Below are 72,089 nucleotides of genomic sequence, written 5' to 3'. Positions count from 1 at the left end.
CCCTTTTTCAACCTTCCCATTGGACTGCGGATAGTGTGGGCTGGAAGTGACATATTTGAAATGGTATGACTTGGCAAACATAGACCACTCGTGGCTGTTGAAGCACGGGCCATTGTCACTCATGACAGTGAGTGGGATACCATGCCTGGAGAATGTCTCCTTACAGGCCTTGATGACGGTCCGAGATGTGAGGTCTGAGAGCTTCACGACCTCAGGGTAATTGGAGAAATAGTCATTAATCAACAGGTAGTTGGGTGGGGTTACTGGGTTATGGGGATAGGGTGGCGGTGTTGACCTTGGGTAGGGTGCTCTTTCCAAGAGCCGGTGCAGACTCGATGGGCCGAATGGCCTCCTTCTGCACTGTAAATTCTATGAAATAGGTAGTCACGACTATTCGCACGAAAGAGGTCGATGCCAACCTTGGACCACGGGGAGGTCTCGATTTCATGCTGATGGAGCGTCTCTTTGCTTTGCGCTGGCTGGAAGTTGAGGCGTTCAAGATGTCCTGGCTAATACCAGGCCAGTAGACAGCCTGCCTGGCTCTGCATCTGCACTTCTTGACACCTAGGTGTCCCTCATGGATTTGGCGGAGCACCAAGTTCTGGAGACTGAGTGGAATGCCAATCTGGTCCAGCTTGAGGAGGATACTATCAATCAGCGTCAGGTCGTCCTTTATATTGTAAAATTGAGGGCACTGCCCTTTCTGCCAGCCATTGGCGAGGTGGTGCATGACATTCTGCAAGAGGGGGTCTTTGGCTGTCTCTTTGCGAATACGAACCACCTCCTCATCAGACGGCGGGAGGGTGCTCGCACACAGCTGCACCTGTGATTCAATCTGCTGGATGATTTCCAGCGGTTCACTAGGCAATGTGATGGAGCGGGACAATGCATCAGCGATGATGAGCTCCTTGCCAGGCGTGTACACTAAGTCAAAGTCGTTACTTCTGAGTTTGAGGAGGATGCGCTGCAACCAAGGCGTCATGTCGTTCAGGTCCTTGTGGATAATGTGGACCAGAGGCCTATGATCAGTCTCGACAGTTAATGTCGGCAGGCCGTAGACATAGTCGTGAAACTTGAGAATGCCAGTGAGAAGACCCAGGCATTCCTTCTCTATTTGTGCATACCTTGTTTCGGTAGGCGTCATGGCCCTCGATGCGTAGGCTACCGGTACCCAGGATGAAGTGTCATCGCGTTGAAGCAGCACTGCACCGATGCCATCCTGGCTCGCATCTGTCGAGATCTTCGTCTCCCTGTCTGAGTCGAAAAATGCCAAGACGGGTGCAGTGGTGAGGCTGGCTTTCAGCTCCAACCACCCTGCCTGATGTGCTGCCTTCCACTCAAAGGCAGTGCACTTTTTTGCCAGGTTTCATAGGGCCGTGGTTTGTGAGGCCAGGTTTGGGATGAATTTGCCCAGAAAATTGACCATGCCCAGGAAGCGCAACACCGCCTTCTTGTCTTCAGGGACCTTTATGGCTTTGATGGCCTTGACCTTGTCTGTGTCCGGGCGCACGCCCTGCTGAGAGATCTGGTCACCTAGGAACTTGAGTGTCGACATGCCAAAGCAACATTTGGACCTGTTCAGCTTCAGGCCATTGGCATGGACACGGCGGAATACCTGCTGGATACGGGAAACATGCTCCTCAGGGGCCATGGACCATACGCTGATGTTGTCCACGTACACACGAACCCCTTGAATGCCCTCCGTCATCTGTTCCATGACGCAATGGAAGAACTCCGATGCTGAGACAATGCCAAACGGCATGCGATTATAGCAGTATCTACCAAACGGTGTGTTGAAGGTGCAGAGTCTTCTGCTGGACTCATCCAGCTGGATTTGCCAAAATCCATGTGATGCATCTAACTTGGTGAAAAAACGTGCGGGTGCCATCTCCTTGGTGAGTTCCTCCCTCTTCGGGATGGGGTAGTGTTCACACAGTATATTCTTATTGAGATCCTTGGGAGAATGCAGATGCGCAGGTCTCCCGAAGGCTTTCCAACACATACCATCGAGCTGACCCAGTCAGTCAGTTTGGTTACCTTGGAAATGATGCCCTGTTACTGAAGATCCTTGAGCTGTGCCTTCAGGCGCTCCCTCATCTTGTATCGATATAACAGCATGCCTATCCCGTCGAACACATCCGGATACTGAGCGAGAATGTCGTCAATGCCGGCCTGAAGATCCACATTGGAGGATGTTGTTGTGTAAACCCACTGCACGAGGTTCAGCTGCTTGCAGGCATGCGTGCCAAGTAGGGATGCCCTGTCTGGCTTGACAATTTCAAAACGTAATCATGCATGGGTGCTCCGGTTGGATATGAGTAGATGGCAAGATCCCAGTGCCGTGATGGCATTTCCGTTGTAGTCCAGGAGCCTGCAGGCTGCCGCAAGGATCTTGGGGGGCTTCTTGATGCGTTTGAAATCTGCCTGTGAGAGGAGGTTGGCAGAAGCACCTGTGTCCAGCTTAAACTGGATGGAGCAGTGGTTGACCTGCATCACCGCACGCCATTCGTCCGCAGAATCCACAGCGAGGCTGGATTGAATTTGTGGTGAGTTGGATGTGGCATATTCACATTTGGTAATGATGCCCACACAGTCGGCAGAGTCCAGGCGTTTTTCCTCTGGATCCGTTGTGCTGCCAGGATCAGAATCCTGTCATCTTTGTTGCACACTCTGAACGCGCCGTCGTCGGAATTGGGAGCGCTGGCCCCTGACTGGTGGTGCAGATTTGCACAAGGCTGCATAGTGTCCAGGCTTCCCACAGTTTAAACAGGGCAGTGTTTCTTTAAGTGGGCGTTGCCGCAGTTCGAGCACGTCATGACATCGGCGTCCTGACGCTCCGCGCGCCGTCGCACATGCGCGCGTGGGTGTCGGCCTCTTCATTATCCCGTTCGCATCGCGCATGCGTGGGGCCCCGGGAAAAGCGCGCAAAATGGCCGCTTTCATCAATGCTGAGGCGCTGCATCCGGGAGATGACCTGCACACTCTCTGCCTCGTGGGTGGCAAGTTTCTCATCTTCAACCGATTTGTACTGGGCATAGCACTGCACATGTTTCAATCGCGACTGGCAGGGTCATATGCTTGATTTTCAGTAGCTGCTCTTTCTGAGGATCAGAGTGAACTCCAAAAAAGATTTGGTCTCTGATCATGGAGTCAGCAGTATCACCAAAGTTGCAGCACAGCGCTAGCAGGTGGAGTTTAGCTCAGAAGGAGTTGAAAGATTCATCTTTACCTTGTAGACGCTGTTTGAATATGTAGCGCTCGAAGATTTCATTAGTGTCCACTTCACAGTGACTGTCAAACTTGTCCAGGATGGTCTGAAACTTTGCCTTGTCCTGGCCTTCGGTGAAGTGAAAAGAGTTGAAGAGTTCAATGGCTTGATCACACGCTGTTGAGAGGAGAAGCGTGATCTTCCTTGCATCAGGCGCACCCACGAGGTCTGAAGCTTCAATGTACAGCAGAAACTTTTGCTTGAATTTCCGCCAGTTGGCACTGAGATTGCCGGAGGTCCCGAGCTGGTGAGGAGCCTGAATCTTCTCCATGGTGCCGAGATACATTCGCTGGTCGTCACGGAACGGACTGAGGTAAACCACCTAGATTAAGCAGTCTCCTGGTAGCATGTTGTGTTATGTACTCTGGGATAACGCAGGCTGCAACTGGATGCAGCTTTAACAAAAAGATACTCCAGATCTTGAAGTTAGTTCAATCTGATTTATTGAACCAGTAGCACAGTTCTCTATGAGTTCGACTCTCTGCTAACCTAAGTGTGGTTACTCTGTCTGACTGAACCAGACTAGCTCTTAGCCACGTTCTGGAGGTGTGATACTGTACATACACCCTGACTCACTCTGTAGATGTTCATCAGTGGAAAGAGGCGGAGTGTGAGTGCCTCGTGGCTTTTATAGTCAGATACCACCTCTGAGTGTCCTGCCTGCTCATTGGTCATGTCCTGTTCTCTGTGTTCATTCGCTGCCTGTCTGTACTTGTCTGTATATTATCTGCATGTCTGCATATCATGACCCTAACTATCTTGCTGTCATCAGCAAATTTAGCTACCATATTAATCACAAAATGGTAGCATGCAGGTTCAGCAAGTTAATAGGATGGCAAATGGAATGCTGGCCTGATGTGGAAGGGGGAAGAAATATAAAGGTAGGAAGGTCTTGTTGTAACTGCAGGATGATTCCACACCTGGAGTACTGAGTACAGTTTTGGTCTAATTTAAGGAGAGTTACATCTGCACTGGAGGTTGGTGAGAGAAGGTTCATTGGGTTGATTCCTGGGATGAAGTCGTTGGCTATGAGGAAAGTGCGATCAGGTTGTGCCTGTGCTCATCGGAGTTCAGAAGAATGCGAGGTGATCATATGGAAATGTACAATTCTGAGGATGTTTGACAGGATAAGTGCTGGGAGGATGGTTCTCATTATGGGTGAATCTGGAACAATGGAGCACAGTTTCAGAATAATTTAAGATGGATAAGAGGAGGAATTTATTCTTTTAGAGGGTCATTAGTACTTGGAATTTTCTATCTCAAAGAGCAGTGGATGCTGAATCATTGAACATATTCAAGGCCAAGTTAAACATATTTTTGATCTACGAAGGAATCGAGAGTTATGGGGAGCAGCTAGGAAAGTGGAATTAAGGTCACGATCAGGTGGGCAATAAATACTGGCCCAGCCAGCGACGTCCACATTCCATGAATGAATTCTTAACAAACCATGATGTTACTGATTTGCGAAATAGGCTTGCTGAGGCCTAAGGCCTACTCCTGCTCTTATTTATTGCGCCTTTGTATTTTTATGTATTGTATCAACTTTAAATCATTGGCCTTCATCAAATCTGTTCAAATAGCTGTACCAAATAGCTGTTTTATCACAGCAGGATTGTCATTGCCTTGAAATATCGGGTAATGCTAACCACAGAAAAATTTCTATTGTCCAAGCGATATGGGGGGGGGGCCTAATATGAATAGCCCTAAAAATGGATGCTGAGATCACATTGCGCAACATACACTGCAGTTCAGGCCGCAGGACTACTGTCCACCCTGTTCATTGCTTGCATTCATCAGCAGGGGACCGATTTTATGAATGCCTAAAGCTAATTAAAGCCCGACTGCACTATATAACGACAACTTGCACCTATTAAAGAGCAGGCATACTGTGGGAGGCTGGAGCACGTGTTGGTGACCATGCAGTTCATGACTCTCACCTGGGAAACCGTGAACATTGGCACAACATGGAGTACAAAGAACTCCAATGTTTCAGATGCTGCATTGGCGGCCTGAATAAAGAAGATGGAAAAGAAGAGGAATGTGCTATATTTGCAGGAGGCAAATAGACTCAACAGGCCCATTGGATGACATAATGAACTCTGCACCTGGTAAGATACTGGGCAAGAGTGGTTTGCAGACCTAGCACAAATAAGCTTGCCGGAGTGCGAGATTGCACACAGCTTCTGTTGGACTCAGATGCAGACTTCAATGAGACAGCCTATAAAAAGCAGATTGATATGCACAACAAAATACTTGGCGAATTGGGAATCTTGCCAGAAAGTGTGCATTCAATGACAAGTAGCATGCAGACCAACACCAATTTGGCACATGGATTTGCACAACAGAGTTTGGAGCCCATTCTTTCCTGCCTGGAAATGGTGGGCAAATCTATTTTCACAGTTTTGGACCCAACCATGATGCAGCATAGGATTGGCCAATGTTGCATGTTCCTTTACAACACAAGCACTAGCCACCCAATACCCAAGTACCACAGTGGAAACATAGACTGCTGTCGTACAAAATCAATTTGCTACCATGTGAGCTCAGGCAATGGCATCAAGGCTGTAGAATGCAGTAAGTAAAAGGGCTTGTAGGGTTTTACAAAAGTTCTGCTCTCCAGGGTTGCTGAGGCGCTGTTCTGGGACAGTGGCAGTAGCTTGAAGAAGCAGGAATCTGCTTTTCTCTCTCAGGAAGATAACATTTGTCCGCCTACCACTGTCCTTGCTGTTGCCTGTTAGCGATCCCACATTGCTGCCGCTACACCAAAATGATGCAGGTGTAACCAAGCCTTCCAGGCCCAGAGTCACTCAAGATTATCTTCTGAGGCCTTCTGGAGCCTCTTCCAATAAAGGTCAGCAGCCGTCACTCATCCATGCTGCAGCCACAAGGACAAACAAAGGGACACAGAAAACAAGCGATAAACTAAGGTGATTGGTTGATTTTTTTGCATGCAATATGGCACGGTGTCAGCCATTGATAATGGCGGGACCAGAAGATCTCACTGCTGACCAATGTTGGGCATCCTGCACCACCGTGAAACATGTAGAAAATTGCGCGTAAAATCCTGCCGTCATTTCTAAATTTAGTTTGGAATGTTTATTTAGTGTTGGCTTTTATTTTTTGCATATGGGCCAAACAGACAGAAAGAGACAGGGGGGAAATTGAGGTTACATTCATTGCTATCGCACTGAAATGAATTTTCACAGACAGCGCCTGGGCACAAATTGAATTCTATAAGTTGCTTCCTCCCCCCACTTCATATTCATGCTCCTTGGCTGTTCACCATATAGCTGGTGGCCACGAAGGACCTCATGGGGTTGTACAACCGGCAGCTGACCACCACAAACCTTGGCCATCTGCTCTGTCAGATAAACAAGTAAGCTTACATTACTGTGGAAAGCTGCAGGGAATACTGCAGGGAAATTCCAGAGCAGTCAAAAGAGCCACTTGAAACTAAAAAAAAACACTGTTAGCACCTGCCACCCCCTCACTGGAGCCATTTAAACTTGAAACAACTGGAGAAAAAACAAAACACTTGCAGAAAATAAGCAACATCCGGAAGAAATCTATTAGTAGCTGTGATGTACCATCAATGACGACAGACGAGAGTTAGAAGAGTAAACTGTGGCTTTGATCAACTAAAAGATACCTGCTGGCAGCCGGCCCCAGAATGAGGGCAGGGCTGGAGGTTAGCTACCTTTATACTGAGCCCGAGGGGCGGAGCCAGCAGCGACAAACCCAGACATGTAACAAACAGTAAGAACAGTAAGTACATAAGTAAGAACAGTATGTACAATATAATACAGTGGTTCACCACATTCACCCCCTGTTAAAAAAGAGTCCGACGGGGGTGAAGCGGACAGGTTGAATTAGAGATCGAGTCTGTCGGGGGCTTTGACCTTCCGCTGTGATCGCCTCAGTCCCGGCTGTGGTGGGGAAACTGGTGTCCAGGAGCGTGTCATCTTCTGGATAAGTAGCAACGGAGGGAGACGGTGTAGAGTCATGAGTAGCAACGGAGGGAGACAGTGTAGAGTCGGGGGTAGTGGCGATCGTCGTTGGGGAACCTGCAGGTGCCAAGTGCCGAAGGGAGACTGTGTCCTCCTGCCCGTCATGGTGTGTCACGTAGGCTTATTGGGGGCTAGCATGGTGGAGAAGGACCCGTTCAACCAGGGGATCCGACTTGGGACTCCTCGCACGCTACCAGAGGAGGACGAGCCCTGTAACCATCAGCCAGGACAGGAGCGAGGCCCCTGAGGTGGACTTCCCGGGGAAGACAAACATTCTCTCGTGAGCTGTCGCATTGGCGGTGGTACACAGGAGCGACCGGATGGAGTGGAGCACATTGGGAAGGACCTCCTACCAGCGGGAGACAGGAAGATTTCTAGACCATAGGGCAAGAAGGACGGACTTCCAGGCCATCGCGTTCTCCCTCTCCACCTTTCCGTTTCCCCGGGGGTTGCAGCTGGTAGTCCTGCTTGAGGCGTTGCCCTTGCTAAGCAAGAACTGACGCAGCTCATCACTCATGAAGGAGGAACCCCGATCACTATGGATGTAAGTGGGGAAACCGAACAAGGTGAAGTGGCAGTGCAGGGCCTTGATGACTGTGGCAGAGGTCATGTTAGGGCATGGGATGGCGAAAGGGAAACGTGAGTACTCATCAATGATGTTGAGAAAGTAAACATTACGGTCAGTGGAGGGGAGGGGCCCTTTGAAATCAACGCTGAGGCGCTCGAAGGGGCGGGAGGCCTTTACCAGGTGTGCTCTATCCGGCCGATAGAAGTGCGGTTTGCACTCCGCACAGACCTGGCAGTCCCTGGTCATGGTCCTGACCTCCTCGATGGAGTAAGGCAGATTGCAGGCCTTGATAAAATGAAAAGAACGGGTGACCCCCGGGTGACAGGGGTCATTGTGGAGGGCGCAAAGCCGGTCTACTTGTGCGCTGGCACATGTACTGCGGGATAGGGCATCTGGGGGCTCATTGATCTTCCCAGGTCGATACAAGATATCATAATTATAGGTGGAGAGTTCGATCCTCCACCTTCGGATCTTGTCATTCTTGATCTTGCCCCGCTTTGTGTTATTGAACATGAAGGCAACCGACCGTTGGTCAGTGAGGAGAGTGAACCGCCTGCCGGCCAGGTAATGCCTCCAATGTCGCACAGCTTCCACAATGGCCTGGGCTTCCTTTTCGACGGAGGAGTGTCGAATTTCGGAGCCCTGGAGGATACGGGAGAAGAAAGCCACGGGCCTGTCTGCCTGGTTGAGGGTAGCAGCCAAGGCAAAGTCAGACGCATCGCTCTCCACCTGGAACGGGATGGACTCGTCTACTGCGTGCATCGTGGCTTTGGCAATATCTGTTTTGATGCGATTGAAGGCCAGGTGGGCCTCAGCCGTCAGGGGAAAAATGGTGGATTTAATCAGTGGACGGGCCTTGTCCGCATAATTGGGGAGCCACTGGGCATAATAGGAAAAGAACCCCAGGCATCTCTTCAGGGCCTTGGGACAGTGGGGGAGTGGATGTTCCAGAAGGGGGCACATGCGGTCGGGGTCGGGCCCTAGCACTCCGTTATCCACAACGTAGCCAAGGATGGCTAGGCGGGTTGTGCGGAAAACGCATTTCTCCTTATTGTATGTTAAGTTAAGGAGCTTGGCGGTGTGGAGGAAATGTTGGAGGTTAGCGTCATGGTCCTGCTGGTCATGGCGGCAGATGGTGACATTATCCAGATACGGGAACGTGGCCTGCAGCCCGTACTGGTCAACCATTCAGTCCATCTCCCGTTGGAAGACCGAGACTCCATTGGTGTCGCCGAAGGTGACCCTGAGGAAGTGGTAGAGGCGGCCATCTGCCTCGAAGGCAGTGTATTGGCGGTCCTCCGGGCGGATAGGGAGCTGGTGGTACGCGGACTTCAAGTCAATAGTGGAGAAGACTCGGTACTGCGCAATCTGATTGACCACGTCAGATATGCGGGGCAGAGGGTACGCATCAAGCTGCGTGTACCGATTGATGGTCTGACTGTAGTCGATGACCATCCGGTGCTTCTCCCCAGTTTTGACAACCGCCACTTGGGCTCTCCAGGGGTTAGGACTGGCCTCTATGATCCCTTCCCGCAGGAGTCGCTGGACCTCCGACCTGATAAAGGCCTTGTCCTGAGCACTGTCCCAAGGCTACAGACGGTGAGAGGGGGCAGGGGTCCATTGAACTCCAAGGTAAGACTTTTGAGGTGGCATTGGAAATCTCGACCTTGTAGTAGGGCAGCGCAGAGTAGGGGGAAGACGTCGAGCTTGAAATTTTTGTACGCCCCGTACTGTAAGGGTTGCAACACAGGACCCACGGACTTCTATGGACTGTGATTCGGAAGCCAGGGAGATTTTCTGGGTCGCGGGTAAAATTGGGAGGGAGCAGCGCCGGACTGTATCTGGGTGAATGAAACTCTCCGTGCTTCCGGAGTCGAAGAGGCAGGTCATCTCGTGGCCGTTGATCTGGACGGCCATCATGGATTTAGTGAGGTGATGAGGTAGAAATTTGTCGAGGGTGATGGAGGCGAGCTTCAGAAGGTGGGTGGGCTGATCGAGGGTAGCGGAGGCCAGCGTACGATATGGTGAGCAGGGGTTCCGGGAGGTGGCGGGGTGATTCCAGGATGGTGGCCCCCACGGGTCGCACGTGGCGGGTGGCATCGAAGATGGCGGCCCCCAAGGGTCGCACGTGGCAGGTGGCATCGAATATGGTGGCCCCCACGGGTCGCACGTGGAAGATGGGGGTGGTCCCCGCGGGCTACACGCGGTTTAGAAACCGGTCGGGCCTGGCAAACTTTAGAGAAGTGGCCCTTCTTTCCGCACCCATTGCAGATCGCGCTCCTCGCTGGGCAGCGTTGTCTGGGGTGCTTACCCTGGCCACAGAAGTAACATTTTGGGCCTCCGGAGTTGGCAGATCGCTGCGCGGCACAAGCTTGCGGCGCCCCCGGGTCAGGTGATGGCGGCGCCCACGACGTCCACGAGGGTGCCGCGTGGTCGGATGTGTAGGCCTCCATGTTATGGAAGGCCACTTCCAATGAGTCTGAGAGCTGTACTGTGTCTTGGAGGTCGAGTGTACCCGCTTCTAGTAGGCGCTGACGGATGTAATTAGATTTTATGCCTGCGACATAGGCGTCCCGGATCAGCAATTTGGTGTGCTTGACAGCCGATACCGCCTTACAACTGCAGTTCCGGCCGAGTACCCGCAAGGCGCGCAGAAATTCAGCTTGCGATTCTCCGGGGCGCTGTCGCCTTGTGGCAAGGAGATGCCTAGCGTACACCTCGTTGACTTCCTTAACCTACTGCCCCTTCAACAGCGTTATCGCACGAGGTAGCGTCTCTGATAAGAAGGAAAACTTGCGGGCTCACCCAGGAGTTGAGGACCCGCAGCTTGTGGGTCTCAGTGACGGCGGCGGCGGATAAATCAATGTAAGATTCGAAGCAGCTTAGCCAGTGTTCAAACGTGGCAGTGGCGTTGGCTGCTTGGGGGTCCAGCTCCAGTCGATCAGGCTTGAGCGATGGATCCATCTTAAAATGTTAGCTGATTAAATTGATGTACCATCAATGACGACAGACGAGAGTTGGAAGAATAAACTGTGGCTTTAATCAGCTGAAAGATACCTGCTGGCAGTCAGTCCCAGAATGAGGGCAGGGCTGGAGGTTAGCTACCTTTATACTTGAGCCCGAGGGGCGGAGCCAGCAGCGACAAACCCAGACATGTAAGAAACAGTAAGAACAGTAAGTACAATAAGTAAGAACATTATGTACAATATAATACAGTGGTTCACCACATGATGTAAAACATCAGCCGAGGCCAGGCTAACACAGAACTCATATTTAGTCCTTGAACTAAAGGAGGCTATTGCCACGGCGTACAATGCCAGCATTCCAGCCTCGAGACCATCGGGAACACCAGTCCAGGTCTGGGTTAATACGGGCTCAATAAGGAAACTCTTACTCCACGAAACCCGCGGGGAGATCAATCGATGATGGCCTGTGGACTCCGTGGGCGCCATAACAGTAGCTAATCATCAAGTGGTTGAGGATCTATTTAAATGGCACTGGTAGGGAGATCCTTCCTGTTGCTGAATGCATGTTAAGAGAGGGCATTAGCTGAGTCTTTGAACCCCAAGATAGCACCACTGAAATTAAATCAGTACTGCATGCTGATTGATATCATAATGTACCTGCCTTGCAAATCTCTGGCAGCTATGTACTGGGCAGAATGAACGCGCACTAACATGGCACCAGGCACAATTTGCCCAAAAGTCTGCATGCATGCCATGGATGCTATCTTGGACCTCCGTGGCCACACATACTGCCCCAAAATGGGCACTAATATGCCCAATGTCTTATGAATACTTTCAAAAGTTGTGCTGAATTCTAAATGATTAGACCAAAATGTGCGTTTATCATGAAGCGGGCTGTGAAAATACCGATTGAAATGATTATGGAGCAGGGGCTCATTACATTGTGTTAACACAACTTTAAATGTTAGATTTTTAGGCATGTGTGTGTTACTGGGAAAGTAGCAGTGTTCTTATTGTTAACATGTACAATGTGTTGCTTAATTGTAAGTCAGAATGTGATCAGAAACTGAGAAAATACCTGCTCAGCAAAGCAATGAGTGGATGTATTATCTTGTCTCTATTGCTATGAGAGGTAGATGATGATTGCCTTTCCTCCTGTCAGCTTTCATAACCTATTATTGCTGTCTACACACAAGTTTTGAATTAAACTTCCGCCCTACCAAATTACCTGCATTCATTTTATTAAAATATATGACTGGAGATTATCATATGAACATTGACAAAATGTGAGGCAGTAAGTTATAATGGAAGATCAGTACAGCTAAGATCATTGTGACTTTGGGTGCAATCCAACCAAAAAGAAATCAGAGTCCGTTCTGGGCGACATTAGCAGGGTCATTCCAGCGGGCCTGTGAACGGCACTCTGAGTTTTTTTGACCCCGTGGCATGGAATGCCTGCCAAGGCCGCACTTAGCTGCATATCCTGCACTGAGGAGGTCGAACAAGCGGTGCAGGAAGAATTTGTGATGTCATTTTTAAATGGCGCCCCGATCTCTTGGCCCCCCCACCCCCACCCCACAACACGGCCGCCAAACACTGGCAGACACGGCCCCACCTCCCGAACTCTCCGGTTAGGGGGTCCTCTAGCCCCTCCGCACCCCACCACGTAAAGCAGGGCATCCCCGGGCCTTATTCCCAGAGCGGGCAAAATGCCAGCTTGGCACTTTGGCCTTGCCAGCCTGGCACCCTGGCAGTGCCCCTTCCAGCCTGGCAGTGCTACATTGGAACTCTGGCAGAGCTAGGGTGGCATCCTGGTGTGGCCACCTGGGTTGGCCACTTCCCGACTTAAAATGGAGAACTGCAAAGGCTGACGGGAAATTCAGCCAACACAGGCAAAGACTAGCAAATACAGAAATCATGTGTATTGAAACCTGTAAGAAACCAGACAGTACTCAAACCAGCAGCCATCTGCATAATAATGAGCAATTCCAAGGCACAATTGTAACAGTTAAGGTGAATAAAGCCAAGCCAGACTCCTCGGCGCCAGCAGGAGCCAAGACAAAGGAAGGCCAACGGACATTTAGGGACCGCCCAGCGATCAGGGAACAACTCCAGTATTGGAGAAATCGATCCAAGTGATCAGAACGCTGTCCAATCACTTGGAACCAGGTACAGGGTCCACCCTAAAGGGCGGGAAGCCCTGGGGATGATAAAGTAAAGCCCCCAAGTTCAAATCGTCCTTCTTGACAGGGTCACTCAGCAACGCGAAGCAACCCCGGAGAGTGAACTGTCCAGCGGCCGCCAACCAAGTAAGTCTCAAGTCAACGCTCGCTACAAGATAGGCGCTCTTAGCTACCAGTCTACCAGCTTTTGAATCCTGCAGGACTCAGGACCTGAACGAAAGGCCATTTGTTCCCCTGACCTGGTGGGCCAATTCCGAAGCTAAGCATAGGCCTTTTAGTGATAGGAATAGTCTAGAAAGTAGAGTTTATGCATGAGTAGTGATTTACTGTGTATAATAAATGTGTTTTGATTTGAATCTTACTAATTGGTGTGTTGAGTTATTGATCATTACTTGAACTTGAACCTCGTGGCGGTGTCATAAAGATACCTGGCGAATCTAGAGCAAAGGTTATAAAACAGAGCCAATTACAATTTAAGAGCCAACCAAAAGTTAGCAACACTGTTAACACCAGAAGTGCCAGGGTGCCTGCCTGGCCAAAGACTGACCACCCGGGAGGCCTCTGATCTCCTGGGGGACCGCCCCCCGCGGGACCCCCCGCCCCCCCCGGCCCCCCGCGGGACCCCCCCCCCCCCCCCCCCGGCCCCCCGCAAATGCCGGTACACATTGTGGGGACCAGTGCTAATTGGAGCTCGGTTGGTGTCTCCATGGCAAGGCCAATAGATTCTGGGTGACCGTTCGGTCCAGCATCAGAACGGTTAAGTGGATTTTTGAACTCACTTAACCATGTGAGACTGCGTCCCACCCACAATGGGTGGGACCCAGATCGAGAGATCTGGTTAGATGTCGTGAGGCGTAACGTCCAAAAGGAATCCGGGGGTGGCCTCACCCAGGGTCTACTGGCCACATTCCGCCCTGATTCTGGTGGGATGCGGCTGGTAGATCGCGCCCTTTGAAAAAGGCAGGTGAACGAAATCACTGAAAATTGGACAATTTCTAAATTAAAAAGAACAAACTTGCAGCTGTAATGATTTACAGCAGTGGTTTAGAATTGTGGTGCTGCTAACCTTTTACAAATAATATCTCTCCCTTCTTCTTCTGAAAATATTGGCTCTTTATTGAAGTGTGGTTCTGTGGACATTCGTCGCACTCTAAGTCGCCATTATTCAATTTGCAACCTTGGCATTAAGAATTGAGCCAATGTGGCATCACACCTGAGCCTAATCATGACTTCACCTGACACCCAGACATGTGCACATGCTGTGTAGTTTCACCTATGCCCCTCTCAGGATCTTTCGACCATCTACGAAGCTTAAGTGAGAGTATGACGGACTGCACACTTCTGGCCTGGTTGGGTACGTTCACAACAACAAACAAGACGCTCGACACCTTGCAGAGTAAAGTAATTCACTTGACTTGCGCCCCAGCTACTGAATTCAGCATGCACATCATCCTCCGTCAGCGCACCCTGGCTAAGGCATGGACTATTTACAGGGTGCACTGCGACAACTCACCGAGTCCATTTCAACCACCCTCCCCTGTGACTAGGTTCCTTTTCTAAGTCAGTCACTCATTTTGGCCTGGGTATGTGTACAGCCCAATCCTTCATTCTCACAGAGGCAAGTTCCTGTAAATCCCCAGCGGACAATATCTTGAGAATTGCAAAGATTCAAGGAGAAGGACCACCGACACAGAAATGTAATCATGCCGCATTCACCAGTGTCCTCAGAACAACTTACTTTTGTCTGAAAGCAACCCTTGTCAGACATAGAGTGCAGAGCCTTTTATGCCAAGTGGCCTGCTATGAGTTAACTCTGTTTAGCCCCAAGAGATCACGGTGGGTCGGAATTCTCCAAGCCCGCGACGGGTCGGAGAATCGCTGGACGCACGGGAAATTTCCGCCACGCGTTCCGACGCCGGGCCGCTGATTCTCTGGCAACCGGAGAATTGCCGTCAATCGCGCCCGCGCGGCGCCGGTCGGGGGCCACTGAAATTGGCCCCCGCGGTGATTCTCCGCGGGCGACGGGCCGAACACCCGCCGAATTCCGCCAGCTTGGTTCAAACCTGGTACCACCTGGCGGGAGCTCGGACCCGCGGCCGCTGTGGACGTCCTGGTGGGGGCGGGGCGGTGGGATCTGACACCGGGGGGGGGGGCCTCCACGGGGTCCAGGCATGCGATCGGGGGCTTCCAATCAGCAGGCGGCCGCGGTCTGGAGGGCGACATGTCGCTCCACGCCGGCGCGGAGACGGCAACCACACGCATGCGCCGGTGCGGAGACAGCCGAGGTGCGCATGCGTGGACCCGCGCCGGCCATACAGGGCCGCATTTCGGCACCAGAGCAGCGCGCCGCACTCCGGCGCCGTGCTAGCCCCCTAAAAAACGGTGAATTGCTGGTCCAGGAGGCCCGTTGACGCCGGCGTACACCACTCCGGTGTTTATGCCGGCGTCAACAGTTGTCCGGGATTTTGGATTCCCAGTTACTCATGGGAAAACTGAATATAATTATTAGAATTCTTGGGGGCTTAACATCATTTTTACAATATTTAATGGGTGTCAAATTAAGCCAATCATTTAATTATGTACCAATGAAGATTTGTGCAACATCTGAAAACTTTGATGTTTGGTTTATGATGCAGTGCCACTTGAAAAACAATGTCATGTTGTTAATGCCTCGTATGGATGGATCATAGCATCTGGGTTGCCTTTTGGGAGTCTCTTTTGGCATCCAAAAATTACATAAATTAAATTAGCCATTGCACTTTGCGATGTTCCTCCCAGAGTCTATTAATCCTGACAGATACTAGAATAAATTAAATCAAAGGAGGAATTTAGGCTGTTATCAGAAGAAATGCAGATTTAGCACTCCTGCTGTGACAGAAATTAGACTCTCAGCTTCAGGAAAGGGATTGATGGCAAATTCTTGAAACCATTTGCAGTTCCGGGTAATTTGCAGCAGGGGACACTGCAGGAACAAAGAATGGTTGAGCATGATTTCCCCAAACCAGAACCACAGGACTGCAGAGTTGCCAGTGAAATAAGTTATATATTGCAGAGCAAAATCAATTGTTCATTAAATTGCATTGATCAAACTGATAAACTAAACCCCTCATCCCACAGTGAATTCCTTCTCATGGCTCTTCCAAACACAGACCCTGCACATGTTCACCATAACAAGTCCACACAGGGAAGTCAGTGACCCATTCATAATTACAAATCTACCGTAACTATCAATTATTTTAGCCATTTCACAAAACAATTAATTAAATAATATATGCACGAATTAAATTTGGACTGAAATTTTGTGAGGGAAAAGAATACATGTCTCAGCTTATTCACTTTGAACCTGATGAAACTACATAGTTCGGCACTGATTTTATATTGTACTTTTGCTGGTTGACAGAATTTGACTAACTAATAAGGTTTTCTAGTCAGATATGAACATTCTGTCCACTATCACAGCTTATGTTGGTTGTGTGCCTCAGCTTTACTAAGCACAGTAGGCCACACCCAGTGGATAAGGGATTGTACATGGATCACACAGTGCTTATTTAGAGAATCCCCGCGACCAACGCGAAGCGCGCCATGCCGCCCCGACGCTGGCACGCGATCCTCTGCAGAGCGGTCGGGGGCCGCTCTATGGGGCCCCCCCCCGGCGATTCTCGGCCCGGGATGGGCCGAGCGGCCGTCGTGAAAAAGACGAGTCCCGCAGGCGCCGTTCACACCTGCTCTCAGCCGGCGGGAGCTCGGCGTTGAAGGGTCCGGGGGCGGCCTGTGGGGCGGGGGGGGGGGTCTGACCCGGGGGGGGGCCTCTGATGGGGGGGGCCTCCGATGTGGTCTTGCCCACAATCGGGGCCCACCAATCGGCGGTCCGGCCTCTCTGGCTGGGGGCCTCCTTTCTTCCGCGCCGGCCCCTGTAGCCCTGCCCCATGTTGCGTCGGGGCCGGCGTGTCGAAGGAAACCACTGCGCATGCGCGCGTTGGCGCCGGTGCCACAGTACATGGACGGACTCCGCGGCGCCCAGTCCACGAGAGGATCAGCAGCTGGAGCGGCGTGAACCGCTCCAGTGCCGTGCTAGTCCCCTGTAGGGGCCAGAATTGCTGATGCTGAGGCCATGTTGATGCCGCCGAGAAACGCAATGGCATTTCCGACGGCGTCAACAGTTCGCCTCAGGATCACAGAATCCCGCCTGTTGTTCTTCATTGTGACTGCTCTTTTAAGCATACATTAATAAGCTGGACATGGGTAAATAGAGCATGATGTAAAGTGCTGAAATGTAGGCCGGAATGTCCAACCGTTCGCTGGCAGTGGGATTATCTGATCCTGCCATCCGCCTGCGGATTTCTAAGTGGCACAGGTGGATTCAGTGGGAATTCCCATCGACAACGGTGGGAGCAGATAATCCCGCTGCCAGCAAACGACGCTCCGTCGAGGAACACACGGCTGGGAGGCCGGATAATCCGGCCATAATAAACAATTGGGTAGAAAGTAATGGATTTCAAAAGAACAGAGGCATGATGGTGAAATGGGCAGCCATTTTATTAAATACAGCGCAGAGAAATGTGAAGTGATAGATTTTGATAGGAAGAAAGAAGAGAGGTAATATAAACTAAACAGCACAGTTTCAAAGAGGGGTGAAAGAACAGAAACATCTTGACGTATGAACACAAATCCTTGAAGGTGAGAGGACAAGTTGAGATGGTTGCTTTAACAAAAAGTTATAAGATCCTCTACTTTTTGAATTGAAGGAAACAAGAAAATTATGTCAAAATGCTGGTTAGACTTCAGCTGGAGTAGTATGTTTAATTCTGGGCAGCACACTTTAGAGAGGGTGCAGAAGAAATTTATTCTGCATTCCAGTAAGAATGAAGGGCGCCAGTTAAACCATAGAATTGAACCATTGAATAACTACACTGCAGAAGGAGGCCGTTTTGCCCATCGAGTCTGCACCGACACTCTGAAAGAGCACCCTACCCAGGCCCACTCCACAGCCCGAACACCATAATCCCACATCTTTGGGCACAAAGGGACAATTTTAGCATGGCCAATCCATCCAATGTGTGCAACTTTGGACTGTGGGAAGAAACCAGAGCACCCGGAGGATACCCACACAGACACAGGGCATTTCCAGGCCGGTCCCTGTCACATGGAAATTCCAGCCAGACACATAGACAGTGCCCCTGCCAGCTGGAAGTGTCACCTGGGCACCTTGGCAGTGCCAGGTTGGCACCCAGGTAACACTGCCAGGGTGCCAGACTGGCAGTGCCAGGCTGGCAGTACCGAGGTGCCTGGATGGCACCAGCAGAGCCAGAGGGCCCCCTGCCCAGAGAGCAAGCACCTGGGGGCCTCCAATCCCCATGAAGCCCCTACAAATGCCACTCCACCTGGTCCCCATTTGTGGAGACCAGCACTGAACGGAGCAGGTCCGAGGTCTCGAAGGCAAGGGGGTTAGATGCCACGCCTTGGTTCGATCTCAAAAAACTAGCTGGCTCACTCTAATATGTAGCTTTGCCAGAATGGGTGGGAATCACATCGCGAACTCTTGCAAGATTGCGTTAGATCACAAGAAGCGTGACGAACCAGGTAGATCCCAGTAGTCAGGTCACCCAGCTGCTATTGGCCGCACTGCGATGCTTTTCGGGCCCAAAGCGGCCTGTAGATCTGAACCATCGGTTTAATATGGCAGAGAGTTCCGTCGGTGCATCCATAACCAAATCTCCACTGCAGAAGATAGCCGAGTTTCGTGAGTGTGGAACTGTTTTGTCCAATATTCCAACCATTCTTCACATTCCAATGTGTAATTTCCTTGCAATTGTGTCTCTCCTATATGTGCTGTGTTTCCTGGGATGGCGGGACTGTCAAATAAGGAGTCTCTTAGTTGGTTAGGGTTGCTACTGTGGGGCAGCCCCACGCCGTCAGGAAACCCCAGGCTGCCGGCAAAGCGGAGCATCCTGCCGGCGGAGAATTCAGCCCATAGCGCTGCCAAAAAGCTGGAAAATGCCCAAAGGGGCCAAGTGGCTTCTTTCTGTGATTCCATGTTTCCATGAATTCCTAAGTGATCTCACAAAGGCTTTGCAAACATTAATGCGCATCCCTGACCATGGTCTCTGCACTTTCCAACACACAATTTATTTAACTTCTTGCAAACAAGTAGAACAACTTAATTGAACTTTTCTCATTGTTTTCCCCCTTCATGAAATTTCACTGCACTGCATTTCTTACCTGAACAAGTGGATGATTTGCAAAGTTCCCCTAACAAACCTCCAGTGCTGTTCAGTAGCCAGTGTTTGACAAGGCTGTGGGAGCGATGCAAACATTGGCCAAATAATATTCCCTTTCTCTGTGCAGGCATGCACATGGCTTCTGTTCAGCAGCTGATATTTAAAGAGCAATTTATGAGCAATTGTGAGTACAAAAGAACATCTGTAACATTTGGCAACTGGGATAATTCTAGGATCACAAAAGCAACAGGAGGATCCATTTTACCAGATCCACTGTTGATTTGTGCTTTGTTCAATCCTCCTGCAAGCCTACTGAGACAATCTAAATCTCTCCTGCTCAAAATGAAAGCAGAATTATAATATGGAAATCGGGTTAAATTACTCCTCAGGTGAATTTCAATTTTCTCATTGGGAATGCATTGAGAATTTAGCCTGACTATATAAATGAGACAATAAAGGCCAGGCTTATTTGCTGGGGTTTTCTTTACTCAACCCTTGAAATGGGTGCTGGATTGAGTGGTGCACTTCATTTGACTTTTCTGGAGCTGGAAGAAGATAAGTGTGGTGAACCACTGTACACCTGTATTAGGGGATGTAAGATAGAACCTGTACTACAGGTTCGCCGGTAGCCCCTGCTGGCTGGCTCCGCCCAGTAGGAGGAGTATAAATATGCGTGTCCTCTATTCAGCTGCCATTTCGCCAGCTGCAGCAGGCGGCCACGCATCTGACTGCAATAAAGCCACAGTTGTATCCAACCTTAGTCTTTGTGCAATTGATCGTGCATCAATTTATTGCAGTCAGATTTTCTTCAGGATGGACATCCGTATCAAACCAGATCGCCTGCAGCTGGATCCGCAATCGACCGATGCCAGAAAAGACTTTAATCACTGGCTAGTTTGCTTCGAGGCTACATTAACTCAGCGACCACCTCACCGACGGAGGCTCAGAAGATACAGGTCCTGGATTCCAGGTTTAGTTCAAGCGTGTTCCCGCTGATCCAGGATGGCCCGACTTACGGGGAGGTCATGGCACTCCTCAAGAGAACTACACGCAGAAAGCGAACACACTCTTCGCTAGGCACGTACTCTCCACTCGCTCTCAACTCCCTGGTGAGTCCATCGAAGACTACTGGCGGGCCCTAATTTCACTCGTCCGGGACTGTGACTGTCAGGCCGTTCTAATCTCCTCATGCGCGATGCTTTCGTAACGGGGATTGGGTCGGAACTCATCCGACAACGATTGTTGGAAGGGGCCACACTCGACCTAGCGGAGACAAAACAATTAGCAGGCTCCATGACGGTCGCCTCCCATAATGTTCAGACTTACCCCTCCAGCCACGCGGCCTACCCCTCCTATCCCTCCTGGACCCCGCAAACGACCGCCCCAACCGGGGCCTTACCCAGCCAATACGCCTGTGCCACACGCAAATCCGCGCACCCCGGGGGTCCCCGATGCTATTTCTGCGGTCAGCAGAAGCACCCTCACCAACGCTGCCCGGCCCGCGCCGCCATTTGCAAGGCTTGCGGCAAAAAGGGCCACTTCGCCGCAGTGTGCCAGGCCCCCTCCCCCTGCCAAACGCACAATGGGCACTGCTCTCTTCACCCCCACGGACCACGTGCGGCCAGTGAGCGCCACCATCTTCACCTCCCGGGGCCACGCGCGGCCAGTGGGCGCCGCCATCTTCTCCCCCTCAGTCCACGTGCGGCCCATGGGCGCCATCATCTTGTCCTGCTCCATCAAAGTGCGCCCCATGGGCCCCGCCATTTTGTTCCGCGCAGGATCTACAGCCTCCGCCATCTTGCCTTCCCCACGGGGCATGGACACCAACGACCTTCCACGACCTGGGCCCGCAACGCTCTTCGTCTGAAACCAGTGACGATCACCCGCAGCTCGCCTACGATGACGCTGGACCAGTCTCGTCCACACAACCTGGCCACCGCTTCGACAACGGTGTAAATCAACGGCCATGTGACCTCTTACCTGCTGGACTCCGGGAGCATCGAAAGCTTCATACACCCGGATACGGTAAGGCGCTGCTCCCTCACGGTCCACCCCGCCAATCAACGGATCTCCCTGGCCTCCAGGTCCCACTCTGTCCTGATCAGAGGATTCTGCACAGTCACTCTCACAGTCCAGGGTGTAGAGTTCAGCGGCTTTCGCCTCTACGTCCTTCCTAACCTCTGCGCTGCACTATTGCTAGGCCTGGATTTTCAGTGCAATCTCCAGAGCCTCACCCTCAAATTCGGCAGGCCCCTTCCACCCCTCACTGTGTGCGGCCTCACGACCCTAAAGGTCGACCCCCCCCCCCTCCCTCTTTGCCAATCTTACTTCAGATTGCAAGCCCGTCGCCACCAGGAGCAGATGGGACAGCACCCAGGACAAAACCTTCATAAGGCTCGAGGTCCAGCGGCTGCTTCGGGAGGGTGTCATCGAGGCCAGCAACAACCCCTGGAGAACAAAGTAGTAGTCGTTAAAATTGGGGACAAACACCGAATGGTCCTGGACTACAGCCAGACCATCAATCGGTACACGCAGCTCGATGCGTACCCACTCCCACGCACATCTGATATGGTCAATCAGATTGCGCAGTACCGGGTCTTCTCAACGATTGACCTAAAATCCGCCTACCACCAGCTCCCCATCCGTAAATCCTACCGCCCATACACTGCCTTTGAGACGGATGGTCGTCTCTACCATTTTCTTAGGGTTCCCTTTGGCGTCACTAATGGGGTCTCAGTCTTCCAAAAGGAGATGGACCAAATGGTCGACAGGTACGGTTTGCGGGCCACGTTCCCATACCTAGACAATGTCACCATCTGCGGCCATGATCAGCAGGACCACGATGCCAACCTCACTAAATTTCTCCGCACTGCCACTCTCCTCAATCTTACTTATAACAAAGAGAAGTGTGTGTTCAGCACGACCCGCTTAGCCATTCTCAGCTATGTGGTCCAGAATGGAGTTCTGGGGCCCGATCACGACCACATGTGCCCCCTCATGGAGCTTCTCCTCCCCCGCTGCCCCAAGGCCCTCAAACGCTGCCTGGGGTTCTTTTCATACTACGCTCAGTGGGTCCCAAACTATGCGGACAAGGCCCGCCCACTCATACAGTCCACCCAGTTCCCCCTCACGGCCGAGGCACAACAGGCCTTCGCTTGTATCAGAGCTGATATAACCAAGGCTGGGGTGCACGCAGTAGACGAGACACTGCCCTTTCAAGTAGAAAGCGATGCATCTGATGTCGCCCTTGCCGCCACCCTCAATCAGGCAGGCAGACCCGTTGCGTTCTTTTCCCGCACCCTTCATGCCTCAGAAATTCGGCACTCATCCATCGAAAAAGAAAAGAGCAGGTAAGAGGTCACATGGCCGTTGATTTACATCGTTGAAGCTGTGCGGCATTGGAGGCATTACCTGGCCGGCAGGAGATTCACTCTCCTCACTGACCAACGGCCGGTAGCCTTCATGTTCAACAACACGAAGCGGGGCAAGATCTAAAATGATAAAATCTTGCGGTGGAGAATCGAGCTCTCCACCTATAATTACGAGATTTTGTATCCCCCCGGAAAGCTCAATGAGTCCCCAGACGCCCTCTCCCGAGGTACATGTGCCAGCGCACAAGTAGACCAACTCCGGGCCCTACACAGCAGCCTTTGTCACCTGGGAGTCACACCATCTCATCAAGGCTCGCAACCTGCCCTACTCCATCGAGGAGGTAAGGACAATCACCAGGGACTGCCAGGTCTGTGCGGAGTGCAAGCCGCACTTCTACCAGCCGGATCGTGCGCGCCTGGTGAAGGCCTCCCGCCTCTTTGAACGCCTCAGCGTGGATTTCAAAGGGCCCCTCCCCTCCACCGACCGTAACACGTATATTCTCAGTGTGGTCGATGAGTACTCCAGATTCCCCTTCGCCATCCCATACCCGGATATGACGTCCGCCACCAATCCGTCATCAATCCCTCAACATAATCTTCGCTCTGTTCGGTTTCCCCGCCTACATCCACAGTGACAGGGGATCCTCATTCATGAGTGATGAGCTGCATCAGTTGCTACTCAGCAGGGGTATAGCCTCCAGCAGAACGACCAGCTACAACCCCCGAAGAAACGGGCAGGTAGAAAGGGAGAACGGGACGGTTTGGAGGGCCGTCCAGCTGGCCCTGCGGTCCAGGAACCTTCCAGCCTCTCGCTGACAGGAGGTCCTCCCTGATGCACTGCACTCCATCCAGTCACTACTGTGCAGCGCCACTAACAACACACCCCATGAACGCCTTTTTACCTTCCCCAGGAAGTCCACATCTGGGGTGACGCTCCGGGCTTGGCTCGCAGCTCCCAGACCGGTACTGCTCCGTAGGCACGTCCAACTCCACAAAGCGGGCCCGTTGGTGGATAGGGTACTCTTGCTCCACGCCAACCCCCAGTATGCCTACGTTGCGTACCCCGATCGCCGCCAAGATACTGTCTCCCTCAGGAGCCTGGCACCGTCAGATTCCAACCGAACACACTCCCCCGCCCCGGCGCCATCTTCCCCTTCCCCGGCACTTCCATCTTTGTCCCTACCAGGCCCATCCCTCCTTCCTCTGCCCACGCAAGAGGACGCCGAAGATTTTGGCATGCTCCCGGAGTCATCTAACAGCAGGCCAGCACCGCCGTCGCTGCCACCGTTACGCCACTCCCAGTGGAACGTCAAGGCTCCAGACAGATTGAACCTTTAACTGGACCTTCAAAATGGACAATTTTTTTTCCTCTCTCTCTTCATGTTGTTTCTACAACACTGTAAATAATGTTCACCACTGTATATAGTTCTACACTACACCCGCCGGACTTATTTTTAACAGGGGGTGAATGTGGTGAACCACTGTACACCTGTATTAGGGGATGTAATGTAGAACCTGTACTACAGGTTCACCGGTAGCCCCTGCCAGCTGGCTCCGCCCAGTAGGAGGAGTATGAATATGTGTGTCCTCTATTCAGCTGCCATTTCGCCAGCTGCAGCAGGGGGCCACGCATCTGACAGCAATAAAGCCACAGTTGTACCCAACCTTAGTCTTTGTGCAATTGATCGTGCATCAATAAGGTGGCTTTATTTATACCCGAAGTGGATTGCTTGCACGTAGGCAACTATTCGTACAGACCCAGGTGTGTACCTAAGAGCAGCTAACTTCACAAGTTCCACTTCACCAGCGAGATTGTGGATTTCATTTGGTCATCTGCTGTGAGCCTTGGCTTTTATTTTATTCATTTATGGGATGTGGGCATCACTAGCTAGACCAGCATTTATTGGCGATCCCTCGTTGCTCTCGAGAAAGTGGGAGTGAGCTGCCTTCTTTTTTTCAAAAGTATGTTTATTGAAGTTTTACATTTTAACAAATAACACAACTAAACAACAGGAATGGCACAGCCCGGCAAGAAAAAAATAAGTCTCAACATACACTGATGCAGAGGGGAACACTCAGAGAGGGGAACAAGAGACCAGCAATACAGCTGACCCAAAATGGTGCCTCTATACCAGTGTTCTTCAAACTTTTTTTCCTGGGATCCACTTTTGCTTACCTTTAATGCAAAAGAGGAGCCTGCTTGGTGTAGCCACTGGGATGGCCACTTCCAGAATACAAAATGGATGATCGCAATGACTGTGGCTCGCGACCCGCACTTTGAAAAACCCTGCTTGATGCACACCACCAGATAACAAGGGAGAGAAGGATGAGGCCATGAAAATATGGTAAAATTATCTTCCCACGTAGTGATTGCTCACAACGATCACCAGAGTGCAGGATCAACTTTTCACGCTATGTTCAAGCGCGCACCAGTACACCTCTCCATTAACCCTAACAACATGAGAGGCATCAATGACACAGCGCAACCTCCTCTCCTCGAATAACACACCCATCTGTACCTCTGCAAAAAACCAATCACGGATTCTTTACTCCCCCGTAACAAAAAGGGAAAAATACAAAGAAGATTCAGGAGAACCCTGTTCTAAAAATGTTATACATATACCACAGAATGCAACATAATCCCAACCTATACTCACTGGAATTTAGAAGAATGAGGGGGAATAATATAGAAACACAAAATTATCAAGGGAATAGTTAGGATAGAAGCAAGGAGGTTGTTTCCACTGGAGGGGTGAAAATAATAATAATCTTTATTGTCACAAATAGGTTTACATTAACACTGCAATGAAGTTACTGTGAAAAGCCCCTAGTCTCCACATTCCGGCGTTTGTTCTGGTGCACAGAGGGAGAATTCAGAATGTCCAAATAGAACTAGGGGGCATAGTCTCAAAATAAGGGGGAGCAGATTTTGGACTGAGGTGAGGAGGAACTTCTTCACCCAAAGGGTTGTGAATCCGTGGAATTCCCTGCCCAGTGAATCAGTTGATGCTACCTCATTGAATATTTTTAAGGCAAAGATAGATAGATTTTGAACAGTAAAGGAATTAAGAGTTATGGTGAGCAGGCGGGTAAGTGGAGCTGAGTCCACAAAAAAATCGGTCATGGTCTTACTGAATGGCAGAGCAGGCTCGAGGATCCAGATGGCCTACTCCTGCGCCTGGTTCTTATGTTCTTAGAAAAAAAAGAGAGGGAGAACTGCTGGGAGCAGAAGGTCACAGGTCACAGTAACTTCATTGTCGTGTTAATAATAACACTTGTGACAATAATAAAGATTATTATTATTAAAAAAGGAGCAGGGCCTCGCTAAGGGTCCGTATTCCTCTGATGCACGCCCACCACCTAATAATGAAGAAGAGAAAGAACACTACTCGTTCAGAGGGAACATACCAACCAAAAGGGAGAAAACAGTATATCAAACATAGTATAGGACTTGGCTCAACCCCACACCCTCGTCCACAATCGAGTGTGTCAACCAAGGATATTCAAGCGTATCAAAAGAAATTCCCAGCCTCTCAGGATGTCTTTAATAAATGCCTTTGAGATGAGACGGGCCAAGCATGAGGGGGCAACAGGATACCGACCACAGCACCGGACCTGACCTAGTCCAGCACACTCTGGCACACAGTAGCCTGTAACCACAACAAACACCAAGACTACCACCCAGCCAGCCCTGCTCATCACCGACCACACCCAAGGTAGTGCCACAATCTCACTAACACTAGAAAAATCACACCAGCCTCAACTGCAGAGATGTCACCATTAAAGAGAAGAAGAATCATGAATACACGAGTGTCTTGGCAAGGGGAGGAATTCCTTCACCTCGCAGAATGATAAGGGAGCCCCCCCCCCCCCCCCCCCCCCCCCCCCCCGCCCCCGGCAATCCATTGAAACAAACTAGGGTTTATAACAGTACACTGTTCACCCAGGTGAAGAGAAAGAAAATCCCCCTAAAAGAAGAATGCCAGGGCTGGCCCTGGAATGTTAGCCACAGACCAGCAGTGCATGCCATTGTAAAGAGGATACTATGAGACAGCACTGCTTCAACAGAGACAAAGACACTGCCTCCCCTGGAAGATCCAACCACAACATGGAGGCCACCCAGGAAACCATCATAAGACCACTTGAAGGAGGGTACATAATTCCCCCATCAAGCCTACTGTAGCCACCTGGGTTGGCCACTTCCCGACTTAAAATGGAGATCCGCAAAGAATGCACGGAAATTCAGTCAAGCCAGGAAAAACAAGAAGGTGCAAAGCTTCCTGTGTATTAGAACTTGCAGAAACCCAGACACCACTGAAACTAGCAACCATCTGCGTATTAATGAACGATCCCCGGGAACAATTGGAAACATTTAAGGTAAACAAGACCAAGCCAGACTCCTCGGCGCCAGCAGGAGCCAAGACAAAGGAAGGCCAACGGACACTTAGGAACCACCCAGCGATCAGGGAACAGCTCCAGTATTGGAGAAATCGATCCAAGTGATCAGAACTCAGTCCAATCACTTGGAACCAGGTACAGGGTCCGCCCCGAATGGCGCGAAGCCCCTGGGGACTATAAAATAGAGTCCCCAAGTTCAATTTGTCCTTCTTGGCAGGGTCTCTCAGCAGCTCGAAACAACCCTTGAACGTGACCTGCCTAGTAGCTACATCAACCAAGTAAGTCTCCAGTCAACGCACGCTACGAGATAGGCGCTCCTAGCTACCAGTCTATACCAGCTTTGAATCCTGCAGACTCAGAATCGAACAAAAGGCCATTTGTTCCCCTGACCTGGTGGGCTAGTCCCAAAGCTAAGTATAGGCCTTTTAGTGTTAGAGATAGTCTAGTAAGTAGAGTTTTATACATGAGTAGTGATCGACTGTGTATAATAAACGTGTTTTGATTTGCAACGTACTAACTGGTGTATTGAGTTATTGATCAGCACTTGAACTTGAACCTCGTGGTGGTATCATAAAGATACCTGGCGACTCTAGACCAAAGGTTATAGAAACAGAGCAAATTAAGTAAAGACACAACGAGCAACATTTCAGAGCCAGCCAAAAGTTAGCAACACTACTCCCAAACCAAAAAAGGATTCCAACAACGCAGAGGAACAGCATACAGTCTCTCACTTCAACAATTCGAGAAAGGATTAACCAACCCCTCCCTGGTATGTGCCCCTACTCATTTCCCCCAACTCTAATAGTTCTAAAATATGCTAATCACAAGGAAGAAGCAGAAAGAACCCAGTCCTCTCCAGGATACATGATCTGCCTGGGCCTTCGAAGGAAATAAGCATGGATTCTCAAAATTCAGTCATTAAAAAAAGCAAAATTTGAAAATGACACAATTAGCTCTAATTGGGGCTACCATCAATCCTAGTGAGAACTTGACTAGCCCTATCACCCACCTCCGCACCAACTGTCCACCCATCACCCTGCCATGGCTCCACTCATCTTTATTATAAATGAGATAAGGGCTTTCTAAAATGCACTCCCTTCTCATAACTGCAAGGATCAAGCCTGTGAACAAACCACATATCACATCACTGACCCAACATTATTTTTGCTAAAACAGGATAACAGACAACCCTGCCCTTGTGCCCACACCTTGTGCACTCTTGCTAGGTGAAAAGACAGCAACAAGAAATCAAAAGCGTAATCACAAGGGAGCAAAGTCCAGGATTATTGCTGAACTGCTGGATAATAACAGCATCTATGTTGCTTGGAAAGGCTGAGCTATGGCAGGATCATTGAAAAACCCTCATCATCTCAGTCGTTTGTAGAAAGGGCATTCGTGGACGATAAACCCTCGGTGTATTCAGTCATCTCCATTGCTTGGGTCTCTTCCCCTTTGGCTCCCATTGATGCTCATGCTCCCCTTTGCTTTGTTCCACATGCCTTGCTTCCTGCTGGGGCTGTGCGTGCTGATGCCTTTCACTCCTCTGCCTCCTGCAAATGAGGATTCTGTGCAAAATTCCCACTGAATCCAACTTCATTTTTGCCTCTGCTCTGAAAGTTATATCGAAGACCAGAATGGTTCAAAGGTGTTTGATACAAAGTTGTGAATGAGAGACCTTGGGCAGCTAAGCTTTGACACCTTAGGTTGCATTATTCCTCATGCTGCCTCATTCCTTGAACTGCAGCACGCACGTAGAGATGAGCAGCATTTTATTCCATAGATGTTACATCTGGAACCCTGTGAGGGGGTGGAGAGCTTGTGAATTGCATTATTGAAACAATGTGGCTCTGAATTCCACTCATTGGCCACTATGAGCATTCGGTCGTCATGGGGAATGAATGGAACCTGTTTGGCCCCTGATGAGTGGCCTTAATTGTTAATCCATGACTCCCCCTCACTGATGGGATGGCAGAATTGATGCAGCTGCATCCCCTTCACTGTAGGCATAGTTGTCCAAGGCTGTATTCCTGTCTTCCAAAATGTAGCTTTTCCAAATTTGACATGAGCCTATTGCGTTTTGCCTATCCCTTTAAAAGTGCAAAATTAGAAATCTGGCTTGCTGTTGCTTCCTGGGTCTCTGTCCTTTGGAATTGTCCTAGATCCTGTCCATGGTGGTATCACCAACAAATGAGTATGCCTTCCAAGAAGGAGCCCCAGAGCCCAGCTTAGCAGTCCTCCAACACTTCACATACCCCTCCCAGACAGAACCGATCTTACTTTTGATTTTAGAAGACACCGTACTGCAGGAGGACACCTCCGAGGGCAGCGAGGCTAAATGGGTAGAGATCAGGAATAAGAAGGGTGGAGTCACAATGTTGGGGGTTTACTACAGGCCTCCCAACAGCCAGCGGGAGATGGAGGAGCAATAGGTAGACAGATTTTGGGAAGGTGTAAAAGCAACAGGGTTGTTGTGATGGGAGACTTTCACTTCCCCAATATTGCTCGGGCTTGGATGGGGTAGAGTTTGGAAGGAGCATCCAGGAGGGCTTCTTAAAACAATATGTAGATAGTCCAACTAGGGAAGGGGCTGTACTGGACCTGGTATTGGGGAATGAGCCCAGCCAAGTGGTAGAAGTTTCAGTAGGGGAGCATTTTGGGAACAGTGACCACAATCCAGTGCTAGGGCAGCACGGTGGTGCAGTGGTAGCACTGCAGTCTCACGGCGCCAAGGTCCCAGGTTCGATCCCGACTCTGGGTCACTGTCCGTGTGGAGTTTGCACATTCTCCCCGTGTTTGCGTGGGTTTCACCCCACAACCCAAAGATGTGCAAGGTAGGTGGATTGAACACGCTAAATTGCCCCTTAATTGGAAAAAATGAATTGGGTACTCTAAATTTTTTTTTTAAGTTTTAAAGTGCTGGTTGTCAAGGACAAGAGTGGTCCGAGGGTGAATGTGCTAAATTGGGGTAAGGCTAATTATAACAATATTAGGCGGGAACTGAAGAACATAGATTGGGGGCGGATGTTTGAGGGTAAATCACATCTGACATATGGGAGGCTTTCAAATGTCAGTTGAAAGGAACTCAGGACCTGCATGTTCCTGTGAGGAAGAAGGATAAATATGGCAAATTTCGGGATCCTTGGATAACGAGAGATATTGTAGGCCTCGTCAAAAAGAAAATGGAGGCATTTGTCAGGGCTAGAAGGCTGGGAACAGACGAAGCCTGTGTGGAATATAAGGAAAGTAGGAAGGAACTTAAGCAAGGAACCAGGAGGTCTAACAGGGGTCACGAAAGTATCATAATATACATCTATGTATACAATAGAGTGCAGGCGGGCAGTGATTAACACACAGGATGACCAGTAAGCACACAGAACAGAGCAGCCAATCACCAGACAGGACACGTCCACTATAAAGCCAGAGGGCACCAGTTTTCCCGCTCTCTCGGAACCCAGCCTCTGAGACAATCAGTTAGTGAGCTGGCCAGTGCAAACACCATGTGGTAGCTAGTAAGTCTGGTTAGGCTAGTATCAGCTCTCCAGTCAAGACAGCATAGTGTCAACCCACAGTTGAACATGTATAATAGTTTAGATGTTAAATAAAATTGTGTTGCATCTTATCAAGTGTTGGAGGACTGCCTCTCGCTACACTGCATCAAGTGCAGTCCACACCGACCCAGCCTACCCAACACATCAGAAAGGTCATTGGCAAATAGGGTTAAGGAAAATCCCAAGGATTTTTACACGTCCATAAAAAACAAGAGGGTAGCCAGGGAAAGGGTTGGCCCACTGAAGGACAGGGGAAGGAATCAATGTGTGGAGCCAGAGGAAATGGGTGAGGTACTAAATGAATACTTTGCATCAGGATTCATCAAAGAGAAGGAATTGGTGGATGTTCAGTCTGGAGAAGGGTGTGTAGATAGTCACATTGAGATCCAAAAAGTAGAGGTGTTGGGCGTCTAAAAAATATTAAGGAGGATAAGTGCCAAGGGCCTGATGGGATCTACCCCAGAATACTGAAGGATGCAAGAGAGGAAATTGCTGAGGCCTTGACAGAAATCTTTCGATCCTCACTGTCTTCAGGTGATGTCCCAGAGGACTGGAGAATAGCCAATGTTATTCCTTTTTTTAAGAAGGGTAGCAAGGATAATCCAGGGAACTACAGGCCGGTGAGCCTTACGTCAGTGGTAGGGAAATTACTGGAGAGAATTCTTCGAGATAGGATCTACTCCCATTTGGAAGTAAGTGGTCGTATTAGCGAGAGGCAGCCCAGCTTTATGAAGGGGAGTTCGTGTCTCACTAACTGTATAGAGTTTTTTGAGGAGCTCACAAAGATAATTGATGCAGTCAGGGCAGTGGATGTTGTCTATATGGACTTCTGCAAGGCCTTTGACAAGGTCCCTCATGGCAGACTGGTACAAAAGGTGAAGTCACATGGGATCAGGGGTGAGCTGGCAAGGTGGATACAGAACTGGCTAGTTCATAGAAGGCAGAGAGTAGCAATGGAAGGGTGATTTTCTGATTGGAGAGCTGTGACTAGTGGTGTTCCGCAGGGATCAGTGTTGGGACCTTTGCTGTTCGTAGTATATATAAATGATTTGGAGGAAAATGTAACATTTAGTAAGTTTGCCGACGACACAAAGGTTGGTGGAATTGCGGATAGCGATGAGGACTGTCAGACGATACAGCAGGATTTAGATCGTTTGGAGACTTTGGCGGCGAGATGGCAGATGGAGTTTAATTCAGACAAATGTGAGGTAATGCATTTTGGAAGGTCTGATACAGGTAGGAAATATACAGTGAATGGTAGAACCCTCAAGAGTATTGAAAGTCAGAGAGATCTAGGTGTACAGGTCCACAGGTCACTGAAAGGGGCAACACAGGTGGCGAATGTAGTCAAGAAGGCATACGGCATGCTTGCCTTCATTGGCCAGGGCAGTGAGTATAAAAATTGGCAAGTCATGTTGCAGCTGTATAGAACCTTAGTTAGGCCACACTTGGAGTATAGTGTTCAATTCTGGTCCCCACACTACCAGAAGAATGTGGAGGCTTTAGAGAGGGTGCAGAAGTGATTTACCAGGATGTTGCCTGGTATGGAGGGCATTAGCAATGAGGAGAGGCTGAACAAACCTGGTTTGCTCTCACTGGAACAAAGGAGGTTGAGGGGCGACCTGACAAAATTATGAGGGGCATAGACAGAGTGGATAGTCAGCGACTTTTTCCCAGGATAGAGGGGTCAATTACTAGGGGGCATAGGTTTAAGATGCGAGGGGTAAGTTTTAGAGGAGATGTACGAGGTAAGTTTTTTTACACAGAGGGTAGTGGCTGCCTGGAACTCGCTGTCGGAGGAGGTGGTGGAAGCAGGGACGATAGTGACGTTTAAGGGGCATCTTGACAAATACATGAATACGATGGGAATAGAAGGATATGACCCCGGAAATGTAGAAGATTTTAGTTTAGACGGGCAGCATGGTCGGCGCAGGCTTGGAGGGCCGAATGGCTTGTTCCTATGTTGTACTTTTCTTTGATGTGGAGATGTCGGCGTTGGACTGGGGTGAGCACTGTAAGAAGTCTTACAACACCAGGTTAAAGTCCAACAGGTTTCAATGTCACTAGCTTTCGCAGCGCTGCTCCTTCCTCAGGTGAATGAAGAGGTATGTTCCATAAACATATATATAGACAGATTCAAAGATGCCAGACAATGCTTGGAATGCGAGCATTAGCAGGTGATTAAATCTTTACAGATCCAGAGATGGGGTAACCCCAGGTTAAAGAGGTGTGAATTGTGCAAAGCCAGGACAGTTGGTAGGATTTTGCAGGCCAGGTGGTGGGGGATGAATGTAATGCGACATGAATCCCAGGTCCCGGTTGAGGCCGCACAATCACCTGCTAATGCTCGTATTCCAGGCATTGTCTGGCATCTTTGAATCTGTCTATATATATGTTTCTGGAACATACCTCTTCATTCACCTGAAGAAAGAGCAGCGCTTTGTTTGACACCATTTCACCTGTGTGTCAAGATGGGAGGCTGCACCTTTATTACAGGGCAGAGTTTGACCCTCCCTCCCTCACTGTCTGTGTGCCCCCAATTTACCTGGAACCTCATGATGTGTAGGTGGAGATGCCACTTGCTGTTCTTCAGCCTCAGCTAATGCTGGATTCTGTCATTATGGTGGTGGACATTGGCATAGTCCCCCCTCCCCGGGTACATTACCTGTGATGCACCCATGCCTCATGTGGACCTGTGTACACCCCATTTGAAGGTTTTGTGCACCGTCACTAACTGGAGTTGCAACTCACTATGAGAGCTTCAAATACTAGCCCCCGACTCCTCATATTATATTGGAGTGGGTTGGATTGGATTTGTTTATTGTCACGTGTACCGAGGTATAGTGAAAAGTATTTTTCTGCGAGCAGCTCAACAGATCATTAAGTACATGAGAAGAAAAGGGAATAAAGAAAATACATAATAGGGCAACACAACGTATACAATGTAACCACAAAAGCACTGGCATCGGATGAAGCATACAGGGTGTAGTGTTAATGAAATCAGTCCATAAGAGGGTCATTTAGGAGTCTAGTAACAGTGGGGAAGAAGCTCTTTTTGAGTCTGTTCCTCCGTGTTCTCAGACTTCTGTATCTCCTGCCCGATGAAAGAAGTTGAAGAGTAAGTAAGCTGGGTGGGAGGGATCTTTGATTATACTGCCCGCTTTCCCTAGGCAGCGGGAGGTGTAGATGGAGTCAATGGATGGGAGGCAGGTTCGTGTGATGGACCGGTCTGTGTTCACGACTCTCTGAAGTTTCTTGCGGTCCTGGGCCGAGCAGTTGCCATACCAGGCTGTGATGCAGCCTGATAGGATGCTTTCTATGGTGCATCTGTAAAAGTTGGTAAGAATCAATGTGGACATGCCGAATTTCCTTAGTTTCCTGAGGAAGTGTAGGCGCTGTTGTGCTTTCTTGGTTGTAGCGTCGACGTGGGTGGACCAGGACAGATTTTGGGAGATGTGCACCCCTAGGAATTTGAAACTGCTAACCATCTCCACCTCGGCCCCGTTGATGCTGACAGGGGTGTGTACAGTACTTTGCTTCCTGAAGTCAATTACCAGCTCTTTAGTTTTGCTGGCATTGAGGGAGAGATTGTTGTCACTACACCACTCCACTAGGTTGTCTATCTCCCTCCTGTATTCTGACTCATCGTTATTCGAGATCCGGCCCACTATGGTCGTATCATCAGCAAACTTGTAGATGGAGTTGGAACCAAGTTTTGCCACGCAGTCGTGTGTGTACAGGGACGCCGGTGTTGAGGACTATTGTGGAGGAGGTGTTGTTGTTCATTCTTACTGATTGTGGTCTGTTGGTCAGAAAATCGAGGATCCAGTTGCAGAGTGGGGAGCCAAGTCCTAGGTTTAGAAGCTTTGATATGAGCTTGGCTGGGATTATGGTGTTGAAGGCGGAGCTGTAGTCAATAAATAGGAGTCTAATGTAGGAGTCCTTGTTTTCGAGATGCTCTAGGGATGAGTGTAGGGCCAGGGAAATGGTGTCTGATGTGGACCGGTTGCAGCGGTATGCGAATTGCAGTGGATCAAGGCGTTCTGGGAGTATGGAGGTGATGCGCTTCATGATCAACCTCTCGAAGCACTTCATTACGACTGAAGTCAGGGCCACTGGTCGGTAGTCATTGAGGCACGTTGCCTGGTTCTTCTTTGGTACCGGTATGATGGTGGTCTTCTTGAAGCAGGTGGGGACCTCGGAGTGGAGTAGGGAAAGGTTAAAGATGTCCGTGAATACCTCTGCCAGCTGGTCCGCGCAGGCTCTAAGTGCACAACCAGGGATCCCGTCTGGGCCCATCGCCTTCCGAGGGTTCACTTTCAGGAAGGCCAATCTGACTTTGGAAGCTGTGATGGTGGGTATGGGTGAATTATGGGCTGCTGGGGCACTCGCCAGCAGATTGTTGGTTACCTGCTCGAACCGAGCATAGAATGCATTGAGTTCATCGGGGATGGGTGCGCTGCTGCCAGAGATACTGTTCGGCTTCGCTTTGTAGCCCGTTATGTTGTTTAGTCCTTGCCACAACCGCCGAGAGTCTGTCTGTGACTCTAGCTTGGTTTGATATTCTCTCTTGGCATTCCGGATGGCTTTGCGGAGGTCGTACCTGGATTTCTTGTACAGGTCAGGGTCGTCTGCCGTGAACGCCTCAGATCTGTCCTTCAGTAGGGAATCAATCTCGCGATTGAGCCATGGTTTCCGAGTTGGGGAACGCACGTACTGCTTTCTTTGGCACGCAGCCGTCCACACATTTGCTGATGAAGCCTGTGACGGTGGTGGCATACTCATTTAAGTTGGTCGCTGAGTTCTTAAATATGGACCAGTCCACTGTCTCTAAGCAGTCACGTAAGAGCTCTTCTGTCTCCTCGGACCAGCACTGCACAACCTTCTTAGCTGGATTCTCCCGCTTGAGTTTCTGCTTGTATGCCGGGAGAAGGAGCACCGTCTTATGGTCTGATTTCCCAAAGTGCGGTCGGGGGATGGAACGGTAGGCGCCCTTGATTTTTGAGTAGCAGTGGTCAAGAGTGTTGTCGCCCCTGGTGGGACAGGAGATGTGCTGGTGGAATTTTGGCAGTACACTCTTGAGGTGGGCCTTGTTGAAGTCTCCAGCCACAATGAACAAGGCCTCCGGGTGTTCTGTTTCGTAGTTGTTTATTACTGCGTATAGTTCGTCCAGCGCCTTCCTCACTACTGCCTGGGTGGGATGTAGACCGCTGTGATAATGGCTGAAGTGAACTCACGTGATAATATGGGCGGCACTTCACGGTCAGGTATTCCATGTCTGGGGAGCAGTAGGTCGCCAGAGTCGCCACATCCAAGCACCAGGAGGAGTTGATAAGGAGGCAAACCCCTCCACCCTTCGCTTTGCCTGATGACGCCGTGCGGTCCGCCCGGTGAATTGAGAAGCCTTCAGGTTGTATGGCACAGTCCAGTGAGGTGGGGGTGAGCCATATCTCTGTGAAACAGAGCACACAGCAGTCTCTTACTTCCCTCTGAGAGGTAAGTCTAGCGTTAAGTTCATCCAGCTTGTTTTCGATCGCTTGGATATTTGCCAGGAGTATGCTGGGGAGAGGGGTCTTGAAACCGCGTTGCTTCAGTCTAACCTGCAGACCGCCGCGTTTCCCTCGCATCCTCAGTCGGCGGCTGCTGCTGGATGATCCTGGGATCCGATGGCCGACGTCAGCTCTTGTGGAAGTTAGGTGGTCGTGTCTGGCGGGGTCCAGGGTGCTGGCGGGGACCAGGGCGCTGTTTACGTATCTGGGGTCATGTCTGGCAGGGTCCCGGGTGCTGGTTGAGGTAGAGGAGTTGCTAGGGGGGCATGTTTGCAATCTGGATGGGTCCTGGCGTTCTGGGGGCGCGGGAATACCTTGCAGCACGTTTGGGTCCTCGCGCGGGGTCTCTGCCGTTTTGGGGGTCCTGGGTCGTGGGCAGGGGCTTCCTGAGGCAGGTTGGGCTGGGTCCCGTGGTCTGTTCCCTCTGTGGGCGCTCCTGGGGTCGGATCTTGAAGTAGGCCCGGTCGAGCCTCCACGTGGATTTTTCTTTCTTCCATCACCAGGTAGGTCGGGTCGCTGGGCGGGCCTCTCCGGGTCGGGTCGCTGGGCGGGTGTCTGGGGGTTGCGTTGGGCCTGGTCTTGCCGTCGGGGGTCGGGTCGGGAGCTCCGGGGACTGGGCAAGGCGATCCGGGGGCTGGCGTCGGTAGTTAGGCCGGGTTTGGTGCTCCGAGGTCCGGGTCGGCTCCAAATCGAGGTCGGGGCTTCACATCCGGTTTGGGCCCGATCTTCTTCCAGGTCGCGGAGGTCAGGTCGGGTCGGGTCAAAAGGTCTCCAAGGGCCTCGGAGGATGTTCAAGCCTACAAGGGGGGTGTGTGTGTTGCCGGCGGGCGCCAGATCCCGCAGGGAGACCGTGTCCTGTCGGCCGTCGGGGTACTCCACGTAAGCGTACTGCGGGTTCGCGTGGAGGAGGTGAACCCTTTCGACCAACGGGTCCGCCTTATGTGCCCGCACATGCTTTCGGAGCAAGATGGGTCCTGGGGCCGCCAGCCAGGTCGGCAGCGACGTTCCAGAGGAGGACCTCCTAGGGAAGACAAGGAGACGCTCGTGACGCGTTTGATTAGTGCTCGTACATAATAACGACCGGATGGAGTGGAGAGCGTCCGGGAGGACCTCCTGCCACCGTGAAACTGGGAGGTCCCTGGACCGTAGGGCCAGTAGGACGGCCTTCCAGACCGTGCCGTTCTCCCTCTCTACTTGCCCGTTCCCCCGGGGGTTGTAGCTGGTCGTCCTGCTTGAGGCTATGCCCTTACTGAGCAGGAACTGGCGCAGCTCGTCACTCATGAAAGAGGACCCCCTGTCGCTGTGGACGTATGCGGGGTAACCAAAAAGTGTGAAGATGCTGTTCAGGGCTTTAATGACTGTGGCCGCGGTCATGTCAGAGCAGGGAATGGCAAAAGGGAAGCGGGAGTATTCGTACACCACATTAGGAAAATATGCGTTGCGGTCGGTGGAGGGGAGGGCCCTTTGAAATCGAGACTGAGGCATTCAAAGGGGCGGGAAGCCTTAATCAGGTGCGCTCCATCCGGCCTGAAAAAATGCGGTTTGCATTCCGCGCAGATGTGGCAGTCCCTTGTGACTGTACGGACCTCCTCTAAAGAGTATGGGAGATTGCGGGACTTGATGAAGTGGAAAAACCGAGTGACCCCCGGGTGGCAGAGGCCCTCGTGGAGGGTTTGGAGGCGGTTAATTTGTGCGTTGGCACATGTGCCGCGGGATAGGGCATCGGACGGCTCGTTCAGCTTTCCGGGACAATACAAAATCTCATAGTTGAAGGTGGAGAGCTCGATCCTCCACCTTAAGATCTTGTCGTTTTTGATTTTGCCCCGCTGTGCATTATCGAACATGAAGGCTACCGACCGTTGGTCCGTGAGGAGAGTGAATCTCCTGCCGGCCAGGTAATGCCTCCAATGTCGCACAGCTTCCACTATGGCTTGGGTTTCCTTTTCCACTGAGGAGTGGCGGATTTCTGAGGCGTGGAGGGTCCGGGAGAAAAAGGCCACGGGTCTGCCCGCTTGGTTAAGGGTGGCCGCTAGAGCTACGTCGGAGCGTCGCTCTCGACCTGGAAGGGGAGGGACTCGTCGATGGCGCGCATCGTGGCCTTTGCGATATCCGCTTTGATGCGGCTGAAGGCCTGGCAAGCCTCCAATGTCGCACAGCTTCCACTATGGCTTGGGTTTCCTTTTCCACTGAGGAGTGGCGGATTTCTGAGGCGTGGAGGGTCCGGGAGAAAAAGGCCACGGGTCTGCCCGCTTGGTTAAGGGTGGCCGCTAGAGCTACGTCGGAGCGTCGCTCTCGACCTGGAAGGGGAGGGACTCGTCGATGGCGCGCATCGTGGCCTTTGCGATATCCGCTTTGATGCGGCTGAAGGCCTGGCAAGCCTCTGTCGACAGAGGGAAGGTCGTGGTCTGTATTAGGGGGCGGGCCTTGTCTGCGTACTGGGGAACCCACTGGGCGTAGTATGAAAAGAACCCCAGGCAGCGTTTCAGGGCTTTTGGGCAGTGCGGGAGGGGAAATTCCATGAGGGTGTGCATACGTTCGGGGTCGGGGCCTCTTATCCCATTGCGCACTACGTAGCCCAGAATGGCTAGCCGATTGGTGCTAAAAACGCACTTGTCCTCGTTGTACGTGAGGTTCAAGGCTTTGGCGGTCTCGAGGAATTTTTGGAGGTTGGCGTCGTGGTCCTGCTGGTCGTGGCCGCAGATGGTTACATTGTCGAGATACGGGAACGTGGCCCGCAACCCATGTTGATCAACCATTCGGTCCATCTCCCGTTGGAAGACCGAGACCCCATTTGTGACGCCAAAAGGGACCCTTAGGAAATGGTATAATCGCCCGTCTGCCTCGAAGGCTGTGTACTTGCGGTCACTTGGGCGGATGGGGAGCTGATGGTAGGCGGACTTGAGGTCCACGGTGGAGAAGACTTTATATTGGGCAATCCGATCGACCATATCGGATATGCGGGGGAGAGGGTACGCGTGTGTACCTGTTGATGGTCTGGCTATAGTCTATGACCATCCTTTGTTTCTCCCCTGTCTTCACTACTACCACCTCTCCAGGGACTATTGTTGGCCTGGATTATGCCCTCCTTTAGTAGCCGCTGGACTTCGGACCGAATGAAGGTCCGGTCCTGGGTGCTGTACCGTCTGCTCCTAGTGGCGACGGGTTTGCAATCCGGGGTGAGGTTCGCAAACAAGGACGGGGGTTGCACCTTGAGGGTTGCGAGGCCGCAGATAGTGAGTGGGGGTATTGGGCCGCCGAATTTGAACGTAAGGCTCTGTAGATTGCATTGGAAATCTAATCCCAGCAAGGTGGGGGCACAGAGTTGGGGAAGGACGTTTAGTTTGTAGTTTTTGAACTCCCTCCCCTGCACCGTTAGGGTAACTATGCAGAATCCTTGGATCTGTACGGAGTGGGATCCTGCAGCTAGGGAAATCTTTTGTGCGCTGGGATAGGTGGTCAAGGAACAGCGTCTTACCGTGTCGGGGTGGATAAAGCTCTCCGTGCTCCCGGAGTCGACTAGGCATGGCGTCTCATGGCCGTTTATTAGCACCGTTGTCGTCGTCGTCTGGAGTGTCCGGGGCCGAGCTTGATCGAGCGTAATTGAAGCGAGACGTGGTTGTAGTAGTGGAGTGGGGTCCGTTGTTGCCGTCCAAGATGGCGTCGGGGATGGACAAAATGGCCGCCCCCATACATCGCACGTGGCTGGGGGGTCACAAGATGGCGGCGGGGGTGGACAAAATGGCCGCCCCCACGCGTCGTACAGGTCTGGGGCGGTCCAAGATGGCGGCACCCTTCCTCCCCTCGTGGTGGCCGGGACCCAAAATGGCGGGGTCTGCGGGTCGCACATGGGGCGCTGGGGGGCTGGGGAGCGCTAGGCCCGCGCGGAGCTCCCTCACCGGGGACAGCGGTGGTCGGGACCCAAGTTGGTGGCGCCGGCGGGTCAGACGTGGGGCGCGGGGTGGGCGTTAGGGACACGCAAAACTCCCTCTTCTCCGTGGAGAGTGGTGGCCGGGACCCAAAGCGGTAGCGCCAGCGGGTCATACATGGGGTGCGGGGAGGGGGGTTGGGGAGCGTAAGCGGCGTGCAGGGCTCCCTGTTCTCCCGGGACCGCGGTGGTCAGGACCCAGAGCGGCTGCGCCTGCGGGTCGTACATGGCGTGCTGGGGGGGTTGGGGCGCGTAAACGGCTTGCAGGGCTCCCTGTTCTCCCGGGACAGCGGCGACCTCGCGGGACCGGCACACAACCGCGTAATGGCCCTTTTTCACGCAGCTCTTGCAGATAGCTGCGCGGGCCGGGCAGCGCTGTCGGGGGTGTTTCGCCTGGCCGCAGAAATAACAGCGGGCGCCCCCGGTGCGACTCGGCGTTTGGACCGCGCAAGTCTGTGGGGTGTCCGGGGGGGGGGGGGTTTGTCGCGACGGGTACGTACGGAGCCCAATGGGCTGCCGCGCGGTCGGGGCCGTAGGCGCGGGTATTACGCATGGCCACGTCTAGGGAGGCTGCTAGGGCCCGGGCCTCTGAGAGTCCTAGCGACTCTCTTTCTAGAAGTCTTTGGCGGATTTGGGAGGAATTCATACCTGCCACAAAAGCATCGCGCATTAACATGTCTGTGTGTTCATTTGCGTTCACCGAAGGGCAGCTGCAGGCTCGTCCCAAAATCAGCAGCGCGGCGTAGAATTCGTCCATCGATTCTCCGGGACCTCGCCGTCTCGTCGCGAGCTGGTAGCGAGCGTAGATTTGGTTAACTGGGCGGACATAGAGACTTTTCAGTGCTGCGAACGCCGTCTGGAAATCGTCCGAGTCTTCGATGAGGGAGAAGATCTCCGTGCTCACCCTCGAGTGCAGGACCTGTAGTTTTTGGTCTTCTGTGACCCGGCCGGTGGCCGTTCTGAGGTAGGCCTCGAAGCAAGTCTGCCAGTGCTTGAAGGCTGCTGCCGCGTTCACTGCGTGGGGGCTGATCCTCAGGCATTCCGGAATGATCCTGAGCTCCATAGTCCTTTTTAGGCACGCTTAATAAATTGTAGCGCACAAAGACTCCGTGAGACGAATAGAGTGAAGTCGATGAGGCTTTATTAAGCGTGTCTGTTCCCCCACAGCTCAATAGTAGACTGGCCTGCGGGGGAGGACTCCGGCTTCTTATACTCCGCCTTCAGGGCGGAGCTAGAGGTCAACGGCCAACCAGGACCCGGGATCTGTCAGCCAATGACATTAGGGCTTCCAGTCCCACATGACCCCCAATACATACTACCACAGTTAGTAATAATGTTAGGTTTAGAATTAATTTTTAAAAGATTAGAACGAGTATAAGTTAAGTAAAAAGTTGATCTGTTTGTGAGAGCTCGCAGAGAGTCGCCTCGCTCCGGCGCCATCTTGGTAAAGAGAGCAGTATATGATGCAGTATATGGTATATGATGCAGGTTTCCCTGTAGCCATCATTATTCCCTCTGCAGCCCAGTACAGAGCCCCTCATATCCATGAATATCCATTGTAGGACAGCCCTGCACACCAAGCTGTAAGTTTTCCTTTTGGGGCACTCAGCCCTTGGCCTTCCCTATAGCAGGTATGTTATAAAATGACAGGTGTCACCCTATTCAAGTCTTAACCTGGTTTTTCCATATTAGTCATACTCAAAGGATTGGGGGGGGTGGTCTAACTCTAACCCCCTCGCCAACCAAGCATAGATTGTTACTTACACAAGGTACTAAGAGCTGAGCCACCAAGCAATACAATTAGTGGGCCGAAGACCTACCCTTATGCACATAATTTCATCAAGTTGCAATCTTTATTAAATATTACATTAATTAATATTAATCTCAATGAGAACATTAAGCATATTAAATATTAACATGAACATTAAATCACAAAATAGTTAACATTATGCACCATACCTGCCAACCGATGTTGTTCTGCTCCCTCTGCAAAGGCACATCAAGGGTCTCAGGTCGGTCACAGTCCAACTCATCTTTCACTTCTCTCTAAAGAGTCCCAAAAGTTCAAGTGTCAAAGATGAGGTAAGCCTTGAGACCAGCTAGGCAAAGGTCTTGTACTCAACATGCTCCCAATGATGCTTTTGCTGCATTCCCACTGCTCTTCTGCACTGTCTCCTTTCTCCGACATCAGACTGAGCCGCAGATAGCCCCTAGACTGCCTAGCATCCATGACTCCTTTCCATTTCACAGCAGGAATGGCTGAACTCTGTAACTCCCATCTGCCAGCCTTGTGGTAGTTCCCGTTTCCAAAGAGGACAACAGACAACAGTTACCTTCGCACATCAATGCAGCCCCGACCTGTTCAGTGTTTGTGCAAACTATCCCTAATGTGCCACAATAACAGGTCCCACCCCATAATGTGCAGTCTACGTACATCCCCTTCCAACACTAATACATGCGCTATCCCTTTCGTCTCCTTGTTTGTCTGCATTTCATAGAACCTTGTCAGGGAAAAACTCCAGTTCCCTCGATTTTCTTGTGTTCAATTGTTTATCCTCATCATCCATCAACTTGCCCGTCTGAACCCCCTCCTTGCACAGCCCGCCTTCCACATTGCTCCCCCCCCCTTTGTCTTTGTTAGCCCATCTCCCACCTCCGGCCTCACCTCGCATTTCACGCGCCCGTCAAACCTTGCAACGGTGGCTGCATGAGTCCCACAGCACAGTACTGTCCAGAAAACCATTGATGTGTAGCACCAAAGGGAAGGAGACCCCTGTACTCATCAACCCCAGGAACAGTACTGATCTGACTCAGTGACACAGTGGGGTCCATGGGTCTAGCAGCACGGTGCTGTCCATGAAGACCAGCTCGGCATGGAGATACAAGGCAGGAATCAGTGTGCCCCGGCAGAGTGGTGAACAGCAAATTAGGAGCAGCGCAACACTATGACAAAAAGGCTTTGTTACACTAACCTCAAAGTCTCTGGCAAACTGAGGATGGCCTTATTCACGCCAGTCTTTAGCAATCAGGTTTCAGGCTTATGTGATTTCCTGTTGGCTTGACGCAAGATTGGAAGTCCTGATGTGATTCTGACAGGCAATTGTTTTAATGAGCATTCATGATCTGTAAATGAATGCATTCACGCTGGCTCCCAATGGGAAGTCCAACCCACCATTCACCCACCATGGGGAGAATTGCAACGTGATTTTACACCGGCAGTTTTCTGACTTTTTGGCTCCAAATAGATTCTCTGCTCCCGCCTATCATCAAACCCGTTATAGGCAGAACAGGTGAATTCCGCCTATTGAGTAGCTCACTGATGCATTACACACCAGTGCAGACTCTTTGCCATCATTTCCTACATGTAAAATTAGAAATAGTATATAACCAGCACAGCAATTCTTCCTCCTGGCAGAACTATCCAAAGTCCAAGGCAATATTGATAACCCTAACACAAAATGCCCAGGCAAGGATTAAGCACAAGCGTATCTACTCTATCAATGTCAATGAGTCAGTGACCACTGGTACAGAATGATGCTGATGAATGCCCACGTTCCCTGAAGCAGTATTATTTAACTTTATTTCATGTGGAATGGTTGTTTGAAGATAACAAATTGGCTTCTGGGTGATGAAGGGTGTAGCTCAGATTTATTACATCATTTTGAAAGCAAGAAACACCAAGGGCATGATTCAATGGAAACATTTTGAAGTGTCATTTTGGCCAGGTTTGGCGGGGTATTTCTCGAAGGCCGTGTCAGTGAGTTCGCGGTCCATATTTAAAGGCACTTGGTGTCAAAAATGAGCCCCACAAGCTTCTCACCATTACTGGCAGTCTCATTGTCAGGTTCCCCAGACTGGTGCCTCAGCTTTTCACCGCTAACTCCCTCCTAGTCAACAGACTCTCTGGCATCGCACAGACTTGCTCATCGTTTTTGGGATTCCGACCTCACAAGGCTTCTCACAGCTGTGAATAAGTGGCGGGGCACCCTATTCCCCTAAGGGGGTCGGAGGGCCACCAGCAAGGTCAGCAATGCTGCCTGGGAGGCAGCAGCTATCAGTGCAGGCAGCGTGACCAGGAAGACGACCAGCCAATATCTGAAGAAGACCAACAACCTCCACACAGCTGCAAGGGTAAGTTACAATCTCTCTCCTGGTATCAGTTTCGCCTGCCAGCCCTCAAATTCCCAAATCCCATCCCCTCACAAATCACTGGCTGACACCTTGCAACCACCCCACATCCGATCTTTGTGCTTGTTCCTAAGAACCCCCTGACACATCCCCTTCATGAACAGGTGTAGTGCCCATACATGCCATCTGCTATAGACCACGATCCATCATGTGTACAGCTCACAATGCCCTCACTTTGTCCGCTCAGGAGAAGATAGCACATAATTAGCAGGAAAGGGCCAAGATGGAGGGCAGAATGCCAGAGTTCCGCGTTCTCGCCCCCTGTGAGGAACAGGATCTGGAGATCGTGGGGTTAACCGAGGACAAAGCAGTCACAGGCAGTGAGATTAGCCTGCACCACAAAGGTGAGAATCCATTGCCCCTTTACCCAGATGACCTGTCTCAAGTGAGTTGTTCATGGCAGACAAAATGATCCTTCCCTCTCACTAACCACGTGTCCATTGTCTCACAGGATAGCCATCTATTGTGACTGGGCCATACAGAGTTGTTCCCCCCCCCCCCCCCCCCCCCACCGCCCAACCAAGAGACCATCTCGGAGGAGAACACTGAGGAGAATACCAGCGAGGCATCACAGCTATTACCCCCCACCTTCCACCAGCGCAGAGTTACACATCTCGGTGGGTAACATTAGTCGGGGGGTGGGGGGGGGGGGGGGGGGGGGGGACGTGGAGGAGGCAGTGACATAATGGTATTGATACTGGTCTAGTAATCTAGAGACTCAGGGTAATGCTCTGGGGACCTGGGTTCGAATCCCAACAAGGCAGATGGGGGAATTTGAATTCAGTTTTTAAAAAAATCTGTAATTGAAAGTCTAAAGGCAACCATGAAACCATTGTCAACTGTCAGGAAAAGCTATCTGGTTCACTCATGTCGCCCCCAGAGAAGAAAATCTGCTGTCCTTAATGCTCGACCTACATGTGACTGAAGATCCACAGCAATGTGGTTGACTCTGAAATGCCCATTGGGATGGACAATTAAAGCCTGGGGAGGGGGGGGGGCGGCACTAGCCGTAGTTAGGGGGAATGGAAATGTAAAATGTTCACGATTTAAACAGGTAACACTCCGGCATGATAATCTTCACAGCGGGCCTGCCTGCAACCCCACCCCCTGACCCGCACAGCTTCTTTGAGGCGGTGCGCCAACAAAAGTTTATGTACGGATTAGATGAGAGGGAGGAAGTTAAATTGATAGTAATGAGCCTCAGCCAGTCAGTAAGGTCAGCTTTGCCAGATCCCCAAAACATAGGAGGAGAAATCCTAGAGGAAATGAAGGCCGTAATATTAGATGCTATCGGATACAACAAAGGGGATCCGGTAGAGGGTTTGAACAAATGCAGGCAAAAGAAAGGGGAACATCCGACCGCCTTTGCCGGTCGCCTCTGGATACATTTCAAGGCATATACGGAAACTTAGACCACGCTACCTTGATGAGGAAGATACCACTAAATGGTCTCGTACATTAGTTTCACATGCCACTGAAGCAAAAGGGCTTGCGCGAATTATGACCCGGCAGATACCACGCATAATGAGATTAGGGGACTTAGACGCCTATCCAGCGCATTGTTGTAGTCAATATTTTCCTGCTTCTGTAGTAGAAAGATTCAACAACGCTCGTTGAGATAAAATAACAAGGCTTTATTTTTGAAGAGACTGCATGCAGTAATGGCTGAAACTTGAGGTCAGAGAGCAATTAGTGAAATTGCTGATTCCTTCTCAATTCCGCGCTTTTATAGTTCAGTATTTATACATTATCATTATCAAGATTGCGTGACTACAGCTTAGTCAGGAATTCGATCGGAAGTAGAAACGGAAGCAATGCCTGCTGACCTTATTGGGCTCTTTGTCGCATCACTCATACCATTATCTTGTCCTTGGAGGGAACATTGAGAGGTCGGAGGAGACTTATTTCTTCCTGACCTTATCTTGTCTTATCCCTACGGCCCTGGATTATGACGAGTTAGTCTTATCAGGAGTTACCGAGATCCGATATTTTGGAATGGCTTGACCTTCTCTGATCTTATTCATACTTCATGTTATGCAGAGTCGGCCTTAGAACATAGAAAAATACAGCACAGAACAGGCCCTTCAGCCCACGATGTTGTGCCGAACCTTTGTCCGAGATTAATCATAGATTATCATTGAATTTACAGTGCAGAAGGAGGCCATTCGGCCCTTTGAGTCTGCAACTGTGTCCCTAATGTTTCCGACTCAACTACTTCTTGGAAAGAGCACCCTACCCAAACTCAACACCTCCACCCAACATCAAGGGCAATTTTGGACACTAAGGGCAATTTATCATGGCCAATCCACCTAACCTGCACATTTTTGGACTGTGGGAGGAAACCGGAACAGCCGGAGGAAACCCAGGCAGACACGGGGAGGATGTGCAGACTCCGCACAGACAGTGATCCAAGCCAGAATCGAACCTGGGACCCTGGAGCTGTGAAGCAATTGTGCTATCCACAATGCTACCGTGCTGCCCTTAAGAACAAATAAATCTACACTATATCATTTTACCGTAATCCATGTACCTATCCAATAGCTGCTTGAAGGTCCCTAATGTTTCCGACTCAACTACTTCCACAGGCAGTGCATTCCATGCCCCCACTACTCTCTGGGTAAAGAACCTACCTCTGATATCCCTCCTATATCTTCCACCTTTCACCTTAAATTTATGTCCCCTTGTAATGGTTTGTTCCACCCGGGGAAAAAGTCTCTGACTGTCTACTCTATCTATTCCCCTGATCATCTTATAAACCTCGATCAAGTCGCCCCTCATCCTTCTCCGTTCTAATGAGAAAACGCCTAGCACCCTCAACCTTTCCTCGTAAGACCTACTCTCCATTCCAGGCAACATCCTGGTAAATCTCCTTTGCACCTTTTCCAAAGCTTCCACATCCTTCCTAAAATGAGGCGACCAGAACTGTACACAGTATTCCAAATGTGGCCTTACCAAAGTTTTGTACAGCTGCATCATCACCTCACGGCTCTTAAATTCAATCCCTCTGTTAATGAACGCGAGCACGCCATAGGCCTTCTTCACAGCTCTATCCACTTGAGTGGCAACTTTCAAAGATGTATGAACATAGACCCCAAGATCTCTCTGCTCCTCCACATTGCCAAGAACTCTACCGTTAACCCTGTATTCCGCATTCATATTTGTCCTTCCAAAATGGACAACCTCACACTTTTCAGGGTTAAACTCCATCTGCCACTTCTCAGCCCAGCTCTGCATCCTATCTATGTTTCTTTGCAGCCGACAACAGCCCTCCGTACTATCCACAACTCCACCAATCTTCGTATAGTCTGCAAATTTACTGACCCACCCTTCAACTCCCTCATCCAAGTCATTAATGAAAATCACAAACAGCAGAGGACCCAGAACTGATCCCTGCGGTACGCCACTGGTAACTGGGATCCAGGCTGAATATTTGCCATCCTCCACCACTCTCTGACTTCTCTCAGTTAGCCAGTTCGTTATCCAACTGGCCAAATTTCCCACTATCCCATGCCTCCTTACTTTCTGCAGAAGCCTACCATGGGGAACCTTATCAAATGCCTTACTAAAATCCATGTACACTACATCCACTGCTTTACCTTCATCCACATGCTTGGTCACCTCCTCAAAGAATTCAATAAGACTTGTAAGGCAAGACCTACCCCTCACAAATATCCGTGCTGACTATCCCTAATCAAGCAGTGTCTTTCCAGATGCTCAGAAATCCTATCCTTCAGTACCCTTTCCATTACTTTGCCTACCACCGAAGTAAGACTAACTGGCCTGTAATTCCCAGGGTTATCCCTAGTCCCTTTTTTGAACAGGGGCACGACATTCGCCACTCTCCAATCCCCTGGTACCACCCCTGTTGACAGTGAGGACGAAAAGATCATTGCCAACGGCTCTGCAATTTCATCTCTTGATTCCCATAGAATCCTTGGACATATCCCGTCAGGCCCGGGGGACTTGTCTATCCTCAAGTTTTTCAAAATGCCCAACACATCTTCCTTCCTAACAAGTATTTCCTCGAGCTTACCAATCTGTTTCACATTGTCCTCTCCAACAATATTGCCCCTTTCATTTGTAAATACAGAAGAAAAGTACTCGTTCAAGACCTCTCCTATCTCTTCAGACTCAATGCACAATCTCCCGCTACTGTCCTTGATCGGACCTACCCTCGCTCTAGTCATTCTCATATTTCTCACATATGTGTAAAAGGCCTTGGGGTTTTCCTTGATCCTACCCGCCAAAGATTGTTCATACCCTCTCTTAGCTCTCCTAATCCCTTTCTTCAGTTCCCTCCTGGCTATCTTGTATCCCTCCAATGCCCTGTCTGAACCTTGTTTCCTCAGCCTTACATAAGTCTCCTTTTTCCTCTTAACATGACATTCAATCTCTCTTGTCAACCATGGTTCCCTCACTCGACCATCTCTTCCCTGCCTGACAGGGACATACATATCAAGGACACGTAGTACCTGTTCCTTGAACAAGTTCCACATTTCACTTGTGTCGTTCCCTGACAGCCTATGTTCCCAACTTATGCACTTCAATTCTTGTCTGACAACATCGTATTTACCCTTCCCCCAATTGTAAACCTTGCCCTGTTGCACGCACCTATCCCTCTCCATTACTAAAGTGAAAGTCACAGAATTGTGGTCACTATCTCCAAAATGCTCCCCCACTAACAAATCTATCACTTGCCCTGGTTCATTACCAAGTACTAAATCCAATATTGCCCCTCCTCTGGTCGGACAATCTACATACTGTGTTAGAAAAGCTTCCTGGACACACTGCACAAACACCACCCCATCCAAACTATTTGATCGAAAGAGTTTCCACTCAATATTTGGGAAGTTAAAGTCACCCATGACTACTACCCTGTGACTTCTGCACCTTTCCAAAATCTGTTTCCCAATCTGTTCCTCCACATCTCTGCTACTATTGGGGGGCCTATAGAAAACTCCTAACAAGGTGACTGCTCCTTTCCTATTTCTGACTTCAACTCATACTACCTCAGTAGGGTGATACTCCTCGAACTGCCTTTCTGCAGCTGTTATACTATCTCTAATTAACAATGCCACCCCCCCCCCCCCACCTCTTTTACCAGCCTCCCTAATCTTATTGAAACATCTATAACCAGGGACCTCCAACAACCATTTCTGCCCCTCTTCTATCCAAGTTTCCATGATGGCCACCACATCGTAGTCCCAAGTACCGATCCATGCCTTAAGTTCACCCACCTTATTCCTGATGCTTCTTGCGTTGAAGTATACACACTTCAACCCATCTCCGTGCCTGCAAGTACTCTCCTTTGTCAGTGTTCCCTTCCCCACTGCCTCATTACATGCTTTGGCATCCTGAATATCAGCTACCTTAGTTGCTGAACTACAAATCCGGTTCCCATTCCCCTGCCAAATTAGTTTAAACCCTCCCGAAGAGTACTAGAAAACCTCCCTCCCAGGATATTGGTGCCCCTCTGGTTCAGATGCAACCTGTCCTGCTTGTACAGGTCCCACCTTCCCCAGAATGCGCTCCAATTATCCAAATACCTGAAGCCCTCCCTCCTACACCATTCCTGCAGCCACGTGTTCAGCTGCACTCTCTCCCTATTCCTAGCCTCGCTATCACGTGGCACCGGCAACAAACCAGAGATGACAACTCTGTCTGTCCTGGCTTTTAACTTCCAGGCTAACTCCCTAAACTTGTTTATTACCTCCACACCCCTTTTCCTACATATGTCGTTGGTACCAATGTGCACCACGACTTCTGGCTGCTCCCCCTCCCCCTTAAGGATCCTAAAGACACGATCCGAGACATCCCTGGCCCTGGCACCCGGGAGACAACATACCTTATTAGTCTTACAGGGGTCTGAAATGGTTAGGGCAGCATTTCTTACATTGTATCAAATATTCTGACCAGTCTTCCCATTGACCAATTTTCCCATCACCATATCACAGCATGAGAACAGTCACTTCAGTATCAGATGGACCAGAACGCAGTAGAAGCCACAATGTACCCAGTCAGAACTAGCCAGGAACCCGCATGGATAAATGAGGGCAGAAGAGAGGAACATTTCCCCCGAGAGCAGTACCCCAGAGCACAAGCCCCAGCCCACACATCACGAGGTCCATGTTACACTTGTGGGAGTAGGACATTTTGCCTGCGATTGCAGACAAAACCCCCCACACCACCAACGACCCCAACAGCTGAATGCCCCACCCAGAAACAATAGGCCAGACCACGATCGACAGCTGCGACAGCTAGAAGGCAATGCTCGCCCCATGCATAACGTAAATACCTGATCGGATAACCTCGCTTATAACTCCTCAGATTGACGGTGTCCAGAGTCTCCAATATGGGTCTATGACACGCGCTGGGATAATGTAGGAAGACCAGTAGTCACGGGCACAGTCCGGGGACAAGCTGTTGATTTTCTTTGGGACACAGGAGGATCCCGAACCACACGAAACTCCGCAAACCTATTCCAAAAAACACCCTGGCCCACCACAGATACCATCACACTCAGTGGATTCACAGGCCACATGCAAGAGGGATACATCACAGCCCCCATATCTGTCCAAATAGGAAATGTAACCACTACCAACCCCGTTGTTCTAGTAGACCTACCCCCGACTGTGGAACACATCCAAGGCATAGACTTTATGAACTCACGTAACCTCTCCTTAGACCCCGTAAAGAAGTGTGTCCTGTGAATGTCCAAGACAGCTAGAGCCCCTGCCACGCTCTCAGTGGGAGATTACGAAAACAGGATTTGCTCAGTAGGGGACTATTGGTTTAACCCTTCGGCAATTAGCACAGACGACACCATTAGACAGGTACTAGCCACATACAAAGGTGTGTTTGCCCAACACAAGCACGACTGCGGGCACATTCCAGGTATGATTATGATCTCAGGTCCCAGCCCCAAACCACAGAAACAGTATGGATTTCACAGCAGGCTAAGGGAGAAATTTTAAAGGTAATTAACAGTCTGTTAAAACAAAGAGTGATTCGACTCATAGCATCCACTATTAATGCCCCGATTTGGCCCTTAAAGAAACCAGACGGTTCATGGTGACTCTGCATTGACTACCGCGAACTAAACAAAGTTACCCCTTTAACAGAACCCACCATTGCCATGAGTCCTGCGACCATGCTTAAGCTTGGATATCACTTTGCTGGATATCAGCAATGGTTTTTAGTCCATTCCCCACGATCGGGCTTGCCAGTACAAATTCGCAATCACTTTTCAAGGGCAACAGTACAAAACTTCCATAATTCCCCCTCCACCATAATTCCCCCTCCATTTTCCACAGACTGCTAGCTGGTGGTCTTTCCAAATTCTCCCGCCCCGAATGCCTAATTCAGTATGTAGACGACCTGCTCCTGCAAACCGACACCAGGGAAGAGCACGTGGCTCTATTGGCCGAATTGCTAACCCTGCTCCAGTCCATCGGATGTAAGATAAACCCCAAAAAGGCACAATATTGAGGGAAAAGGTACTTTATTTCGGCACCACTATTACACACGGCAAACGTGTAATTGGACAAAAATGCATTGACTCCATTGTGAACTTGTCCCTGCCCCTTAATGTAAGTGCACTCCGCTCATTTTTAGGTTTAGTGGGATACTGTAAAAATTATATAGATGGTTTTGCCACAAAGGCCGCCTCACTCTCAGAACTTCTGAAAAAGAACACCCCATGGAATTAGTTTGCCCAGCACACAGACGCCATAGGCGAATTAAAACTCGCCCAAGGTACAGCCCCCACTTTACAAATTCCCGACCCCGCCTTGCCCTACGCCATAGAAGTAGCAACCACCGACCGAACCCTCTCAGCAGTGCTCCTACAGGAACGCCATGACCGATTAGGATCGGTAGCCTATGCCTCTGGAGTTTTAGACCCCGTAGAACAAGAATTTTCTGCCTGTGAACGACACTTGCTTGCAGACTTCTGGGCAGTCCAGTACTTTGCCTACATTACAGGCCTCAACCCAGTCATGATATTAACTGAGCACACCCCCACCCAACTGTTGTTAGATGGCAAACTAAAGGATGGTTCAGTTAGCCAGATCAGAGAAGCTCGCTGGACACTCTTATTACAAGGCAGGGATATTTCAGTGAAACGCACCAAGACCCACACGTTCTTAGCAGACAATTTACAATATGCAGGGACCCCACACGAATGCCAGATAATTGCAGCCACACACCCCACAGGACCCTATGTTCCCAAATCGCTACAACCACGTGTGATGTGTTGGGTGCTCTGGATCCGTGGAACACATACAGGCCACCAATACTTAAAATAGTGCAATACTATTTTATTAAGTTAGAAACTGTTGAACATACTTTCACTGTGGGTTAACACGATGTTAGATTAAACTAAAGACCTATGCCTGTCCGAACCAGTCTATGCACTCAGCACATGATGAGGATCTGTGCTGTAAGATGTAAGCTCTGTCCTTGTAGGAGGCTGCATCCCGAATGAGCGGGAACTCTGATGCCCTCTGTCTTTATAGTGAGTGTGCTCTAACTGGTGATTGGCTGCAGTGTTGTGTGTGTTGATTGGTCTTGCTGTGTGTCCATCAGTGTGTGTGTATCTGCACCATGATATATTGGTGTATATTATGACAACGTGTAAACGGTGAGACACAAAGTTCCCAAGACACAGGGGGCACAGTAAAGATCTATGTAGAGGCTCCTCCACTGTTGAGGATGGAGTAAGAATCACAGGATGCGGGATTTATATGCAGGACTCACAGGGACGCCCACTAGAAGAGGTGTATTTAAAATTACCCGGCCACTTGGGTTCGCAGGCAGCCGAACTGGCAGCCATAGCCTATGTAATTGACCACCCAGACTCCTTTCCAACGCCTGCAGACATACACTCAGACAGCTTGTTTGTCTGCAACAGTCTAACAGAACTCCTTCCCCTATTAGAATCTCAAGGTTTTGTATCCGCCGATGGAAAACCCCTACCATCCGCCCCTCTCCTGAAACATATTCTTAAGAAAACCACCAGCCGCACTTACGGCATCATTAAAGTAAAGAGCCATCACCGCACCTCCCTCACTGGGAATCGTAAGGCTGACGCATTCGCTAAAGCTGGATCACGCACTGGTCACTTCTGGAATTCCCCGCCGAGTGTGAACAGATACATTCAATCCAGGTCTCCCAAACCAATAGTGAGGATTTATCTTAGGCACAGAAAGCAGATGACTCCCTTAAACAGGTACTGAACGGCACCTACCCAGTCCCCTATGATAAATGGAAGGACACACTCACAATACAGGACGGAATAGGGTTAAAGGACGGAATTTATGTGGTCCCCACCCAAGACAGAAGCCAGTTAATCTACCAATTCCATGACGGACATGGACAACAGGGAATAGACACAACCATTGCCCATTTAAGACTCTTGTACTGGTGGCCCGAATTAAAAAGCGATGTCACACATGATGTAGACAATTGCTTCAATTGCGTCCAGAACAATCCAGAACATTATGCAAAGAAGGGACAATTAAGACACACCCGACCTGTAGAAGACCCCTGGACAAATCTGCAAATTTATTACATTGGTGTCCCCCGTAATAAACCGCAGAAATGGTTTCAAGTACGTGCTAGACATCATCGATACATTTACAAAATGGGTCGAAGTGTTCCCCACACGTTCAAACATGGCAAAGGCCACTGCTAAAATGTTGACCCAACAGATCTTTACGCGCTGGGGTCTTCCACGCAGCATTGAGTCAGATCAAGGTTCCCTCTTCACCGGCAGAGTAATGCAAAATGTTATGACCATTTTTGGTGTCAAACAAAAATTCCACATAGCCTACCACCCCCAGTCCAGCGGCACAGTAGAAATGAAATGAAAAAATGAAAATCGCTTAATGTCACAAGTATTGTCAAATGAAGTTACTGTGAAAAGTCCCTAGTCGCACCTGTTCAGGGAGGCTGGTATGGGAATTGAACCGTGCTGCTGGCCTGCCTTGGTCTGCTTTCAAAGCCAGCGATTTAGCCCTGTGCTAAACCAGCCTCTAGTAGAGTGCATGAACCGCACTTTAAAAACAACCAGTAGGAAAACGGTACAGCAGATCAATTCCACTTGGGACACGGTACTACCCTTTGCTCTCATGGTTATCAGGAACAGTTTCCAGTTCCACAGGTTTTACCCCCCACACCCATATGACAGGGAGACCCATGAAAGGCATTAACTATTTATTAGGGCTTGATTTGTCAAATCCTGCAGTAACTGCGCTCACCCACGAAAAAGCAATTCAACAGGTCACAGAAAACATTAAAGCGGCACAACTAGCTGCTGCTGTCCGACTAGGCACTGGGAAAAAGCAGAGTAAAGCCAGCTTTGACAAAACGTTTCACCCATAGAGTATACAGTCGGCCAGCAAGTTATGATCATGTTGTACAACCCCAGCTCCTTCCTAGCCCCTAAATTCGCAGGCCCCTACTCCATCCCTGACAAAGAAGGCCCCTCTGTGTACAAGATAGCATACCCAACGGTAAGACTGGTTGGTTCCACATCAACCAACTCAAATTCTACAGATCACAATGTAGCCACGCCCACCACATAGCCTTGGTAATGGGAGAGGATGACGCTTTGGCCACTGACGATTCAGCCTGATGCCCGCTCCATCCCTCCCCCCCTCAGGACAACACTCTCCCCTCGACTCCGCCCACACTCACAGATTTCAACCTCGAACTTGACTCTGATGAGAGCCTCCTGGATTTGACTACCATCCCTAGCGACCTCCCCACCATCAGCTACCCTAGCCCCTAGAACAACGCCTTGGATTTTCTCAACCCCTTGTATGACCGTCTCTGCGCAATGACTCTTCCTACGCATGCTCCCGACAACGTTGCTTCCATTCCAGTACACCAGTTCCCGGCTACAACCCACCACACGATAACCCCGATTCTCCCTTTTGGCACCGTGACAATTCCTGCAGGTTGGTAAGACATGACGAATCGGACCACCCACAGGCCTACGCGGCTACCGCCCGGAATCTGCAGACACGAGTCTGGCAACCAGGAGAAGGTGATGATTTAAGCGATGAGCCATTTCTGGGAAATGATTTAATGGAACTGATGCACGCAAATATTTGAGGTGTCCAGATGATGAGAAATGGACACTGTCTAAGAATTAAGGTGTCCAAATTTCTGATGGAGCCTGCCCGTCTTCTTGTTTTAACCTCCTCTTTTCTCCAACACATGGTTTTAATTTATGTCGGCCCGACACTCAGTTATACAGTCTTAATTACTCCTCTGATTCAACCGTCAGACACGGTCTACTGACCAATGGTAGTTGAAGACACTACAATATGACTACAAATTCTTTCCATTCATCCCGGTCATCCAGGTAGGGAGTCACGGCACTGATCCCCGCCCTACCTGAGGGCACCAAAATTAACCGGTCAATCACGCTTGGGTAGTGGAGTAACGGCAGTAACCCCCACCCTACCCGGGGATCCCACACATTCTTGTCCCGCAGTGGCCCACACGCACCCCACGTTTCACATCATGCTCTCTGGAATGGTTTACTACACCCTTTTGCTGCTTTGGGCAGGTCTTCAATCTTCCTCTCCGCTCCAAATCTAAACCCTTCTTTCTTCCACTGTTCTTCCAGACCCCTTCGGGTCACCTCCAAATGCTATTTACACTTAAAAACACAACATTTGCTGATTGCTGTTGCTACCTCTGAGCCCCTGGGACGAAACTCTATAAAACTGGCCGCCCTGAAATTCGTCTGGTTAAGCAAAGCCTCAACCTCCTTGGTTGCTAGTAAAGATGGAGAATGGTCGAAGAAAGCATCCGCCCACTCCTCGCATCGACCACACAAGCTGTGAGACACTTGAATACTTGAATTGAGACACTTGCATTAGTACCTCTCCAAATTGTTTTAAAAAACAAAATGGGGGAGTCACACATGGTGACAATCATAAAGGGAAATTGGATCTAAGAGAGAAAGAGACTAACACACATAGATATTAACCAACGATAATGACATGATACTATGCTTGATTCCCTAGGATTACACAGAAACCAGACACCGCAGGATGAACCCAGCACCCATGATCGCCGTCTGGATAGTTGCCGCACTTACCGAACTCCGAGCACAAGATACCCAAGACTTTCCACAGCCCGGAGGTCTGTGGTACCATCCCCCAGATGCAGGGGAATGTGAGAGTGACACCCTATGGGTGCGTAAGGACAGAACCATCATATTTGGGTGCAATAACCAACGGAGAATTTACAGAAAGCCCAATGGGTCCACATCAGAATGTTACATTAGCACAATCGGAACAGAAGATTGGTGGGAACTTATTAATGAAGAGTGCCCCGAAATTGGCTGTTTAAATAAAATTGCAGGGAACACAATAAGGATCGGACAAAATTGCCCCGGGACACCCACTAAAGGTAATTTGGCAATACACACAATTAGAGTAGGACCTAAGCCAGCCCTGAGCGCCACCACCACACAGACCACCTCCAGTCAGGATACCACACAACAACTGTTAGAGATAGAGACCGAAACCTCCACCTGGTGGGAAGGCATTGCAAAATGGAACCCACTCGCATACATATCAGAGACCCTCCTCCTGATTGCAGTAATCTATAGTGTAGTCCTCACACTCCGACTCCGTAAATGGAAGGCAAAAGCCTCCCGGCCCCCTTCATACACAGTTCGAGCCCCCCTCTTTGGAATCCAATAAAGCTGTCATAAGAATGTATTACTTACAATCAACTGTAACAACTGCTGCTAAAATGTGCCATTTCTGCCTTTGTACTGATGAAATAGGATCAGAAGGAATGTGATACTGCTGTTTTAAATTTTTATGCTGTAAATAAGTTTGTTGTGTAAAAGCAGCAGCATGAGTGTAATTTAGAAAGTTTAGTTAGAAACCAACTGTTTTATATGTTAATTAAGTTTAAATGTTTTATATGAATCCAATTTTAGGAATGAAATAGCTATTAGTAGTGAATTGATTTAATGAATGTATGTAATAATGAATTAGGTAAAATTGTACAATGAAGTCTAGGACAGAGTAGAGTAGGACCTGAACTGACTGACCAGTGGCTGACTTGATAAGGTAGACTACGGAATGAAGACTGTGATCCACCACGCTTCGCGTTCAGGATCAAGAGGACGGAATGTAGCCATCTAAAATGGCTGCACGCAAAGAATGATGGGAATTCTGACCAGTTTTGGGACACAGACAAGCTGCAGCTTGTATCTTTGCAAGCAGCAGCCCAGACGTATGCAGGAATTCACACCTGCAAATGGGCCATTCAAGGCGATTAAAGTTACAATGGGACCATCAGGTCCATCGCATCATCTTCCAGACTAGGCGACACAAGCTCCTGCTCGAAGCCGTCCCAGGATTGGCCACTGAGTGCCCACCCCAAAAGTGATGTAGCGGCCCCTGATTGGATGTGACCAATCAGAGGGTAGAACCCTGAGGAATTGATTGACAGTGACCTAGAAACTGCCCACAAAAGGGGCGGGGAAAACTCAAGCCAGTTAAAAGACAATGCAGCCATGATTTCTGCTTCTTTTGGGACCGGCCTGTGTGCGCCCAAGTGCAGCAGAACAACCAAGTTCAAGCACCCGCGACCATTCCTGACGGATGAGCCCAGCTGAGACGAACCCAACCACTTCCAAACCAACCACGTGGACCCAGATAAAGGCCTTCTCTCGCACAGTGCCGGCCACTCGAAGTTAAGTAAAGGTCACCTTAGTCATTAGGTGTTGTTTAGTACGGAGCCATGTGTGTTATTGCCTAGAGATACAAGTCTTGTGCTATTAATAAACTTGAGCTAACATATTGGTTGTGTGGTCATTTGGTCGATATAAGAAACAGCTTGTGGTTCACCCCAAAGTAAAGAAGGCAACAAAGTCCCGAAATACGTGCTGTTAGGTAATTCGGACATTCTGAATTCTCCCTCTATTTAGCCAAACAGTCGCCGGAGTGTGGCGACTAGGGAATTTTCACAGTAACTTCATTGCAGTGTTAATGTAAGCCTACTTGTGACAATAATAAAGATTATTATTATTATTACTGTGGCAGCCAGAACTGTAATATTCCAAATGTGGCCAAACTAAAGTTTTATACAACTGTAACATGACCTGCCAACTCTTGTACTCAATGCCCGACCGATGAAGGCATACCGTATGCCTTCTTGACCACCTTATCCACCTGTGTTGCCTTTCATGGGACTATGGACCTGAACGCCCAGATCACTCTGCATGTCAATGCTCATAAGGGTTCGGCCATTTACTGTATAATTCACACCTGAATTTGATCTTCCAAAATGCATCACCTCGCATTTGTCCGGATTGAACTCCATCTGCCATTTTTCTGCCTAACTCTCCAATCTATCTATATTCTGCTGTATTCTCTGACAGTCCCCTTCACTGTCTGCAGCTCTACCTATCTTCGTGTCATCTGCAAACTTGCTAATCAGACCATCTACATTTTCCTCCCGATTATTTATGTACATTACAAACAAAGGTGGTCCCAGCACTGAATCCTGTAGAACGCCACTAGTTACAGATCTCCATTCTAAAAAAGTCAGAGGGCAGCACAGTGGCGCACTGGGTTAGCCCTGCTGCCTCACGGCGCCAAGGTCCCAGGTTCGATCCCGCCTCTCGGTCACTGTCCATCTGGAGTTTGCACATTCTCCCCGTGTTTGCCTGGGTTTCGCCCCCACAACCCAAAGATGTGCAGGCTAGGTGGATTGGCCACGTTAAATTACCCCTAAATTGGAAAAATGAATAGGGTAGTCTAAATTTATTATTTTTTTAAAACGTTGGTGAGTCATGACCTTCCTGCATGAAATCATGTTGCCTATCACTAAAAAATCGCTTCCAAATGTGAATAAATTGTCCCTCAGCATCTTCTCCAAAGCTTCCCTGCCACTGACGTCAGGCTCACAGGCTTATAATTACCTGAATTAACCTTGCTTCTCTCATTAAACAAAGGAACAACATTGGATATTCTCCAGTCCTCTGGAACCTTGCCTGTGGTCAAAGGTGATGCAAAGATATCTGTTAAGGCCCCAGCTTTTTCCTGTCTTGCCTCCCACAGTAACATGGGTTATATCCCATCCGGCCCACGGGACTTGTCTACCTTAATGCATTTTAAGCTATCGAACAGTTCCTCCTTTATTATGCTGAGATTTCCTAGAGTATTCACAAACCCACCCCTAACTTCAACATCTGTCAAGTCCCTCTCCTTGGTGTAAACCGATGCAAAGCACTCATTCAGTATCTCATCCACTTCCACTGACTTCACGCATAACTTTCCCCCTTTGACCTTGAGTGGGCCTACTCTTTCCCTAGCTACCCTCTTACTCCATATATATATGTAAAAAAGGCCTTGGGATTTTCCTTGACCCTGCTTGCCAATGACATTTCATGGCCTCTTTTAGCTCTCCTAACTACCCGCTTGAGTTTGTTCCTACTTCTCCTATATTCTTCAAACGTTTTGTCTGTTTTTAGTTGCCTAGACCTTATGTATGCTTCCTTTTTCTTTTTGACAGATATCACAATTTTCCCCGTCATCCATGGTTCCCTCATGCTGCTATTTCTGTCCTTCATTTTCACAGGGACATGCCTGTCCTGCATTCTAATCAACTGGTCTTTAAAAGACTCCCACATATCAAATGTGGATTTACCCTGAAACAGCCGCTCCCAATCCACATTCTCCAGCTCTTGCCGAATTCTGTTGTAGTTAGCTTCCTCCAATGTAGTACCCTCACTCGAGGACCACTCTTGCCCTTATCCATGAGGAATTGAAAACTGATGGAATTATGATCACGATTCCCCAAATGTTCCCCTACTGAAACTTTGGTCACCTGGCAGGGCCATTCCCAAATACTAGGTCCAGTAAGGCCCACTCCCTGATTGTACTATCAACATACTGTTTCAAAAAACCCTCTTGTACACACCTAACAAATTGCTCTCCACCCGAAGCTCTGGTACTAAGGGAACCCCAGTCTCTACGAGGGAAATTAAAATCACCCATCGCAGCAACCCTGCTATTTTCACATCTTTCCAGAATCTGACTACATATCTGTTCCTCTGCATCCTACTGTCTGTTGGGAGGCCTATAGTACATCCCCAACATTGTGACTGCGCCCTTCCTATTTGTGAACTCTACTCAGAATGCCTCACTGCAGGGTCCATCCAAGATATCCTCCCACATCACATCTGTGATATGTTCCCTATCCAGTAATGCAACTCCCCAACCCTTTCTCTCTCTCATCTAAAACATTGATATCCTGGAACGTCAAACTGCCAGTCCTGTCCCTCCTTTAACCATGTCTCCATAATAGCATCAACATCATAATTCCCACATTAATCCAAGATCTAAATTCATCCGTCTCACCTTTTAACTTCTCGCATTGAAGCAAACACACTCCAGACCTCCAGACCCACTGAGATCAGCAACTTCCCTCTACCTGTTCTCCCTCTTAGGTATATTTGTCACAGTCTCAAACTTTTCCACAGTCTCTACTGGCCTGCTGCTCCAGTTCCCACTCCCCCACCATACTAGTTTAAACCCTCCCGAACCACATGACCATCTGACCAGGATATTGGTGCCCCTCCACTTAAGGCGCAACCCATCCTGCTTTTATAGATCTCACCTTCCCTCAAAGACATCCCTATGATCCACATACCTGAAGCCCTCCCCCTACATCAGCTCTTTTGCCACATGTTCAACTGTAGTATCTCTCAGTTCATAGCCTCACTAACCACATGGCACGGGGAGTATTCCGACTGTGACTACCCTAGAGGCCCTGCTTTTTAGATTAAAACCTAACGCCCTGTAATGTCTTTGTAGGACCTTGCTGTTATTCCTTCCCATGTCATTTGTACCAATGTGGAAAATGATATCTGCTTGTTTGCCCTCCTGTTTTAGAATGTCCTATACCTGTTCAGAGACATCCATGACCCTTGCACCAGAAAAGCAACACACCATCCTGGAGCCTCCATTGCGACCACAGAAGAGCCTATCTGTGCCCCATGAAACATCTGGAAAATTCTTCCCCAATAAACCTAGCAAGCAAAACCAGACCAGGATATCACTGGCCCTGCCTCTGCCCTATCCATAAGAGTAAGTCATGCTTGACATACTTGCTTGATTTCTTTGAGGATGTAACCAGCAAGGTGGAAAATGGGGAATCTGTGAATGTGGTCGAGACTTCCAGAAGGCGTTTGACAAGGTGCCGCATAAAAGACTGATCCAGAAGGTGAGATCGCAGGGGATTGGGGGTAGAGAACTATTTGGATTGAGGATTGACTGACTGACCGAAAGCAGAGGGTCGGCATAAATGTCGTTCTCTGGCTAGAGAACTAACGGGGTTCAGTCCTCGGATCTCAACTGTTCATCATCCATATAAATGATCTGCAAGTAGGAACAAAGTATAAAATAGCAAAATTTGCGAATGATACCAAAATAGATGGGAAAGCAGGCAGTGAAGAGGAACTAAAGCATGTACGGACAGACATAGATAGGCAAGGAGAATGTGCCAAAATATGGCAGATGGAGTTTAATGTGGATGTGTGAGCTTATCCATTTTGGATGAAGAAATAAAAAGGCAAGTTATTATCTAAATGGAAAGTAAATTCAAAATGTATCAGGGCAAAGGGATCTGGGTGTCTTTGTTCATTAATCACAGAAAGTCGGTATGCAGGTACAGCCATTAAAAAGGCAAATGGAATTTTTGTGTTTATTGCAAAAGGAAAAGTAGAAAGATGTTGTTGCAATTGTATAGGGTGTTGGCCAGACCACATCTGGAGTATTGTGTCCAGTTTTGGTCTCCTTATTTGAGGCAGGTTGTGTGGTGATATACATCACTGTAAGTACACAAAGGGTTAAAGTACATACACTACACCTAGCTAGACACTAGAGGGAACACCAGAGACATGACACACAGACAGTCAACCAATAGGTCAGTAAGATAGGACACGACCAATGGGCAGTCACGATACACACAGAGGTGACACTACCACAGGAGGGCATTGCACCAACCCATATAAAAGGACACATCACACATGCTCAGTCTCTTTCCAGTGGAGACTCTCAGTGAGTACAGACACAGGGTTGATTGAGCATCACACCCACCACGTGGATTGTAGTAGACTGCTTAGTCAGTCTGAGTAGCTATAGCAGGATTAACAGTAGCGTCGAATCCAAGTAGAAGAATTGTTAATAGTTTAATAAACGTGTTAAAGCTATCTCCAAGTCTGAACCTTTCTTTGTCAGAGTGCACATCAAGGAAGCAGCTTATGCTACAACAAGAGCATAACAAAACAGGTTGTGGTGGCATTGGAGACAGTTCAGAGGAGATTTACCAGATTGATTCCAGGGATGAAAGGGTTGACGTATGAGGAGAGATTAAACAGTTGGGGCTTATCAACGCTGGAGTGTAAAAGGATGAGAGGGGAATTGATTGAGGTACATAAAATACTAAGAGGGATTGATAAAGTAAACATAGACCAAATGTTCCCCCTTGTGGGGCAATCAAGAATAAGTGGTCATAGACATAGGTTGAGAGGCGGTAGATTTAATACTGAGATTAGGAGGGGCTAGTTTAGTTCAGTGGGCTTGCCAGCTGGTTTGTGATGCAGGACAAGGCCAGCAGCACGGGTTCAATTCCCGTACCAGCTGAGAATTCTGAATTCGCCCTCTATGTACCCGAACAGGCGACTAGGGGCTTTTCACAGTAACTTCATTGCAGTGTTAATGTAAGCCTACTTGTGCCAATAAAGATTATTTATTTTATTTATACTTCCCGGAGAGTGGTACATTTGTAGAACTCGCTGCCCCATAGTGCGGTGGAGTCTGAGTCGTTAAATGGTTTCAAGAAGGAGATAAATATATTTAGGATTTTAAAAATGGGTGAAAGGGATATTGGGAACAGGCAGGGAGGTGGATTTGAGACTAGGAAAAGATCAGCCATGATCTGATTGAATGGTGGAGTGGGTTTGAAGAGCTGAATTGCCTATTTCTGCTCCTAATTCCTATGTTCCTATAACCAGTTGCAATTCTCGCTTGAAGGAATTCAGCAAATTAGACATGGTAGCACAGCGTTTAGCACAATTGCTTCACAGCTCCAGGGTCTCAGGTTCGAATCCCGGCTTGGGTCACTGTTTGTGCGGAGTTTGCACTTTCTCCCCGTGTCTACGTGGGTTTCCTCCGGGTGCTCCAGTTTCCTCCCACAGTCCAAAGATGTGCAGGTTAGGTGGATTGGCCATGCTAAATTGCCCTTAAGTGTCCAAAACGTTGGGTGGTGTGCTCTTTCCAAGGGCCGGTGCAGACTCAATGGGCCGAATGGCCTCCTTCTGCACTGTAAATTCTATGATTCTATGCATCCACAGATTGAGCCAACAATCTGTTCCAAAAGTCCACTATTCTCCACTGAAGAAACACCTCCTAACATTTAACCTATATCTGGTATTGTACAAATTAAATTGTGATCCTTGGTCTTCCCTAATCTATTTAATTCTGTCCACTTGAACACAACCTATTCCCTTTGACGTCTTATAAACCTTAATCAGATCATTTCTAAATCTGTTTTCTCTAAAGTGCAGAGTCCCAACTCTTGTAGGCATCTTAATAACTAAGATGCTTTTTACAAGGAATTAGTCTTGTGCTACCAATCCTTTTCTTCTCCCAAATCCAATACATCTTTTCTAGGCCCTTAATATCACCCACCGTGAGAGACACAATTTCACACTGGCAGGATCCATGTAGGGCACGACCCAGGAGAAGATAATATGCTTTGCCTTAAAATCAATTATCTTACATTTATCCTCCAATACCTAATCCCTCCGGTTATCACCTCATGGTATTGCTCATGTACTTCGAGATTATGCACTAGAATGCCCAAAACTGTTCCTTTCTCCACATTCCTTAATGCTTTTCCCTGAAGTGTGTGTGCATGTTGAGCATTCGCCATAGCACTGAGGTTTTCCAAATTAGTTTGTCAGTCATAAACCCAATTCCTCAGCATAACATTGATATGCCTGAGGTTTTCAGGGACCAATCACTTGCAACAGATCTTAGCATGATCTGAATGCTTGCAGATTGTGGCCCGCACAGATGCATCGAGGGCATCAATAAAAATAGTAAATAACAACAGTCCCAATACGGATTCTTGCAGGACAACACTGGTTATTAATTTCAAGCCAAATCCATATCATTCCGTAACACTACTGCGTCTAATGATCTACAAGATGCACTGCCTCACCAAGGCTTCTTGGGCAGCACCTTCTCAACCCAAGACTGCTACCATCCAGAAGCAGAAAGGCAGCAGACACATGGGAACACCATCACTTGCAAGTTCCCTCCAATTCACTCACTAGCCTAACTTGTAAATATACCGCCATTCCTTCTCTGTCGTTGGGTTGAAATCCTGGAACTCGCTCCCTAACAGCACTGTGGGTGTATCTACACTTCATGGACTGCAGCAGTTAAAGAAGTCAGACAACCACCACTTTATCAAAGATAATTAGGGATAGGGATAAATGTTGGCCTAGCCAGCGATGCCCACATCCAATAAATTAATTTTTCAAATGTGTTTTTTGTTGATCTGTGGAATCACACCCCTGTGACAGGATTTCTGGCTGTCATGAGAGTTCTCATTCATGGTACTCAGCAAAGTTGGTTCAATGGAGCACGAATCAGCAATGGCACTGAAGGTACCAAAGGGCAGAGGGGATATTAGAAATATGATGCAGTTAAGTAGGCAGTAGCCTGAATACAATAAAGATCATCCAATATCTTCAGCCACCCTTTCATCATATTAAACACCTCAATTAAATCAGACCTTACTCTTCTTTTAGTTCAGCACATGTCTGCAGTTAATGATTCTGTCGGTCTGTGTAAGCAGGCTTATCTCAGATGAAATGCTGATAAAGATGCCTTAATTTATCTCTGGATCCCTGGCTTAAGGAAACTATCTCAGGGTTGCTATTCTTGATCCCTATTTAACAAAATGGCCACAAGTAGCCAGGGTTTCACTCCCTTCACACTACCTTGTGACACATACATGGGAGAGGTTATGATAGGGCCTAACTATGAGATATTTGACGTTTGAATAAATTCTCATAAAAAGAATGGCCATTACATCAAGTGAGTGGAGGTTAATCAATGCCTGTGGGACTGTGCCTCATCGTAACCCGAAGGAGTGGAATATATTGTAGAAAATTGAAGGTGGGGGAAAATAGTACACTCATAATAGTGGTTTCCTCTTGTAAATCAATGATTGTACATGTGGCCGGCCACCTCCTCTGAGAATCAGTTATAAAGTGCTCCTGCTTGCACACAAAGCCAGTGCTCTTTTCCATTACATTGAGAGCATTTGAGAATTGTGTGAAGTAACACTTTGGAACTGTATTATGCTCCACCTTCTGTTCCTGGCAGAAAGTGGCCTGTTTCAGGCACACCATCTGCGTCCTCTATCTCAATCAGATATCTGTCATTGTTGATAAGATAAATGATCAAGAATAATGACATGCCATGTAGTAAATAACAGCTAACAGTGTACTCCCAAAATATAGAAACCCATCCTAATTGTTAAGTGACCAAATTGATTGCTCTGCAACTATTCAGGAAGATTAATGTTCCCCATTTGCTTTTCCTCCTGCACTCAGGTATGATAAAGTTAAACGTGCAGGGGGTATCTGCCGAGCCCATGGTATATCTGTCACCTGAGGAATGCAGGCCGTGGCACTGACAGACACAGATTCGCCCTTCATTGAGCAACTACCTTGCAAACAAGAGCCCATCTCAAAAACATCTGTCTTGTCCTGAATTAGTAAAATAAGATGCAAGTTGCAGCTAGGGAGAATGCTTTCTGTCTCTCACTCACTCAGTCTTCAGTCATCCAATCCTTTGCCAATGTTATGGACGCTGTAATGCTATCATTACCATTGCTCCTCTCATATTTTTTGCAACATATGCCCCAAACAAACATTGTTCCACTTCATTTCTCTCTCACTGCTTTGCACATATGATAGAAGCATACCATTCATTCCCTTTCACCATTTTGGGGAGAAAGTTCCAGATTCCTCTGACATGCTGTGTGAAAAAGTGTTTGCTGACATCACTCCTGAACACTCCAGCTCGAATTTTAAGATTCTACCATCGCTTTCTAGATTCCACCCCCCCACCCCCTCCCGAGTAGAAATCTCTACATTCATCCTATCGGTACCATTAATCATCTTAAATGCCTCGATAAAATCAGCCCTTACTCTTCTATACTCAGGCAATATATGAATACTTTTTGATCAATGCAAGACAGTAAAACTTAGCTTTGCTTTTTCCCTACTCCTTTCAACATTGATGATATTGCAAATGACCACCACCCTCTCCATCTTCTTTCTCTCCTCTTCAAAATCCTTAAGTGTCTCTTAAAGTTGTGTCCATCTTTCCCAGAACTCCATTTTTGAATCCATCCAGTCACATTTTTGACCCAGTTGCAGCATCAAAATAGTTCTTATCAAACCCGACACAAATGACACGCTTTGTAAATGCGACAAAAGTAAACTATCCCTTCTCATTCTATGAAAGAGTTGATCAAACCACCCTCCCACAACCCCTCTCCACCATAGTTCACTTGGGCGGGATGCCATTCGCCTGGATCCAACCTTATCTATCTATTCATAGCCAGAGACTGATATGCAAAAGCATCTCTTACTGCTGCCATACTGCTATCTCTAGTGTCCGCCAATGATATAGCCTTAATGTGTCCTCGCTCTCATCTATATTCTGCTTTTTAATGACAATAACATGATAAGTTGTATTTATATGGATACTTAAATATAAGAACATTTCCCATGTGACTTCACAGGAAAATTATGAACCAAAATTGTCTTGAAGCCATTGGCCAGAATTTATGTGCAGACAGATGTCAAGTGGATGTACCTTTAAGAAATGGGTGCTTATCAAATAGCTGCAGTGATGTCAGTGTGTGGGTGGAGCTGGGCTGTCTGTCTTTCACTTTCGCTTTTGAGCTGGCAGATGCAGTGTGTTTTTGGTTTCGTTTTCAGAGGTGAAGAGCTGCATTCACAGCAAGAAGATGTTATGATCTCTCTCTGCAATCTAAAGATCACTTGATGATTTCAAAGTAATACCTGTTTCAGTAGAGAATTTGAATCCACTGTATTTATTTAAAAAAGGGTTTAATTTGTGGATGTTGTATCTTTTGGGGGTGGTCAGGATTGGTAGTTGATAAACTGCTTATTGTGCGTTTATAAAATGTTAACTGGATTCATAGAATAAACATTGTTTTGTTTTAAACAAACATCAGCTCTCTGTTGTATCTTACCTGTAACATGGGCCCTTGTGCTCCCCATAACCAAAATCTATTTAAAGTTGTGGGTCAGGTGAACTCCATGATATACTTTGGTGTTCCCTAAACCCTGGCCCATTACAAATTCGGGGCTCGTGGGGTAAAAGTCAATCTTTCGTGATTGGGTTGGCTTAGTAAACTTAAAGACAGTGAGGGGTGAGCATATTTGTGTTTGCTTTTCAGGTGTGGAATTCCATTTTAAGTATGGAGTGTGTTGTGGACAAAGGCTCTTTCAGGGACTCGGACGTTTTTGGGGGTGGAGAAGGTCACACGCAGTACCTTACAAACAGAGACTAAAAAAAGGCTTTTAGATTTGGCAAAAGCATTGCAGGTAGCATTACCTGTCAGCACACGAAAAGAAGAGGTACTTATGACGCTAGCTGAGCATTTAAAATTGCCTGAGATACAGTCTGAGTCAGTAGAAATGGCAAAAATGTAGTTAAAAATCAAGCAACTTCAACATGAAAAATAATTAAAGCAGCTTGAATACGAAATTAGAGAAAAAGAAATAAAGAAAGAATAGCCCTAGCAGAACAAAAAGAAAAAGAGAGAGAGAGGAAAGGGAAAAACAGAGAGAGTTTGAACTTCAGAAAATGGCCATGAAACATGACAGCCAGTAAAAATTGGTGGATTGGAAGGGAAACGTACAGTTGGAGGATAGTGATGAGGATAAAGAGCAAGGGCAGCATAGGCAAAGGCTTGGTGTGGATCTATTTAAATATGTCCACGCATTGCCACGGTTTGATGAGAAGGAGGTAGAAGCCTTTTTCATTTCATTTGAGAAGGTAGCTAAACAAATGAAATGGCCACAGGACATGTGGGTATTACTGATTCAAACAAAGCTGTTAGGCCGGGCTAGTGAAGTGTTTGCATCACTATCAGAGGAGGTATCTGGGATGTATAAGGAGGTGAAAAAATCCATCTTGGGTGCATATGAATTAGTGCCTGAAGCCTGCAGACAAAGGTTTCAAAATTTAAGGAAAGAACCTGGTCAAACATACATGGAGTTTGAAAGGATCAAACAGTAACTTTGATAGGTGGATAAGGGCTTTGAAAGGAGACAAAACGCATGAAGCTCTCAGAGAAATTATACTTTTGGAGGAGTGCTCAAAGGATGTGCAGGCTAGGTGAGGTTGCGAGGGACTGGGTCTGTGGAAGGTGCTCTTTTAAAGGATTGGTGCACACTCGATGGGCTGAATGGCTTCCTTCTGTACTGTAGGCAACCTATGAAATGTATGGATCAGAAAAGTACTGTTAAAAGAAAAGAGCGCAATAAGCTCCTAATATCGGAAAGAGCTGCAGGGCGCAGACTTTAAACAAAGTAGACACAAAAGAAGTCCTGAAGCTCTAAGTAGGCAGTTGAAGGGTCATGTCAAGGGTCATGTCACTATCTGACTTTGGACTCTTGAGCATTACAATTTTAATCATTCCACCATTGGTACCCATGCTTTCAACTGCTTAGGCCCAAACCAGTGGATTCCCTCCCTAAATCTACCAAACTCTTTAACTCACTTTCCTCCTTTAAGACACTGCTTAAAACCTATCTCTTTGACCAAGATTTTGGCGCCCTGCCTTACATCTGCTTAAGTGGCTCAGTGTCAAATGTTGCGATAAAACGTTCCTGTGAAGTACCTTGGCATATTTTACTATGGTAAAATGGCTCTAAAAATGCAAGTTGTTGTTATTTTGCAATTCGGCCCTTGGCCTTCACTTAGCCTCTGTGATGATATGCATAAGCAATCATGTAAATGTAAATACCTATGACCTCCAACCAGCAGGTGGCAGTAAAGAACAGCCACGTGACACTGTTACCTCAGGGAGTCTGGAGATAGTCATCATAGTGGATAAATTGCATTTATAGCAGCTCTTAGATAATTTAATAATAGCAATATAGTTAGTAAATTTTGATCATTTTCTTATTGTTATCTGACCCACATTATTGTTTCATAATAAACATTCAATTAGTCATGAACTAAACGTTCTCCAGTGCACTAATTCCGTCCAGCCAAGCACCAGAACGTAACAGCTTCCTTAATAAAAAAAGGTTGATACACAGTGTGGTAATACCAGGTATTGCAGTACCTGAGAGGTGGATGACCATTGGCTAGACCCAGGAGTCTACCATTGGCTAACGTATATTGCTAATGGCACATTTCAGAGAAGTGTAAAAATAATAGGGCAGTGACAGTGGGGATTTCAACTTTAGAGGTCACAGATGCTGGGGCAGTCATAGTGTGAAAGGTTTAGAGGGAGGGGAATTCTTGAAATGCAGGCGAATCATCCCCGCCCACGCTGCCCGGCCCGCACCGCCACCTGCAAAGGGTACGGCAAGAAGGGTCACTATGTCGGGGTCTGCCAGGCCCGCGCCGTGGCCGCGGTCGCCAGCGACTGTCGGCAGCCTTTTTTTCAGGTCCTGGCCGTCCAAGGCCCACCGCCACCCTCCTATCCCCAGGCCATGTGCAACCCACGGACGCGGCCATTTTTCCCCCCGGCCACCACGCTGGACGGGTGGGCGCCGCCATTTTGTCCCTCGCCTCCGCCATCTTCGGCATCCCCGGACTCCATGTGCGACCCGTGGCTGACGCCACCTTGGAAGGGGCCTCAGGCCCCCACCACAGCCGACTACACGCTGCCCGACCAGAACTCTCCTTTACTCCTGCTGGACTCCGTAACTCTGGATAAGAATAAGAAACTCTGGATAAGTATAAGAACCAATGCCGTTCCAGCAGCCTTCACTTTCTGTATCGAAGCTGCTGGGAACAGTTCTAGCTGATTAAAGCCTATTAGTTATGACTCACCTTGTCTCGAGGGTAATTGATTGCACATCAATTTAATCAGCTATTACTTCAGTTGAAAGGATGGATCTCCACATCAAGCCTGAGTACCTTCAGCTCAGCCCCCGCGCAGACAACTCCGCTGCTATCTTCAAGCATTGGCTGGCGTGTTTTAAGGGCTACCTCGACACGGCCGCCGACACCCCCACGGAAAGGCAGAAAATGCACCTTCTACGCTCGCGGGTCAGCCCTGGGATCTACCCTCTGATCAAGGAGGCGGTGAACTATGATGCAGCTAACGAACTGCTCGAATGACATTACATCCGTCCTGTGAACCAGGTCTACGCCCGTCACCTGCTGGCAACTAGAAGGCAAAGCCCTGAAGAAACACTGGAAGACTTCTATCGGGCACTGCTAGTGCTGGGCCGAAACTGTGGCTGCCCACCAGTTTCGGGGAACGAGCACATGGAACTTTTAATTAGGGATGCTTTCGTGGCAGGTATGACTTCCCCCGACATCCGCAGAAGGCTCCTTGAAATGGGCACATTGGGTCTCACTGAGGCACGGGCCCTGGCGCGGTCCATGGACGTTGCGTATAAAAACACGCTGGCTTTTGCCCTCAGACGCGCGGCGCCCCCCTCGGCTGCATGGCACCCCGTCGCGGCAGCCCCCCAGACTTTTTCACTAGCCCCGCAAGCCTGCGCGGCGAGACGGCCCGCTATTGCCGCCGGCCAACGCTGTTTCCTCTGCGGGCAGGCGAATCATCCCCGCCCACGCTGCCCGGCCCGCACCGCCACCTGCAAAGGGTGCGGCAAGAAGGGTCACTATGTCGGGGTCTGCCAGGCCCGCGCCGTGGCCGCGGTCGCCAGCGACTGTCGGCAGCCTTTTTTTCAGGTCCCGGCCGTCCAAGGCCCACCGCCACCCTCCTATCCCCAGGCCACGTGCGACCCACAGCCGCGGCCATTTGCCCCCCGGCCACCACGCTGGACGGGTGGGCGCCTCCATTTTGCCCCTCGCTTCCACCGTCTTCGGCATCCCCGGACTCCATGTGTGACCCTGATGCCACCTTGGATGGGGCCTCAGGCTCCCACCACAGCCGACTACACGCTGCCCGACCGGAACTCTCCTTTACTCCTGCTGGACTCCGTAACTCTGGACCAGAGTCGGCCCCGGACGCTAGCGAAAGCCACTACAATGATCGCCATCAACGGCCACGTGACGTCGTTCCTGATCGACTCCGGGAGCACGGAAAGCTTTGTGCACCCCGACGCGGTAAGGCGCTGTTCCCTTGTCACCCATCCCGTGAACCAAAGGATCTCCCTGGCCTCCAGGTCACACGCGGTGGAGATAAAGGGGTTCTGCCTCGCGAACCTCACTGTCCAAGGCTGGGAATTCCGCAATTTCTGCCTGTACGTTCTGCCTCGGCTTCTTCAGCTATTATGCACAATGGGTCCCCAAATACACCGACAAGGCTCGACCACTGATCCAGTCCACAACCTTCCCCCTGTCGACGGAGGCCCGCCAGGCCTTCTGCCGCATCAAAGCGGACATTGCAAAAGCCACGATGCCCGCCATCGACGAGTCTCTCCCATTCCAGGTCGAGAGCGATGCGTCCGACGTAGCTCTGGCGGCCACCCTCAACCAAGCAGCAGGCCCGTGGCTTTCTTCTCCCGCACCCTCCACACTTCCGAAATCCACCACTCCTCAGTCGAAAAGGAGGCCCAGGCCATAGTAGAAGCTGTGGAACACT

Source organism: Scyliorhinus torazame, chromosome 5 (genome assembly GCF_047496885.1).
Source record: "Scyliorhinus torazame isolate Kashiwa2021f chromosome 5, sScyTor2.1, whole genome shotgun sequence".
NCBI lineage: Eukaryota > Metazoa > Chordata > Chondrichthyes > Carcharhiniformes > Scyliorhinidae > Scyliorhinus > Scyliorhinus torazame.
The sequence above is the reverse complement of the archived record's forward strand: the minus strand, read 5'-3'. Positions refer to the sequence as shown.